A 72,089-nucleotide genomic window follows, 5' to 3' on the forward strand; every position below is an offset into this window, starting at 1 on the left:
GAACTCAAGTTTTCTTACAAATAGGTCCCTAGATTTTGTTTTAGGCCTAGATTTTGCGTTTTAGCTCCGTTTTAGGCGTTCTTTGTGTCCACGCGATCGTTGTAACACGTAGAATAGTTTTTGACTAGTTTAGTGTGCTGTTTTTATGTATTGATGTACTGTATCTTAGCTTTTGTTAGTGATTGCTTGTATGCTTATTGTTGTGCATTGTTTTTGGCCATGTGTTCGTGAGTAGACGTTGAGCTACCGGAGGAGCCCCAGTACCAGTACCCGGAGCAGCCATCTTCCGACCAGTTTGAGCAGCAGCAGGAGCAGTACGAGGAAGGCAAGTATAACATGAACACCACCTATCACTTTAAATACACTTTCATACTGCATTTTAATACTGTATGCCTATAAGGATTTCCTAGCCACATTTATCCTTTATATATATCCTTGGGTTGCATTTTGGTTAGTTGTGCTAGGTGCCGCGCTATAACACACTTGGTCCTTTTTAATTAATTTGATTAATGGTATATGCAACTTAATTCTGAGAGTGGCCCTCTATGTGGCTTGAGTGGCTCACGTCTCGTTAAAATTGGTTTTGTTAGAAACATGGTTTAGGGGGCCGGCACGGTGCTTACTGCCTGGTTGGCCACTCTCCATAAGGACCGGTTCATAGAGCGACAACCTGGGACAACAGCGCTACCACAAGACTAGAATGGGACGGTCTTGGCTTACTAATTAGGTCTTTTTGGTTTGGAGTAACTTACCTGCGGGGCAAGGGTGGTAAGCTTCAATGGTCCCTGCTCCTCCGGCTTGGTCTGTGCTACGTTCTTGTACCCCTGGAGGTGGGCCCCATCGTCGCCGATCTAACTCTTCGCGGTTACGCCTTACCAACGAGATTCTTTGTAACGGCCTCGTAGTGAGTTTGCTAGCCATCTCACCTAAGGAAGTGTGATGAACAACTAGCGTAGCTCACGACTTGTGGGTAAAGATGTGCAACCTCTGCAGAGTGTAAAACTGGTATACTAGCCGTGCTCATGGTCATGAGCGGCCCAGATCCTCCTTTGGATTAGTGGGGTTATCTTCCTTTGACGAGGCAGGTTTCCCCAGGTGGCTTGGTTTGGTTTGGATCTCAGTCGTAACATGATTAATTTTGATTAATTACTATGAAACTAGGTTTATGGTAATTCATCAACTCGTAGTAAATAGCTTTAATAAAATTTTGCCAACACTTAAAAGCTAATGCAGTTGAGTCAGCCAACCTTAGAGCCTCATAGTTTGTGTTATACTTGTTGAGTACAAGTTGTGTACTCACTCTTGCCTCTTCTCTACTTTTTCCTCTTGGATACTCTACTGCTGCTCAGTTCCTGCCGACGCGAGGAAGTTCGCTCAGCGCTACCAGGACTACGAGGACTTCTAGGCATTTTGTCTCCCAGTCGATGTCCCTGTGGCGCTCTGCTCAGCTTCGGAGAGTTTTATCGTATTTGTACTTCGCTTCTGCTGTATCAGACATTTTTGTCATTAATGTAATAAATAACATTCGTATTCGCTTTATTATGTCTTATTCGTGATATGTGCTGTGATATACTGTTCATTCTGTTGTATATACGTGTGACTTGATCCTGGCACGTATATGATTGCTCGGTTTATGTTCTTTTATAAACCGGGTGTTACAACCCCAGAGCCCCATGCCTCCTTTTGCGCTAAGCCAATTAGGCCGTAGGCCACTCTGTTGGCCGGGCACCGCACGCCGGCGCCTCGCCACTGCAACTCCGCCATGGCGGGTGCCTTGCAGTGCCTCCCAACCCCGCGCGACCCTAGTTTTAGGTTGCCCTTGCCCTGCGCTTACTCCACACGCCCTTTGCACCCATTCTCCAGCACCGGCACAGCCCGAACGCAGCACGCCGGCGGTTTCCCGATGACCAGGGCCGCCGCCGCCATTGCCAGCACAGCTCCGCGCACCTCCATGCCCCGCTCTGTACTCAGGTGGTTTATGCGTATCGTGCTGACCATCCCAGGGCCAAAGACCCGCTCGGTTTGACCCTCGGCTTGCTGAATTTGGCCGATTCCGGCGATCCCCCGCCGCGGGAGCCCTGCTCCGGCGAGTCCCGCCGCCGCCCGCGCCCCCAACTGCCTGCGGCCGCTCGATCTCGAATCCACGGCCTAGATTAGATCTAGACCCGAGCCGCCCTGAGCCATCAGATCGAGATCCGACGGTCCCGATCTGAAGATACCGTTTCGGCTTGGATTTTTGTTAAAGAACCCCCCATCTTTCTTGATATCAACCCGTAGTCCATCTCTTTTCAAAAATAATTGCAGTTTGGCCCAGAATTTAGCAAGTAGCCCCCTGAGCTTTTTAAATATAGAACCCGCCATCCTAGCTTGGTAATTTCGTGAGTTAGACCCCAGATCTAATCCTTAATTACATTTAGGCCCTCGGTTTTTGCCCAGAACCCCCCTGGAGCTCAAGTTTTCTTGCAAATAGGTCCCTGGAACTTGTTTTTGGCCTAGATTTTGCGTTTTAGCTCCGTTTTAGGCGTTCTTTATGTCCACGCGATCGTTGTAATGCGTAGAATAGTTTTAGACTAGTTTAGTATGCTGTTTTTATGTATTTATGTACTGTTTCTTAGCTTTTGTTAGTGTTTGCTTGTATGCTTATTGTGTGCCTTGCTTTTGGCCATGTGTTCGTGAGTAGACGGTGATCCATCTGAGGAGCCCCAGTACCAGTACCTGGACCAGCCATCTTCCGACCAGTTTGAGCAGCAGCAGGAGTAGTACGAGGAAGGCAAATATAACATGAACACCACCTATCACTTTAAATACAATTTCATACTGCATTTTAATATTGTATACCTATAAGGACTTTCCTAGCCACTTTATATCCTTTATATATATCCCTTGGGTTGCATTTTGGTTAGTTGTGCTAGGTGCCGCGCTATAACACACTTGGTCCTTTTTAATTAATTTGATTAATGGTATATGCAACTTAATTTTGAGAGTGGCCCGTTTGAGGGGCTCACGTCTCGTTAAAATTGGTTTTGTTAGAAACATGGTTTAGGGGGCCAGGACGGTGCTTACTGCCTGGTTGGCCACTCTCCATAAGGACCGGTTCATAGAGCGACAACCTGGAAAAACAGCGCTACCACAAGACTGGAATGGGACGGTCTTGGCTTACTAATTAGGTCATTTTGGTTCGGGAGTAACTTACCGACGGGGCACAAGGGGGGTTGAGCTTCAATGGTCCCCAGGCTACGAGGCTTGGTCTGTGTACCCCTCGAGGTGGGAATCATCGTTGCATTGTGTAACACCCGGTTTATAAAAGAGCATAAACCGAGCAATCATATACGTGCCAGGATCAAGTCACACGTATATACAACAGAATGAACAGTATATCATAGCACATATCACGTAAAAAGATATAATAAATCGAATTACGAATGTTATTTATTACAATAATGACAAAATGTCTGATACAGCGGAAGCGAAGTACAAAATACGATAAAAGCTCTCCGAAGCTGAAGCAGGGCGCCACAGGGACGTCGACTGGGAGACGAACACCTAGAAGTCCTCGTAGTCCTGGTAGCGCTGGACGAACTCCCTCGTGTCGGCAGGAACTGAGCAGCAGTAGCGTAGCCAAGAGGAAAAAAAAAAATAGAGAAGAGGCAAGAGTGAGTACACAACTTGTACTCAACAAGTATAACACAAACTATGAGGCTCTAGGCTGGCTGACTCAACTGCATTAGCTTTTAAGTGTTGGCAAAATTTTATTAAAGCTATTTACTATGAGTTGATGGATTACCATTAACCCAGTTGCATAGTAATTAATCAGAATTAATTATAAGACTACTGAGAACCAAACCAAGACCAAGCCACCAAGGTAACCCCGAGAAGCACCTCCCTCGTCGGAAGGAGATAACTTCACTAATCAAAAGGAGGATCTGGGCCGCTCATAACCGTGAGCACGGCTAGTATACCAGTTTTACACTCTGCAGAGGTTGCACATCTTTACCCACAAGTCGTGAGCTACGCCAGTTGTTCATCACACTTCCTTAGGTGAGATGACTAGCGACTCACTACGAGGCCTTTAAAAAGAATCTCGTTGGTAAGGCGTAACAGCGAGAGTTAGGTCGGCGACGATGGGGCCCACCTCCGGGGGTACAAGCACAGGAGCGCAATCCAAGCACAGACCAAGCCGGAGGAGCAGGGACCATTGAAGCTTACTACTCTTGCCCCGCAGGTAAGTTACTCCAAACCAAAAAGATCTAATTATTACGCCAAGTCTATCCCATTCTAGCCTTGTGGTAGCGCTGTTGTCCCAGGTTGTCGCTCTATGAACCGGTCCTTATGGAGAGTGGCCAACCAAGCACTAAGCACCGTGCTGGCCCCCTAAACCATGTTTCTAAAAAAAAAACATCTTTTAACGAGAAGTGAGCCACTCAAGCCACACAGAGTGCCACTCTCAGAATTAAATTCAAGTAAACCATTATTCAATTTAATTAAAAAGGACCAGAGTGTGTTATAGCGCAGCAACCTAGCACAACTAACCAAAATGCAACCCAAAGGTATATATAAAGGATATAAACTGGCTAGGAAATCCTTAAAGGCATACAATATTAAAATGCAGTATGAAAGTGTACTTAAAAGTGATGGGTTGTTCATGTTACACTTGCCTTCCTCGTACTGCTCCTGCTGCTGCTCAAACTGATCCGAAGACGGCTGCTCCGGGTACTGGTACTGAGGCTCCTCAGATGGATCAACGTCTACTCACGAACACATGGCCAAAACAATGCACAAAATAAGCATACGGCAAACATTAACAAAAACTAAGAAACAGTACAACAATACATGAAAACAGCGCACAAAACTATTCTAGAACTATTCTACGCGTTACAACGATCGCGTGGATACAAAGAACGCTAAAATCGGAGCTAAAACGCATTTTCTGGGCTAAAAACAAGGTTCAGGGGCTTATTTGTAAGAAAACTGAAATTCCAGGGGGTTTTCTGCTAAAACCGAGGGCCTAGACGTAATTATATTATAGATCCGGGGTCTGACACGCAAAACTGCCAAGGGTGGACGGCGGGTTCAAAATCTATAAAGATCAGGGGCTAAAGTGTTAAAAACCGGACCGAACTGGAAATATTTTTGAACATGGGTGGACTGCGGGTTGAATCTCAGAAAACTAAAGGGCTCTTTAGCAAAAGTACCGGCCGAACCGGTATCTTTGATCCCAGACCGTTGGATCTCGACCCGACGATCCGGATCTAGCGGGGATGCGATCTAATCTGGACCCTAGGTTCCGGATCGGACGGCTCTTAGGCGATTGGGTGTGGGGCGGCGGCGGAACGCGCCGGCGTGCCCTGTTCCGCGGCGGCGCAGCATAGGGCTCGCCGGAGTTGAGAAATCCGCCGCTACAGGGACCTAATTGGGCCGGGGTTTGGCCGTGGAGCACCGCCGTGGCATGAGTAATCCACAGGCGGGCTCGCCCAGGAGGTGCGGGGTTGGGAAAAGGCCCCTCGACGGCGAGGGCGGCTCGGCGGACACGGATCCCGCCGGAGCTCACGTCTACGCGAAACTAGGTCTCGATTTTGAACGAGAAGGGGTAGGGAGGGTGCTACTAGTGCTCACCAAGGGCTCTTGGCGGGCAGGGACGCAGTGCGGTGGCGCCGGCGTCGGAGTTCGGCGGCGTCGCACGGCGGAGCACGATGACGGGGTTGCTGGAGGGGAGCTCTGGTCCTCTTGGTCCTGCGGGTCGACGTGCGATGTCCCTGTGATGAGTCCAAGGGGATCAGGCGGGCCAGAGATGTTTCGGCGGCGAGGAAATGCGGTGGTTCCAGAGTTTACCGGAGTGGGGTCTCAGGCGCAATTCCGGCGGAGTTCGGGTCGATCCTTCGATCAGGTGGCACGGAGATGTACCGGACGTCGAGGCGGAGCGGGTGCGGGGGTCCTGGCGGCCCGGGAGGTAGCGGAAGGGCGAGTTCGGGGTGACGCAGAGCCCTTGCGCCGGTGAGGCAAAGCGGCGGCCGGGGCTAGGGTTTGCGGGGCGGCGCTGCGGTGTGGGGATGGGGTTCCTGGGGGGTGCGGCTGGGTGGTTAAGAGGCAGGGCCAGGCGGGGATTGCGGCGGGGCGCGGCTGGATGAGAATCCCGGCAAACTCGCCGGTGACTTCGGGCATTCGTTGCGCGGCGGGGTGAAAGGGAAGGGAAAGGGGGCTCCTGACGGGTGGGGTCGGCCTGGCAGCGGAGCGGGGAGCGCGGGCGGGCCGGGCGCGAGGCGGAGGCAGGCCGCGGAGCGGGCGTCGCGCGGAGCCGGGCCAAGCGGGAGGCGAGCGGGCTGGGGAGAAAAGGGAGAGCGGGCTGGGCTGCTGCTGGGCCGGAGGGGGCCCGCGGGAAGGGAGAGGGGGACCTGGGCTGAGGTGGGTTTGGGGTTTGCTGGGTTTGGGTTTGGGCTGGGTTCTTTTGGGTTTTGGGCTCCTTTTCTATTTCTACTACAAACAAAGTTTGAATTCAAATCAAAATTTGAATTCAAACCACACTCAAATAAAATTATGCACCAGCATGAATGCAACAAAAATTTAAACCTATGATAAATTTTAATTAATTAAGGAACAAAAATTAGATCAAATGCCAACTAAACACAATAAACCTTAGAAAATTTAACTAAAGCCAATTAAATTTATTGATAAATGCTGAAATTTAAAATTAGGGTGTTACATACCCTACCCCCTTAAAGAAAATCTCGCCCCGAGATTTAGCTGGGCTGGCTAGCAAAAAGATCCGGATATGTCTTCTTCAACTCATCTTCTCGCTCCCAAGTAGCCTCAGCTTCACTGTGGTGACTCCACTGAACTCTGCACATCTTGATGCGCTTGTTCCGAGTAACCCTTTCTGATGTCTCCAGAATCTTCACCGGATGCTCAGTATAAGTCAGATCTTCCTGAACATCGACCCCATCCAGTGGTGCCTGCTCCTCGGGTACTCGCAAACATCTCTTCAGCTGAGATATATGGAAGACATCATGAACTCCCGAGAGACTGAGAGGTAACTCCAGGCGATAAGCAACTTCGCCTTTCCGCTCTAGCACCTTGAATGGCCCCACATAACGAGGTGCTAACTTCCCTTTGACATTAAATCTGCGGATTCCTCTCATCGGAGACACCTTCAGATACACATAATCACCAACACTAAAAGTCAGGTCTCTCCGTTTGCCATCAGCATAGCTCTTCTGTCTGCTCTGTGCAATCCTCAGATTTTCTCGCACAGCCTGAACCATCTGCTCTGCATCATCTATGATCTCAGGGCCAAAGAGCTGCTTCTCACCGATCTGATCCCAATAGAGAGGAGTCCTGCATTTCCTGCCATACAATGCCTCAAATGGGGACTTCTTTAGACTGGCCTGATAGCTGTTGTTATATGAGAACTCAGCAAATGACAGGCACTTATCCCAACTAGTACCATACTGAATAGCACAAGCTCTCAGCATATCCTCCAACACTTGGTTGGTTCTCTCTGTCTGCCCATCTGTCTGAGGGTGATAAGCTGTACTGAAACGCAGCTTCGTATCCAACGAATCATGGAGCTGCTCCCAGAACCGAGAAGTGAACTGAGACCCTCTGTCAGATATGATCTTCTTCGGCACACCATGCAAACAGACAATCCGAGAGATGTACAACTCTGCAAGTCTAGCTCCGGAGTAAGTAGTGTTCACTGGTATGAAGTGAGCAACCTTCGTCAAACGATCCACTACTACCCAAATGGAGTTGTACCCTTTCTGAGTACGAGGCAATCCAACGATGAAGTCCATAGTGATTTCCTCCCATTTCCACTCTGGAATCTTCAAAGGCTGTAATAGACCTGCTGGCCTCTGATGCTCAGCCTTGACACGCTGACAGGTGTCACAAATAGCCACGTACTCTGCCACTGAACGCTTCATCCCATACCACCAGAAACGTTCCTTCAGATCATAATACATCTTCGTGCTGCCCGGATGAATAGAGTACGCTGTATCATGGGCCTCACTCAGAATCAACTTCCGGAGATCATGCACATCTGGCACACAGATCCGGTTCTTGTACCACAAGGTACCCTGATCGTCCTCTCTGAAATGAGGAGCCTTGCCCTTCTTGAGCAACTCACGAATCTCCTGCAGCTTCTCATCATCTTTCTGATGCTGCCTGATCTCTGACTCTAGAGTCGGTACCGCCTCAAATGCTGCACTGGAAGTATGATGCAAGAAGCCCAGACTCAACTGCTCGAACTCCTCGCATAACTCTGGAGGCATCTGGAAAGCCACGGCCATGTTGGCATAACTTCTTCTGCTCAAAGCATCTGCTACAACATTGGCCTTGCCCGGATGATAGTGAATCTCCAGATCATAGTCCTTGACCAACTCTAACCATCTTCTCTGCCGCATGTTCAGCTCATTCTGCGTGAAAATGTACTTGAGGCTCTTGTGATCAGTGTAGATATCACACCGCTGCCCATACAAGTAATGCCTCCAAATCTTCAGAGCATGCACAACTGCGGCTAACTCAAGATCATGAGTAGGATAATTCAGCTCATGCCGACGTAACTGCCGTGAAGCATAAGCAATCACTCTGCCCTCCTGCATCAGAACACACCCAAGACCATCCTTCGAAGCATCACAATATACCGTGAACCTCTTCGTCTGGTCTGGCAGAGTCAGGACTGGCGCCGTAGTCAACCTCTTCTTCAGCTCATCAAAGGCCATCTGACGCTCATCAGTCCATATGAATGCCGCATTCTTCTCTAGCAAAGAAGTCAAAGGCTTCGCGATCTTGGAGAAATTCTCGATGAACCTCCGATAATATCCTGCTAAGCCCAAGAAAGATCTGACTTCCTTCACTGTCTGCGGTGTCTCCCACTCGAGCACATCCTTCACCTTGCTCGGATCAACAGCAATGCCTCCCTGAGAGATAACATGACCGAGGAATGGAACCTCGTCAATCCAGAACTCGCACTTGCTGAACTTGGCATACAGCTGATGCTCTCTCAATCTCTGCAATACGAGTCTCAGATGCTCCTCATGCTCTTCTTCTGTCTTGGAGAAGATCAGAATATCATCAATGAAAATCACCACAAAGACATCCAGATAGTCCATGAAAACCATGTTCATCAGATGCATAAAGTAAGCCGGAGCATTAGTCAAGCCGAAGGACATGACTGTATACTCATATAGCCCGTACTTGCAGGTGAATGCCGTCTTCGGAATATCCCCAGGACGGATCCTCAGCTGAAAATAGCCCGAACGAAGATCAATCTTCGAGAATATACGAGCACCTCGAAGCAAATCGAAGAGATCCTCAATACGGGGCAGTGGATGCTTGTTCTTGATAGTAACTGCATTCAGCTCCCGATAATCCACACACATCCTCTTCGAGCCATCCTTCTTATCTACTAGCAGCAATGGAAAAGCCCAAGGAGAGAAGCTGCGACGGATATAGCCCTTGGCTAGCAACTCATCAATAGTCTTCTTGACCTCTTCATGCTCTATAGGTGCCATACGGTAGGGCCGCTTTGCAATAGGAGCTGTGCCAGGCAAGAGATCAATGCAAAACTCAATGGCGCGTTCAGGCGGCATACCTGGCAGATCATCCGGAAAGACATCCGGGAATTCAGACACCACGCGAATACCGTCCGTGGGTCTAGCCTCCATCTGATGAAGAAATCCAGAGGGCTCTACTGCACTGATAACAACCTCTTGGCCACTGGAAGCTGATAGCAAGACTGTCCTCTGAGCACAATCTATCCGAACTCCCCATTTGGCCAGAGTCTCCATTCCCAGAATGACATCAATGCCCTTGGTGTCTAGCACCATCAGATCAGTACAGAACTCTACTCCCCTCAAAGAAACACTGACTCTCGGGCAGTAAGTGTGAGACCTCAACTGTCCTCCCGGTGAAGATACTAACAGGCACCTCTTTAATGTGCTAGTATGAATACCATGATGCTCGACAAAAGACTGAGTAATGAAGGAATGCGTGGCACCAGTATCAAAAAGCACTGTAGCTGGATATGAATTAACCATGAACGTACCAATAACCACGTTGGGAGCCTCGGCCGCTGACTCGGCCGTCACGTGGTTCACCCTGCCCTGTGCTGGCGCCCTGGGCTGAGCTGGGCGCCCCTGCTGTCCCGCCTGCGCCTTCCGGGGGCAAGCGTTGGCGTAGTGCCCCGGCTGGCCGCAGTGAAAGCAGGTGCGAGGAGGTCCCTGAGCCTGCTGTCCGGTAGGAGCTGCCGGACGTGGAGCCTGCGGTGCTGGTGGAGCTGGTGGAGCACGAGCCGGAGGTGCCGGTAACCTCGGGCCCTGACCTGCCTGCTGCTGTCGAGGCGGGTACTGCTGCGGTGGCCTCTGCTGGTACTGCTGAGGAGGCCGGTACTGAGGCTGGTACTGCTGGGGCTGCTGGAGTCGAGGACGAGTGTTGCTGCCGGAAGCAACGGGGACAACCTTCCTCTTCTTGTCCTCCATCTCCAGGTGCTTGCGCTCAGTGTTGAGCGCGCTGTCAACCAGATGGTTGAAGTCGTCGAAGCGGAGGTTGAGCAGCGCGTACTGGAGGTAGTCCTCAAGACCCTCCATGAAGTGCTCCTGCTTCTTGCGGTCATCCGCAACATCGGCAGGGGCGTAGCGTGCCAGCTGAAGAAAGCGATCACGATACTCCGTGACCGACATAGTCCCCTGATTTCACAAAGACAGATAGATATCGGAAGATTAACTCAAGATTTCATAAGGATGGAACAAGGGGCATTAGCTCAAAAGAAAACGCTGAATGATTATACTTAGGATTACCTGCTTCAGTGCAAGGAACTCCTTCTGCTTCATCTTCATAACGCCCGCGGGGACGTTGTGGCTGCGAAAGCGCTCCCTGAACTGGAGCCAAGTGAGAGACTCGCGGTCATGGACCGGGTGGGATTCCCACCAGTCCAAAGCTGCCCCTCGTAGCTGTCCTGCTGCGTACAAGACGCGCTCACGATCATCGCACTGGGCGATGTCCAGCTGACGCTCCACTGCACGGAGCCAGTCGTCAGCCTGAAGAGGGTCGGACGTGTGAGAGAACGTCGGCGGGTGACCCCTCAGGAACTCAGCACGCCTGTCGCGAGGCTGCGGCGGTGGAGGAGGCGGAGGCTGAGTGTGAGCGTGCTGAAGAGCCTGAACGGTGTTGTTCAGGGTAGCCATCATCTGCATCTGGAGCTGGAAGTACTGCTCCGGAGTCAAGGGCGGAGGCATCGGGATCCCAGTACCCTGGTTGTTCTGACCCTGCTGCTGGCCAGAACCGGAACCGGTGCTCCTGGTGTTCACCATCTGATTTGAACGAAAGATTTCACGAGTAAGGATATTGCAGGAATAAATTCAGATGGATATGATAACTCTTTGCGGAAAAAGACTCAGCCATGATAAAGTAGACAGGATAGAGTTGACTGTTTTACCCCCAACGATCTAACTCATTTTATTAATTAGTTAACTTTAACATCAGAGTGATTTTCTTTAAACAAAAACAAGCTACTAAGCTATGCAATCATTCAAAAATCCAAATCAAGCATGAAGCATAATAACAAGCAGACAATTTCACGATTTAGCCGAGTTTAACATACGACTCGACTAACACAACGCGTCGCAGAACGTGCTATCGTATTATTATAAAAGGGTCACCTAGCTAATACTCATGGTAGTCAGATGACTGATTCAGGCCAAAATCTACGAAAACTATTCTTCAGAGAGAGAAATCAAGGCAGGAAGGGTAAAAGTCATAGAATTCAAGGGGTATAATAGTAAAATAGTTTCAGTAGGCAAGGATTGGAGAGAAGAAGTCCTAAAACTCGACCAGTTCTATCTAGGCTTCGTCCTACAGTCGATATGGCTCTGATACCACTCTGTAACACCCGGTTTATAAAAGAGCATAAACCGAGCAATCATATACGTGCCAGGATCAAGTCACACGTATATACAACAGAATGAACAGTATATCATAGCACATATCACGTAAAAAGATATAATAAATCAAATTACGAATGTTATTTATTACAATAATGACAAAATGTCTGATACAGCGGAAGCGAAGTACAAAATACGATAAAAGCTCTCCGAAGCTGAAGCAGGGCGCCACAGGGACGTCGACTGGGAGACGAACACCTAGAAGTCCTCGTAGTCCTGGTAGCGCTGGACGAACTCCCTCGTGTCGGCAGGAACTGAGCAGCAGTAGCGTAGCCAAGAGGAAAAAAAAAATAGAGAAGAGGCAAGAGTGAGTACACAACTTGTACTCAACAAGTATAACACAAACTATGAGGCTCTAGGCTGGCTGACTCAACTGCATTAGCTTTTAAGTGTTGGCAAAATTTTATTAAAGCTATTTACTATGAGTTGATGGATTACCATTAACCCAGTTGCATAGTAATTAATCAGAATTAATTATAAGACTACTGAGAACCAAACCAAGACCAAGCCACCAAGGTAACCCCGAGAAGCACCTCCCTCGTCGGAAGGAGATAACTTCACTAATCAAAAGGAGGATCTGGGCCGCTCATAACCGTGAGCACGGCTAGTATACCAGTTTTACACTCTGCAGAGGTTGCACATCTTTACCCACAAGTCGTGAGCTACGCCAGTTGTTCATCACACTTCCTTAGGTGAGATGACTAGCGACTCACTACGAGGCCTTTAAAAAGAATCTCGTTGGTAAGGCGTAACAGCGAGAGTTAGGTCGGCGACGATGGGGCCCACCTCCGGGGGTACAAGCACAGGAGCGCAATCCAAGCACAGACCAAGCCGGAGGAGCAGGGACCATTGAAGCTTACTACTCTTGCCCCGCAGGTAAGTTACTCCAAACCAAAAAGATCTAATTATTACGCCAAGTCTATCCCATTCTAGCCTTGTGGTAGCGCTGTTGTCCCAGGTTGTCGCTCTATGAACCGGTCCTTATGGAGAGTGGCCAACCAAGCACTAAGCACCGTGCTGGCCCCCTAAACCATGTTTCTTAAAAAAAAACATCTTTTAACGAGAAGTGAGCCACTCAAGCCACACAGAGTGCCACTCTCAGAATTAAATTCAAGTAAACCATTATTCAATTTAATTAAAAAGGACCAGAGTGTGTTATAGCGCAGCAACCTAGCACAACTAACCAAAATGCAACCCAAAGGTATATATAAAGGATATAAACTGGCTAGGAAATCCTTAAAGGCATACAATATTAAAATGCAGTATGAAAGTGTACTTAAAAGTGATGGGTTGTTCATGTTACACTTGCCTTCCTCGTACTGCTCCTGCTGCTGCTCAAACTGATCCGAAGACGGCTGCTCCGGGTACTGGTACTGAGGCTCCTCAGATGGATCAACGTCTACTCACGAACACATGGCCAAAACAATGCACAAAATAAGCATACGGCAAACATTAACAAAAACTAAGAAACAGTACAACAATACATGAAAACAGCGCACAAAACTATTCTAGAACTATTCTACGCGTTACAACGATCGCGTGGATACAAAGAACGCTAAAATCGGAGCTAAAACGCATTTTCTGGGCTAAAAACAAGGTTCAGGGGCTTATTTGTAAGAAAACTGAAATTCCAGGGGGTTTTCTGCTAAAACCGAGGGCCTAGACGTAATTATATTATAGATCCGGGGTCTGACACGCAAAACTGCCAAGGGTGGACGGCGGGTTCAAAATCTATAAAGATCAGGGGCTAAAGTGTTAAAAACCGGACCGAACTGGAAATATTTTTGAACATGGGTGGACTGCGGGTTGAATCTCAGAAAACTAAAGGGCTCTTTAGCAAAAGTACCGGCCGAACCGGTATCTTTGATCCCAGACCGTTGGATCTCGACCCGACGATCCGGATCTAGCGGGGATGCGATCTAATCTGGGCCCTAGGTTCCGGATCGGACGGCTCTTAGGCGATTGGGTGTGGGGCGGCGGCGGAACGCGCCGGCGTGCCCTGTTCCGCGGCGGCGCAGCATAGGGCTCGCCGGAGTTGAGAAATCCGCCGCTACAGGGACCTAATTGGGCCGGGGTTTGGCCGTGGAGCACCGCCGTGGCATGAGTAATCCACAGGCGGGCTCGCCCAGGAGGTGCGGGGTTGGGAAAAGGCCCCTCGACGGCGAGGGCGGCTCGGCGGACACGGATCCCGCCGGAGCTCACGTCTACGCGAAACTAGGTCTCGATTTTGAACGAGAAGGGGTAGGGAGGGTGCTACTAGTGCTCACCAAGGGCTCTTGGCGGGCAGGGACGCAGTGCGGTGGCGCCGGCGTCGGAGTTCGGCGGCGTCGCACGGCGGAGCACGATGACGGGGTTGCTGGAGGGGAGCTCTGGTCCTCTTGGTCCTGCGGGTCGACGTGCGATGTCCCTGTGATGAGTCCAAGGGGATCAGGCGGGCCAGAGATGTTTCGGCGGCGAGGAAATGCGGTGGTTCCAGAGTTTACCGGAGTGGGGTCTCAGGCGCAATTCCGGCGGAGTTCGGGTCGATCCTTCGATCAGGTGGCACGGAGATGTACCGGACGTCGAGGCGGAGCGGGTGCGGGGGTCCTGGCGGCCCGGGAGGTAGCGGAAGGGCGAGTTCGGGGTGACGCAGAGCCCTTGCGCCGGTGAGGCAAAGCGGCGGCCGGGGCTAGGGTTTGCGGGGCGGCGCTGCGGTGTGGGGATGGGGTTCCTGGGGGGTGCGGCTGGGTGGTTAAGAGGCAGGGCCAGGCGGGGATTGCGGCGGGGCGCGGCTGGATGAGAATCCCGGCAAACTCGCCGGTGACTTCGGGCATTCGTTGCGCGGCGGGGTGAAAGGGAAGGGAAAGGGGGCTCCTGACAGGTGGGGTCGGCCTGGCAGCAGAGCGGGGAGCGCGGGCGGGCCGGGCGCGAGGCGGAGGCAGGCCGCGGAGCGGGCGTCGCGCGGAGCCGGGCCAAGCGGGAGGCGAGCGGGCTGGGGAGAAAAGGGAGAGCGGGCTGGGCTGCTGCTGGGCCGGAGGGGGCCCGCGGGAAGGGAGAGGGGGACCTGGGCTGAGGTGGGTTTGGGGTTTGCTGGGTTTGGGTTTGGGCTGGGTTCTTTTGGGTTTTGGGCTCCTTTTCTATTTCTACTACAAACAAAGTTTGAATTCAAATCAAAATTTGAATTCAAACCACACTCAAATAAAATTATGCACCAGCATGAATGCAACAAAAATTTAAACCTATGATAAATTTTAATTAATTAAGGAACAAAAATTAGATCAAATGCCAACTAAACACAATAAACCTTAGAAAATTTAACTAAAGCCAATTAAATTTATTGATAAATGCTGAAATTTAAAATTAGGGTGTTACACATTGCCTGAATCCTTAGCGGTTACACCTTACCAACGTGTCCTTTGTAACGGCCTCATAGTGAGTTTGCTAGTCATCTCACCTAAGGAAGTGTGATGAACAACTAGCGTAGCTCACGACTTGTGGGTAAAGATGTGCAACCTCTGCAGAGTGTAAAACTGGTATACTAGCCGTGCTCACGGTCATGAGCGGCCCAGATCCTCCTTTTGATTAGTGGGGTTTTCTTCCTTTGACGAGGCAGGTTTCCCCGGGTGGCTTGGTTCGGTTTGGTTCTCAGTAGTAACATGATTAAATTTGATTAATTACTATGTAACTGGGTTTAGGGTAATTCATCAACTTGTAGTAAATAGCTTTAATAAAATTTTGCCAAGACTTAATTGTGCGGGGCTGTGCGAGGCTGCAGGGCGCCCACCTCGGTGGAACCATGGCGCACGCGGCGGCGTGGCATCGACGTGCCGGCATTCTAGGATCTAGGGCGTGCTACAAGGCCTACAAGCTAGCGCAAGCGATAGAGGCGACCGTGCTAGTGCTCACCGGGTTAGGCTTCGAGTAGGAGATGCCGCGCGGCGTGGTCGTCGGCGAGGTCCGTGTAACACCTCTAGTGTTTAGTACTGTATAAAACAAGCAATCAACATGTAATGACACATTAAACCCCCCAAAATTCTGAATTACTTATAAGCCCGAAATTCCGTTTAAACACGCCAAAAAGTCAACTCTCACACTTTTGCTCAAATGAAATTTTGCCCAAAATGAAAATTGTAGAGTTTGACAAAATAAACAACTTTCGTGTTCAAAGTTTTTCAAGTTCTAACATGAAAATTTGAGTTAACCCCGAAAAACAAGCGGAATCATTAAACTCGAATTCAAATTTTAAACTTTCAAACCATCGCTCAAATGAATTTTTGACTGAAAGGAAAGTTGTAGGAAATTTAATTTTGAACAACTTTCGTGTGCAAAATTTTTCGAGTTTCTGTTGAAAATCGTGAGTTTGGGCTAAGTCAAACAATTGACCTTGGTTTTTCTCTCTCCACTCTCTTTCTCTCTCTCCTCTCTCTCTTCCTCGCTGACTCTCCCCTCCCTGCGCGCGCGCGGCAGAGCACGCGCCGCTGCCACCCGCTGCCGCGCTCGCTGCCCTGCTGCCGCTCCGCCCTGCCTCGCCGCGCCGCTGACTGCTGCCGTGCTCGAGAGCGCACGCGCCTGGGCGCCGCTCGCTGCCGCCCGCCCGCACGGCAGCCTCGCCGCCAGAGCCGCCGCGCCATTACTGCCCGTCGCCTGGCCACACCACCCCGCTCCCGTCCCCCGTCGTTGACCCCGCGCCGCGCTTGAGTGCTCGCCTGCACGCTCGCCCGCTGACCCTCCCTCCCATTCCATCACCACTGCAGCACGCCCCCCCCTCGCTGCGCCCCTGCCTGCCACCAATGGCGCTCCGCGACGCCGCCGTTGCGACAAGCAAGCCCGGCCGCGCACCTGCCCGCGCCGCTGCCCACGGCCGGCCTTCAATGCTGCGCGCCACCGACACCCCGCACTCCCTTCCCTCTCCCTGGCCGCCTTAAAGGCCAAGCTGAGCCTCGCACACGCGCGCCCAAAGCCACAGCCGCCCGCCATGGCCGCCGCCTAAGCTCCACCGCCGAACTCCCCTCTACAGCCCCTCTTCTCCCCATTCTGCCTCGCCACCTCGCGTTCCCGCTCCTCCCCTCTCCGCTCCACCCCAAGCCGAGCTCGCCCTCCACTCCCCGCGCCCTGGAACGCCGCCGCCCACGCCATTGCCGCCGCCGAGCACCCCCCCTCACCGCGGAGCCCCCTTCCCCGCCCTTCCTCGCCTCCAATGGACCTCCTAGCTAGCTTCTACTCACCTCCGTGAAGCTCCCAGACCACTCACCTCTGCCCCGGACCGCCGGAGCGGCGCCACCGCCGTCCGCCGCCGGCGGCCGCCGCCACTGCTCCGTGGCCGGCCCTCCACAAGCCACCCCGAGCTCAACCAAGGGCGTCCCAAGGTTGCTCTCGCTCTCCGCATGCTGTTCCCCCAGTTCCCCTCGCCGCCGGCGAGCTCCCTCGCCGGGAACCGGACCGCCCGCCGCCTCCCCTGCTCCAAGTCCGGCCAAGGGCATGTCCGCGAGGAAAACACTTCTTCCAGGGGCCTAGATGCTAGTTTACATTTCCTTTTTCTTTTTGTTTTGAAAAACTGCAAATTAGTAAATTCGTTTAAAAATCATAGAAAAATCAGAAAAATGCAAATTCAATTGTTCTGGAATCTTTGAAAAGAGATCTACAACTTTTTCTACATGCACCTTTTCATTTGCTCAATAGTTTTTACTTCATTTAAAATGCAAAGGAAATGTGCTTTATTTTATATCTCAAGTTACAAGCATGAGTTGTTAGCCATATTTGGTCGGTAGGTTACATGTTAGATGTATAAGCTTGTGTAAAAATTTCGAGGACAGTTTACATGCCTAGCTATCATTTTATTTAACTCTTGTTGTATGCCTAGGAGGGATAGTTTTATTTACCCAGGGTGGTATGTTATGTTTCATGGGTTCAAACTTTTACAGTACTTGTATTTTAGTTCCAAGAACCTACAGAAAAAGTTTGAGAATTTTTAGTTAAGTCAATCTGGACCAAATGATTTTTGGTGAGGATAGCTACACTAAATCATTAAAAATAGTTTCTGTGCATGAAAAATTCTAATAATTTTTCTAGGGGTTAACCTTGAGTAAGTAACCGTTCTAGTAAAATATGAGGCTCTGTAACTTGCTAGAACAGTCTGTAGAAATTAGTTTTGATCCATGCAGCAATACTTTGTACTATTTTTTATACCCTGCACAGTGCTTGTTTAATTGTGAAAAATTTATGGCAGGCTCATCTTTAGGTAGACAACCCTCAGTTAAAATTTCAGTACCAGTACTTGCATAGTTTGACCTGTAAAATTCATTTTTTTGTTTCTAGCAGTAGCTGTTTGATTTATTTTTCATGGTTAATAGGCTGCATGAAATGGGCTGAAAATTTCACAGTAGGCCAGTTATTTAGATATGTATCATAAATAAAAATTCAAACATAGAATCTCTGTGTAACTTTATTTATGATAAGGACATGCTTGACCTAGCAATAAATAAGAAAAATCTTTCTTTTGCTGCATAGGGATAAAAGAGAAAACCCATCCTAGTTACTTTGTGAAGTCAGTATAATGAGTTTTACTCTATAAATGATTGTCCAAAATGATGTAACATAATCTTTTGCAAACCATCTTAAGTTGGTGTTGGGTTACAACTCTTTAATGAAGGTTTGATTAAATCGTATCACTAAAATAACTCACGCTTATGCATTTCATATAAATTCGACTACTCTCCCTGACGGTACGTACGAGTCCCTGACACTAGTATGTATAGGTCGCTAGTTGGCTATGCTAATGGTTCGGTAGAAGTCGAGTGATTTCCTGTCACTCGCGAGCTTATAGGAGTTGAATGATTACTACACACTGCAATATAAGGTTCACGGGCGGGGTTGTGTACTTGTGATACCCCGTCTATTTAGTAAAAAATGGATAAGGCCGCGGTGTGTGGTAGTGGTGGTTAAGCGTTTGAACGTACTAACCACATGCCGAGAATATGGTAATCGGTAAGCTTAAGTACCTGATGGAACCGGCCGTGGAACATACTCCCCACTGTCTGGTCTATGGTCACGCACGGGTGCAGGGCACCCTAGGACGGTGGGCATGTTTCATGCCCGGGGAAAAAGGGGAAAAGTCGCGTGGGTGACTGCATTCCCCATGCGTGTGTTTAGGTCTGCCTGGCCAGGTTAATAAATTCGATTCGAATCGTCCGTCTCTCACGGATATTGAGACTGCTTAACCCTTTTGCCACATAGAGTAAGAAGTGGGACAATGATGATGAGAAATTTGGTTGATTGATGAAAAATAATTGCTTTCCACCATGTATGCTTTAGGATAGATGCTAATGTAGAATGGTTAATCATAATAGAACTTGAAAGCTAAAATCGGAAAATAAGGACTCACTGCTTTTCGGCAAAGACAAACCCCTCAAGCCAAAAGCCTTGCATGTCTAGTTAGAGGGTTAGTTATATCCTAGTCGGGTAAGCCTTGCGGAGTATTAGTATACTCAGCCTTGCTTGTGGCTAAATTTTGTTTCAGGTAATACTTTTGAGGACATGATTGCTAGTTTGACTTGGCCGTGTACCCTGCCTCCTGGTTGGTCGGTGGAGTGGGATACGACGCCGGCCAGCGATGGCAATGCCGAGTGATGTCATGTACGGGCTTCATCATGACATCATGTATCGTCGTTTAGAACTCGTTTTTTTTCCGCTGCAATGAACTCTGAACTACTTGCAATTTGAACTTCAAGTACCTTTCGGAGATTTCGAACTTGGTTTGTAATAATTAAGTTAAGACTCTGTAATGTAATATAACTGTGAAATGTTGTACTCTCTGGGCTCACCTTCGTGTGGGTTTCATGTAAGCTTTGGGTTCGATCGATGCTAAGGTGGATTCTTCGGGACTGTACCCGACAGCGCTGCCGAATTACTCCGGTTGAAGTGCGTGTTAGCCGGGATTATCCTTAAGATGATGGTTAGCGCACTTGAGCCGGGTTAATTAGGGTGGTACTGCCACAGCTGGTATCAGAGCCGAACAAAGCGCACACCCGAGAGTGCGACTAGATTTTAAAAGTTTTACTTAAAACTTAGCCACATAATCGCGTTTGGTAAATACGTTGGTTCGTTAAGAATTGTGTATAGTACGTAAAGCCCTAGGGAAGATTATGGGAGTTACTAGGTGGCTAGCTAACTTATGGTTTATTTATAACTGACTTCCAGCACATTTCTTTCTGTATTTTAAATTCAGTATTTACATTATGTAACGACGCACCTACGCTAAGGTAAGACGGTAAGGATCCTCAGTCAGCTGAGGGAGTCTGACCTTCCCGTCGGTGATGCGAGCCGAACGCTGCCCTCAAGTAGTGGCTTACTTGAGGTGCTGCCAATATACCAACTATAAGTTGACTATATTGGGAGTAAAGTATACTCAGTCAACTGAGGGAGATTGACCTTCCCGTCGGTGATGCGAACCGAACGCTGTGCTCAAGCAGTGGCCTACTTGAGCTGCTGCCAATATACCGACCATCGGTCGATTATATTGGGAGTAAAAGAAAACGTGAATACGTCACCTCAGTAGCGTATGAGCACTGTCCATGCAGTGTTGGACGCATGGATGCCGCTTCTATAGTGAGCGGTAATGTATGGGGACGCTTTCATGTGTGCTGGCATGAAAGGTTCAATGAAATTTATATCTGTCAATTTTCTGCAGGTACACTAACCGCGATTACGTAAGTTAAGCACGGTTAGAACTCGGCTAGAAATATATATAGGGAGAGACGTAAGTTGTGCCATGCCACCGGTGCTAACCCCGTAAGTCCAAAACTATTTGGCAATTGCTTTCCTTGTGAGGACGAATGGGTCGTGCATGCATCATGATCATAAAACTGAAAGCCAATAAAAATAGATGTGGGTTAGTCGGGAATGTTAAGGTTTCACCTGAGCACGGTTCCTCTCCTCTCACTTAAGGTCTATCTAGAAATCTGTCATTTTCTGCTATATCCTGGAAGATGAATTTATTGAACTTGGTAGGTGACTTTATCTGTAGAAGCGCCAGTGGATAATTTTGCTCCAAAACTTGTCTACTAGCTTCTGTTTAAATTTGAGAATTTTTCGACTTCTATACCATAGGGCACACTAGAAACTTTGACACCCTGTTTTTCTGTCAGCTTTGAGCACCTGTGTTGCACGAATTTTTAGGCCATCCTAGAAATGTTTTCTGCAGATGCGTTCAACACAAAACTTGTGCCAAATTTACTCACCAAGCTTCTGTAAAAATTTGGTGATTTTAGGCTGAGTGGTTTGACCTCAGCACTCAGTTTACTAGCTCTCTGGTCACTGAAAATTCTGGGCTGACAGCAAAGCAAACTATAAGGATAAGACCTTCTTAGGCTCTGATCTAGCTCTTGAATTGACTAGCAAAGTTGTTTCTAACAACCTTAGGAATGTTCCTGTAAATTTTGAGAATTTTTAGAGCTCTGTACTTTCAGTTATACTCGTTTTTGTGCACTACCTAAAATCTGTTTTAGCCATCACTCACTTGTGCATATCTAATTGTACAGATGGCTGCCCCTGCTCTCCTGGTGTTTGATGAGGATGGGCGTGCACACTCCGAGTGCACACACTGGCAGGGTTTTCCCTCCATTCTTTGGGAGGTGATGCGCGATGCCGGATATCCCAGTCCCCCACGCTATGTGGGCGAGGAGTTCCTTGAGATGGGAGTCGCGCGCTGTCGCGTGCGCATGACTCATGCTCCCCACCCTTTTCCAGATCACTGGGCTTCCTTGGAGCTGGAGGTAGTTGGACACCGTCTGGTTGACACTTGGGAAGTTGCAGCCATGACAGCACTCAACAAGTTTTGTGAGAAGAATTATGCAGCTGTCACACTAGCTCCTATTGGCCTCTTCCCAGCAGAGCAGCCCAATGACCCTAACTGGCTTAGTCGGGTCGGACACACTGGGTACCTTCAGCAGAACAGAGCTGCAGAGACTATCTCCATGTCAGTGAAGTGCATGAATGCACTGTACCGCTTGCAAACTTTACAGGCCAAGGCCATGACCCAGATCATTGCTTCTGCACGGACTAGCCATGAGATAGTGATTGCTAAGAATGAGCAGATCAGGGATTTGGATGCCCATGTTGGCCAACTGGAGGGTCTAATTGAGGAGCGTGATGTTCTATTGGACAACAGGGATGCTGACTTTGCACTTCTTGAGCAGCAGTTCACCGCCCAGCAAGTTCAGTTGAATGCTGCCTTTGATCACATTGAGATGTTGGAGGCTCAGCAGGCCCAGCCTGAGGCCATGGAGGAGGAGCCCCAGGAGGTTCAGGTATCTCAGGACTTGACACTACGTCTGGAGTGCCCCTGCCACCACTTCCGGGAGCTCACTCTCCAGTTAGGAGCGAGTCTTCCGTCAACAACCTGGACGACTTTTAGATGATGTCTTAAGTAGTCGTTCGCGCATACTCCTCTGTAGGGTAGCCTAACTTTGGATGGTGATGTAATAGGCTAACTAAGAGTTGAGTACCTCGCTTTTGTCAAAGAGTACCACTCCTATGTAAAAGTATCTTAATCGTTTAGGCTTTAGCTAAGAACTTGATGAATGGTTGTAATGGTTTAATTGCAGTGGAGTCTATCGCTGCAGAAACTTGTCTGAATTTTTATCCATGGTCCTTGCATTTCTGGGCTGTGTGTTGAATACCAAAGTGGTTGGGAATTTCATGATCTAAGTGATCACCAAATTTCAGCATTTTTAGACCTGTGTGTCAAAAGTTATGGCCCGAACATTACACCTCAGCCTGCTGAAAAACAGACTGGACAAAGCAGTAGAAATTGAATTTTTTTTTTGCCCACCTTAACTGTCGATTCAGCTTTGGAGTTGAATACCAAAGTTGTCTTATGATAAATTATCTATCTGTTGTAAAAATTTGGGCGCATTTCGATGAACAGAGTGCGAGTTATGAATTTTCTTGTAACAAACAGCATTGCTGTCCCTATTGTTATCGTGCTCCTTTCAGTTTTACTTTTCAGCACTACCCTTCTGTTCTTGGGGAATGTCATATGTCATCCTACTAATGAGTGAATTTGCCATTCCAGATGGTAGGAGCGACACATGGCAACCCTGAGGGTTTTGGGGACGCGAATGGTAGCAGTTCGCAGCGACCGCCACCACCGCCACCCAACTTCGCGGAATATCTGGCCGCCCAAACCGAGTTACTCCGTCAACTCGTCCAGGGACAGCAACAACAGCAACAGCAACGGGGTGGACCCAATGTTCATCAACCTCAAGCTGCTGGTTACCCGGAATTCTTGGCAACTCAGCCCCCTCTGTTCAACAAAACAGAAGAGCCACTGGATGCGGATGCTTGGATTCGCACAATTGAGTCCAATTTTTCCCTACTTCTGGCACCATGCTCAGAGCAAAACAAGGCTCGCTTTGCCGCGCAACAGCTTCGCGGTTCGGCACGTCTTTGGTGGGATAACTACCTTGGCATGCTCCCAGCAGATCACGTTGCCACTTGGGAGGAATTCAAGGCTGCATTCAAGGGTCACCATATTCCAGAAGGACTCATGGATAGGAAGCTGAATGAGTTCCTGGCCCTTACTCAAGGGACACGTACAGTTCTCCAATATGCCCAAGCTTTCAACAATCTTTGTCAGTACGCGGGCTATCATGCTGACACAGATGTTAAGAAGCGTGATCGTTTTCGTAGAGGCTTAAACACCAAGCTCAAGGAACGACTAAACCCCATTAGGGTCGACACATACAATGAGCTGGTAAATCTCGCACTCACTCAAGAAGACTGTATCATGACTCACCGTGCTGAGAAAAAGAGGAAAGTGCCAGCTGGACCCTCTAGTGCGCAACCACAGAGATATCGCATAGTACAGAATGTTGCACCCCAGATTCCTCAGAAAGCCCCTCAGCCAGGGCGTTGGGTTATCAGGCCTCCACTGCAGCAAAGTGTTGCACGTTTCCCTATTCCTCAGTTAACTGGCCCAAGGCCAACTGCTCCACCGCCAGCCCGTCCAAGTGAGGGAAATCGTTGTTTCAATTGTGGGGGCTCAACTCATTTCGCCCGTGAGTGCCCGCAACCCAGGCGACAAAACCAGGGCCAAGGCTTTAATCAAAACAACAAGAACAAGGGCAGAAGGCAAACTGTTCAGGTCAAGCAAGGGCGTATCAATTTTACCACTCTTGCAGAACTTCCTGAGGGCGCACCAGTGATGACGGGTACATTTTCTATCCACAACAAGCCTGCAGTTATATTATTTGATTCTGGTGCATCGCATAGTTTCATTGGTGCAAAATTTGGTGCAAAAATGGGTTTGGATTTTACTCACACAAAAGGGTCGTACATGATATCAACCCCAGGGGGTAAAATCGCTTCGAATCAAATAACACGGCTTGTGCCAATCAAGTTGGGTAGCCTGACCATCAACACCGACCTTATACTCCTACCACTTGAGGGTATAGATATCATCCTGGGGATGAATTGGATGACTCAACATGGGGTTATAATAGATATTCCTGCCAGAGCTGTTGAACTAAATTCCCCAAAATACGGAGCCACTACTCTCTATTTACCCTTCCAAGAGTGTGTCAATTCTTGTGCCTTTGCCATGAGCACATCCAACCCAGAAGAAATTCCGGTGGTATGCGAGTACGCCGATGTATTCCCGGAGGACTTGCCAGGAATGCCACCAGATAGAGAGATTGAGTTTATTATTGAACTACAACCAGGCACTGCCCCTATCTCAAAGAGGCCATATAGAATGCCACCTAAAGAGTTGGCCGAGTTAAAAATCCAACTTCAAGAGCTTCTGGACAAAGGCTTCATTCGCCCCAGTGCATCACCTTGGGGTTGTCCAGCCCTCTTTGTAAAGAAAAAGGATGATAGTTTGAGGTTGTGTGTGGACTACCGACCTCTCAATGCGGTGACAATAAAAAACAAATATCCCCTTCCCCGCATTGATGTTCTTTTTGATCAACTGGCTGGAGCTAGAATTTTCTCAAAGATTGATCTTCGCTCTGGCTATCATCAGATTAAAATTCGTCCATGTGATATTCCTAAAACCGCATTCTCCACACGGTATGGACTCTATGAGTATTTGGTCATGTCTTTTGGTCTCACAAATGCACCTGCCTACTTCATGTATCTCATGAACTCGGTATTCATGCCTAAGCTCGACAAGTTCGTCGTGGTTTTCATTGATGACATCCTTATTTATTCCAAGAATGAGGAAGACCATGCTAAGCACCTGCGCATTGTTCTTCAACGTCTTCGGGACCATCAGCTCTATGCTAAATTCTCCAAATGTGAATTCTGGCTAGATAGTGTGAAATTCTTGGGCCACACTATTTCCAGCGAAGGCATAGCTGTGGATCCTAGCAAAGTGCAAGAAGTGATGGACTGGAAACCTCCTACCTCCGTTCATCAGATTCGCAGTTTTCTTGGTTTAGCCGGATATTATCGCCGATTCATTCCGGATTTCTCCAGAATTGCTAAGCCAATGACTGAACTATTGAAGAAAGGAGTAAGGTTTGTGTGGGATGAAAAATGTGAAAAGGCTTTCCACACCCTAAGGGAGCAGTTGACTACAGCACCTGTCTTAGCTCAACCTGATAACACCAAGTCCTTTGATGTGTATTGTGACGCGTCAGGTACTGGTCTTGGTTGTGTGCTCATGCAAGACAATAGAGTTATTGCTTATGCGTCACGAGCTCTGCGACCCCATGAGCAGAATTATCCTACTCACGACCTCGAATTAGCAGCTGTCATTCATGCTCTAAAGATATGGAGGCATTATCTTATGGGTACGCATTGCAATATCTACACCGATCACAAAAGTCTCAAATATATCTTCACTCAAGCTGACCTAAATATGAGACAAATACGGTGGCTAGAATTAATCAAGGATTATGATCTTGAGGTGCACTATCACCCAGGCAAGGCTAATGTTGTAGCAGATGCATTAAGTCGCAAAGCTCATTGCCATTGCCTATCCATGGAATCCTATTCTGAAACCCTCTGTCATGAGATGAGGAAGCTCCAGTTGGAAATGATTCCCCAAGGCACATTAAATCACCTCGCAATTGAACCAACTCTTCATGATCAAATCATTATGGCCCAGTTACATGATAAAGGTGTGGGGATCATTAAACAGAAACTCTCTCAAGGAGAAAGGAAGTATAAGTGTTTTCGTCAGGACCATAAGGGAGTCCTATGGTTTGAAAGTCGTTTAGTTGTTCCGAAAAATCATGATCTTCGAAAGCAAATTCTCGACGAGGCACATCTTTCCAAATTTTCTATTCACCCGGGCAGTACCAAGATGTATCAAGATCTTAGGCAGAATTTCTGGTGGACTAGGATGAAAAGGGAAATTGCTAAATATGTCTCGGAATGTGACACCTGCCAGAGAGTAAAAGCCAGCCACTTGAGAGTAGCCGGTTTGCTTCAACCTCTACCTATCCCGTCATGGAAATGGGAAGACATAAGTATGGACTTCATTGTTGGATTACCCAACACATCCTAGAGACATGATTCCATTTGGGTTATCGTGGATAGACTCACTAAGACGGCACATTTTATTCCAGTACATACTACTTACACTGCCAAGAAGTATGCCGAGATCTATCTCGATCGTATTGTTTGCTTGCATGGGGTACCCAAGACAATCATTTCTGATCGTGGGACACAGTTCGTTGCACGCTTTTGGGAACAGTTGCAAGCATCTCTTGGGACAAAATTAATTCGAAGCTCAGCTTATCACCCCCAAACTGATGGGCAAACTGAGAGGGTGAACCAAATCCTGGAAGACATGTTGAGAGCTTGCGTCATTCATTATGACAAGAGTTGGGACAAATGTCTAGCTCTAGCGGAGTTCTCATATAACAATAGTTATCAAGAGAGTTTGAAAATGGCACCATTTGAGGCCTTATATGGTCGACGGTGTCGTACCCCTTTGAGTTGGTCGCAAGTCGGAGAACGAGTGGTATTCGGACCCGATCTCGTAACAGAGGCAGAAGAGAAAGTAAGGGTAATACAAGGGAATTTAAAGGCCGCCCAGTCTAGGTAAAAGAGTTATTTTGATAAAAGGAGAGACCCTTTGCAATTCGAAGTGGGTAATCATGTCTATCTTCGAGTCTCGCCAACCAAGGGTGTGCAGAGATTCGGTGTGAAGGGCAAATTAGCTCCCCGATATGTTGGCCCTTATGAAATCACTAAGATTTGTGGACCCGTGGCCTATAGACTACGCCTTCCTCCTCGACTGGCAGCAGTACATGATGTTTTCCATGTTTCTCAACTCAAGAAGTGTGTTCGGGTTCCCACCGAAATCATTGAACAAACAGAAATATTGGTAGAACCAGATCTCTCTTACGTCGAATACCCTATCAAGGTTCTTGATCAAAAGGAAAGGGTCACTCGAAGAAAAGCAGTTAAAATGTACAAGTTTCAATGGAGTCACCATACCGAAGAGGAAGCTACCTGGGAAACTGAAAGCTACCTAAATCAGAATTTCCCCGTCTTTCTGAATACCCCTGGAGGTACACCACTTTCCTGCACTTAGCTTGCTTATCTGAATCTCGGGACGAGATTCTCTTAAGGGGGGTAGGCTGTAACACCTCTAGTGTTTAGTACTGTATAAAACAAGCAATCAACATGTAATGACACGTTAAACCCCCCAAATTCTGAATTACTTATAAGCCTGAAATTCCGTTTAAACACACCAAAAAGTCAACTCTCACACTTTTGCTCAAATGAAATTTTGCCCAAAATGAAAGTTGTAGAGTTTGACAAAATAAACAACTTTTGTGTTCAAAGTTTTTCAAGTTCTAACATGAAAATTTGAGTTAACCCCGAAAAACAAGCGGAATCATTAAACTCGAATTCAAATTTTAAACATTCAAACCATCGCTCAAATGAATTTTTGACTGAAAGGAAAGTTGTAGGAAATTTAATTTTGAACAACTTTCGTGTTCAAAATTTTTCGAGTTTCTGTTGAAAATTGTGAGTTTGGGCTAAGTCAAACAGTTGACCTTGGTTTTTCTCTCTCCACTCTCTTTCTCTCTCCTCTCTCTCTTCCTCGCTGACTCTCCCCTCCCTGCGCGCGCGCGGCAGAGCACGCGCCGCTGCCACCCGCTGCCACGCTCGCTGCCCTGCTGCCGCTCCGCACTGCCTCGCCGCGCCGCTGACTGCCGCCGCGCTCGAGTGCGCACGCGCCTGGGCGCCGCTCGCTGCCGCCCGCCCGCACGGCAGCCTCGCCGCCAGAGCCGCCGCGCCATTACTGCCCGTCGCCCGGCCACACCACCCCGCTCCCGTCCCCCGTCGTTGACCCCGCGCCGTGCTTGAGTGCTCGCCTGCATGCTCGCCCGCTGACCCTCCCTCCCATTCCATCACCGCTGCAGCACGCCCCCCCCCCCTCGCTGCGCCCCTGCCTGCCACCAATGGCGCTCCGCGACGCCGCCGTTGCGACAAGCAAGCCCGGCCGCGCACCTGCCCGCGCCGCTGCCCACGGTCGGCCTTCAATGCTGCGCGCCACCGACACCCCGCACTCCCTTCCCTCTCCCTGGCCGCCTTAAAGGCCAAGCTAAGCCTCGCACACGCGCGCCCAAAGCCACAGCCGCCCGCCATGGCCGCCGCCTAAGCTCCACCGCCGAACTCCCCTCTGCAGCCCCTCTTCTCCCCATTCTGCCTCGCCACCTCGCGTTCCCGCTCCTCCCCTCTCCGCTCCACCCCAAGCCGAGCTCGCCCTCCGCTCCCCGCGCCCTGGAACGCCGCCGCCCACGCCATTGCCGCCGCTGAGCACCCCCCCTCACCGCGGAGCCCCCTTCCCCGCCCTTCCTCGCCTCCAATGGACCTCCTAGCTAGCTTCTACTCACCTCCGTGAAGCTCCCAGACCACTCACCTCCGCCCCGGACCGCCGGAGCGGCGCCACCGCCGTCCGCCGCCGGCCGCCGCCGCCACTGCTCCGTGGCCGGCCCTCCACAAGCCACCCCGAGCTCAACCAAGGGCGTCCCAAGGTTGCTCTCGCTCTCCGCATGCTGTTCCCCCACTTCCCCTCGCCGCCGGCGAGCTCCCTCGCCGGGAACCGGACCGCCCGCCGCCTCCCCTGCTCCAAGTCCGGCCAAGGGCATGTCCGCGAGGAAAACACTTCTTCCAGGGGCCTAGATGCTAGTTTACATTTCCTTTTTCTTTTTGTTTTGAAAAACAGCAAACTAGTAAATTCGTTTAAAAATCGTAGAAAAATCAGAAAAATGCAAACTCAATTGTTCTGGAATCTTTGCAAAGAGATCTACAACTTTTTCTACATGCACTTTTTCATTTGCTCAATAGTTTTTACTTCATTTAAAATGCAAAGGAAATGTGCTTTATTTTAGATCTCAAGTTACAAGCATGAGTTGTTAGCCATATTTGGTCGGTAGGTTACATGTTAGATGTATAAGCTTGTGTAAAAATTTCGTGGACAGTTTACATGCCTAGCTATCATTTTATTTAACTCTTGTTGTATGCCTAGGAGTGATAGTTTTATTTACCCAGGGTGTTATGATATGTTTCATGGGTTCAAACTTTTACAGTACTTGTATTTTAGTTCCAAGAGCCTACAGAAAAAGTTTGAGAATTTTTAGTTAAGTCAATCTGGACCAAATGATTTTTGGTGAGGATAGCTACACTAAATCATTAAAAATAGTTTCTGTGCATGAAAAATTCTAATAATTTTTCTAGGGGTTAACCTTGAGTAAGTAACCGTTCTAGTAAAATATGAGGCTCTGTAACTTGCTAGAACAGTCTGTAGAAATTAGTTTTGATCCATGCAGCAATACTTTGTACTATTTTTCATACCCTGCACAATGCTTGTTTAATTGTGAAAAATTTATGGCAGGCTAATCTTTAGGTAGACAACCCTCAGTTAAAATTTCAGTACCAGTACTTGCATAGTTTGACCTGTAAAATTCCTTTTTTTTGTTTCTAGCAGTAGCTGTTTGATTTATTTTTCATGGTTAATAGGCTGCATGAAATGGGCTCACAGTAGGCCAGTTATTTAGATATGTATCATACATAAAAATTTCAAACCCAGAATCTCTGTGTAACTTTATTTATGATAAGGACATGCTTGACCTAGCAATAAATAAGAAAAATCTTTCTTTTGCTGCATAGGGATAAAAGAGAAAACCCATCCTAGTTACTTTGTGAAGTCAGTATAATGAGTTTTACTCTATAAATGATTGTCCAAAATGATGTAACATAATCTTTTGCAAACCATCTTAAGTTGGTGTTGGGTTACAACTCTTTAATGAAGGTTTGATTAAATCGTATCACTAAAATAACTCACGCTTATGCATTTCATATAGATTCGACTACTCTCCCTGACGGTACGTACGAGTTGGTGCCGGAGTCCGAGAGTGAGCCGCGTGAAGCTCAAGTGAACCTAACTGAAGTCACTGAAGACCCGAACCGAGTTTCGGAAGAGCCCACAGCTAGTTACGCTCAGGAAGGCAAGCCCCGGAGCATGACCTACCTATTTTAAATTATGCAACTATTTGTATTCCTGTTTATTGTGCATTTAAGTTGCAGGAATTGTTTGGAACCTTAGTTGCATGATCCTAGGTACCTATGCTTGAACACTAGTATGTGTAGGTCGCTAGTTGGCTATGCTAATGGTTCGGTAGAAGTCGAGTGATTTCCTGTCACTCGCGAGCTTATAGGAGTTGAATGATTACTACACACTGCAATATAAGGTTCACGGGCGGGGTTGTGTACTTGTGATACCCCGTCTGTTTAGTAAAAATGGATAAGGCCGCGGTGTGTGGTAGTGGTGGTTAAGCGTTTGAACGTACTAACCACATGCCGAGAATATGGTAATCGGTAAGCTTAAGTACCTGATGGAACCGGCCGTGGAACATACTCCCCACTGTCTGGTCTATGGTCACGCACGGGTGCAGGGCACCCTAGGACGGTGGGCCTGTTTCATGCCCGGGGAAAAAGGGGAAAAGTCGTGTGGGTGACTGCATTCCCCATGCGTGTGTTTAGGTCTGCCTGGCCAGGTTAATAAATTCGATCCGAATCGTCCGTCTCTCACGGATATTGAGACTGCTTAACCCTTTTGCCACATAGAGTAAGAAGTGGGACAATGATGATGAGAAATTTGGTTGATTGATGAAAAATAATTGCTTTCCACCATGTATGCTTTAGGATAGATGCTAATGTAGAATGGTTAATCATAATAGAACTTGAAAGCTAAAATCGGAAAATAAGGACTCACTGCTTTTCGGCAAAGACAAACCCCTCAAGCCAAAAGCCTTGCATGTCTAGTTAGAGGGTTAGTTATATCCTAGTCGGGTAAGCCTTGCGGAGTATTAGTATACTCAGCCTTGCTTGTGGCTAAATTTTGTTTCAGGTAATACTTTTGAGGACATGATTGCTAGTTTGACTTGGCCATGTACCCTGCCTCCTGGTTGGTCGGTGGAGTGGGATACGACGCCGGCCAGCGATGGCAATGCCGAGTGATGTCATGTACGGGCTTCATCATGTATCGTCGTTTAGAACTTGTTTTTTTTCCGCTGCAATGAACTCTAAACTACTTGCAATTTGAACTTCAAGTACCTTTCGGAGATTTCGAACTTGGTTTGTAATAATTAAGTTAAGACTCTGTAATGTAATATAACTGTGAAATGTTGTACTCTCTGGGCTCACCTTCGCATGGGTTTCATGTAAGCTTTGGGTTCGATCGATGCTAAGGTGGATTCTTCGGGACTGTACCCGACAGCGCTGCCGAATTACTCCGGTTGAAGTGCGTGTTAGCCGGGATTATCCTTAAGATGATGGTTAGCGCACTTGAGCCGGGTTAATTAGGGTGGTACTGCCACAGTCCGGGCGGCGGCGCTCGGACGGGGTCGGAGACGGGTCGAAGCAGTGGTCCTCCGGGCCTGTTGATTAGCCGATGGGGTCCGTGCGGGTCCTGTGTAGGTGGTCCAGGGGTCAGGGAAGTGTGAACAGCACCGGTGGCGAGGAAATTCAACGGCGGTCCGTCCTCACCGGAGTTGAGGTCAGTTGCGATTCCGGCGCTGTGCAAGTAGAGCTCGGGGATGGTGGGCTCGGGGTTGTTCCAGGGCCCTAGGCAAAGCTTCGGTGGTGGGTTGCAGGGCCTGGGACACAGCGTGGTGGTGTGGCCGCGGCGGCGGGGTGTCCTGCTCTGGGCGGAGGCAAGGTGGGGTGGCGGAGTTAGGTTTAGAGGCGGCTGCGGGATGGGAGGAGGGCACAGGGGGGCTGCGGTCGCCAATTAAAGGGGGAGCCGGGGATCTCGGCATGTAGGCGAGGAAGGGGATCCCTGGCGATCTCGCCGGTGGTTTCGGGCGTGGGCGGAGCGGATCGCGCCAACGCCCGCGTGCGTGATCCTGGGGTCGGCAGGGAATGTTCTGGAAGGGAGGGGCTCCGGGAGGCTGGCCGGTGGGTCTCGCAGGGAAGGGTGGTCCACCGGGCAGGCGTGGGAGCCGGAGTTCACGGCGGAGCGGATGAAGCAGAGCTGCGCGGGGAAGAAGGAGAGGGAGGTGACGGCGCCGATAGGCGGGCCCGGGCTGTAGCGAGGGGAGAGGGGCGATGCGCGGGTGGGTGAGCGGGCCGTGTGCGGAGAGGAGTAATTGGGCCGGGGTTGCTGGAGCGGGCCAAGCGAAGGAGGTGGGCCACTGCGGGGTTAGTTGGGCCGGGGCGCGGGAGGATGACCTGGGCCGAGCTAGGTTGGGCTGTTTCCAGGTTGGGTTGGCCTACTGGCTACTGGGCTGCCTAGGTTGATTTGCTTCTTCTCCTTTTCTTCCTCTTTTCTTTTTCCTCTCAACTCAAAACTATTTGAATTCAAACACAAGTTTGAATTCAAAACCTATGCACTCAACCAAAATAAAACCATGCTCCAGCATGAATGCACAAACATTTTAAACCTAAAATGAATTTTAATTTCTTATGCAACAAAATTAGATTAAATGCAATCTAAGTCCATTAAATCCTTAGAAAATTTAAATAAACAAATTAAATTTATTATTAAAGCTGAAAATTAAATTAGGGTGTTACAGAGAAACAAAATGAAAGAAACAAAACAACACCTACACCTAATATATTTATTCTATCCTCCCTATCTAAATCTAGTCCCTCGGGTCGGGGGCTTGGTAGAGCTCCTCGCTCCCGGTAGCCTTTGCAAGGCGTTTGATCTTCAAACAAATAGCCTTGCGCACCATGTCCACCTTGTCATCTAGCTCCATCCGGTCGATCTCGGACTCCGCCACCCGCTCATCCATATTGTTTAGCCAGAGTTTAAGAGCAGCGAGCTGTTCACGGAGTGTGGCGATGTCACTCTTCTCCTCCTCCTCATTGTCGCTTTTCGTGTAGGTGTAGACCTCCGGAGGACCCCGGATCGGTGGTGGCTATCTGAACCGTCGCACCGATCCTGGGTTGGAGTCAATCGACTCCCTCTCCTCCCAATCCAATGGCTGGCGTAGCTCCTTCCCGCGACTGACCTTCCGTCCAACCACATGAGTGCATGGCGGACTCGGGCTAGCCGGAGAATACTCCAGGGACTTGGGCATCAACGCTTGGAGGGCAGTGACTTGCATCATGTGGCCGCCAGAAGATGACGGCACAAGACGCTTCCCGATGGCCTTTCACGGGGAAAGAACCCCGATGGTTGGCCGTCCAGAAGTGCGCACACCAATCCTCTCATTGCCCCTTGATGCAAGGCTTTTAGAGGGTGACGACGCGTGAACTGGAGATGACCGGCGTGAGGGGGAGGCCGGGCGGCCTCCCCTAGGCCGGCCGGCTTGGGCATTGGCCCGCTGGCCTAGCGGCGACGCGAGGGTGTCGGCCATATGGATTGGCTCGATGATCCGAAGGCTGTAGTCTGAACTTTGGCTCTGGATCGATTTGGATGGAGTAGAAGGGTTGGAGCTGTCCGTGGCTGCGGATTGTGGAGTTTTGGGCAAGGATTGTAATGCCATGGACGTGATCTAGGCTCAAGAATTGGTGGCCGAGGTCTGGGACTACAGGAAAGGAGTGGAATGGCAAGGAGGAAGAAGCCTCCCAGCTTAAATCAACTCGGATCGGTGCAGCTCCTTCAGAAGTGGAATGTTCACTTGATGAGGAGCGTTGCCGTGCAACTGCTCTCCGAAACGAGTCCGGGGGAGGCCGGGCGGCTCAGTTAGGGACGGGCGGCCTGGGCAGGGACGGGCGGCCTGGGCAAGGCTGGGCGGCCCAGGAAGGGCCAGCCGGCCCTACACCCTAAGGTGTGGGCCCCAGTCTTCTGGCAGAGGTTCTCTCATCAAGCGTAGGACTCAATTCTTGTGGTGGTTTTCCCATGGGTAGAATGGGAAGAAAAGGATAGAATAGAGAAGGGTCCTATCCTATGATAAGGCCGATTTCGGGTCTGGCGAGGACCATAGATGAGATTTTTCATATCTCGGAGAGCTCGAAGACGTCTACTTTCTCGAGTTCCGGCATTTCTTGTTCTAGGAACACTTTTAGTCTTTGGCCATTGACCTTGAAGGTGTTCCCGTCATCATCTTGGAGGGTAACCGCGCCGTGATGTGCAGCGTCAAGCATTGAGTAAGGGCCTTCCCACTTACTTCTAAGCTTACCATGACCAAACAATCGAATGCGGGAGTTAAAGAGAAGTACCTTGTCCCCCGCCTTAAACTTCTTGATCTTGATTCGCTTATCGTGCCAACGTTTCATACGCTCCTTGTATAACTTGGAGCTATGGTATGCTTTTTCCCTCCACCCATCCAATTTAGCTAATTGGATCTGTCTCTTAATTCCAGCTGATTGGAGGTCCATATTCCACCTCTTGATTGCCCAATGGGACTTGAATTCTAGCCCAACTGGAAGATGGCAGGTCTTGCCGTAAACCAGTTGGTAGGGGGTCATCCCTATCGGAGTCTTATAAGCTGTCCGATATGCCCAACGTGCCTCGGGTAATTTGCTCTTCCATCCCTTTCCCATGGCATTTACAGTCTTTTGCAGAATGTTCTTGACTTCACAGTCGTTATCAACCGCTCTCCTGTAAGCATTCCTCTCAGCAGCAGGGGCACCTGCAGCAGACTCTTCTGGCAGTGGGTTATCTAGGACATCTTCCTTGTTAGCTGCCCAGAGAACAATTCTCAGGTTGCGGATCCAATCCGCGTAGTTTGTCTCATTCAATTTATTGCTTTCACGTATGGAACGTAAAGCAAATGGTTGGTTTTGAGCCATTGATCTACAACAAAATAAATGCAAAATACTAAGACAAAATTATTCATGATGGAGTAAATGACTTTAAACAATTTAATAGAATTTACTCGCACTAAAATCAATATCCCTCTGTTGATTATTAGTGATTCAAGAACCACAACTAACACATCTACAAGTGAGCTTTTGCATCACTGCTAGAAGGCGAGATAGATCGGTAAGCAACTCTTGCTAATCATATCCCATATGACTCTTGTTGTTGGGTGACATCACCATGTCTCTGGTAGGGATGTGGGTTCCCGATCTTCCATCAGGTTCTGGATAACTCTCGTTGTAGGCGGAGCGAGACACACCGATCCGGCTTCAGATCCTAAGACCCGAATCCAGCAATCTTAGCACCACAACTCCTCTGGTTATCAACCGTGTCACAACCCGGTTGACCTCGCCAAGAAGGCTAATCCCTGCAAGCGCAATGAAGAACACAAGCAAGAACTCGAAAGAACGCAGCTCAATTGAAGTGACTCTGCAGATGAATGATTAATCTCAAAGTTGGGGTCTCACAAACCGATGAACGGTGATAACTGTTCTTGACAGAATGAATCTAAGCAAAACACAAACCCTAATAATGTGGCAGCGGCTGTTAATGAAGACCTTAGGGTCATCGAGGGACCCCTGGATGCGCCCCTATTGGGCTCCAACACGATACACGGACCATCGGCCAAAAAACAGTGACGCAGCACCGGGATAGATTCTGGGCGTCAAAGTTTCTCGGACGATTCCCATTGACTTCCGACGAATTTGGACCTGATACCTGTTCCATTGAAAGCTTCTTGAAATTATCTTTCCAACCATATAAAGTGCGCCCTAATCCGAGCCCGTATGCGACCGTGGCGTCCGTTTTAGTGCGAGCTGTTTCTGGAGTCCGAAACAGACTCGAGCTAGATTTCGATTGGGCCTCCAACTTGGGTTGGACGCCCTTGCTGGCCTCCTAAAGAGGTGGCCAAGGTGGAGGACGTCCAAAGGACTCCTTGGTGTGTCTCCCACCTCCATTGGGGGTGCTCCAACTTGGGTCAGGATTCCAAGGATGAACAATAAGCCCATGACGACGATGTAGCTTCCGGCAGAAACAACGGCAGAATGTCTTGATAATTTGAAGACCTTGCTGATGAGATATTGAGGTGGGACTAGATCTATTTGAAAGCTTATCAAATAATATTTCCATCAAGAGCTCATGGACCTCAATTACACTTCGGATGACCAAGTTATGACCTTCGCAATGATTCACTATCGATCTACCGGCGAACCGAAAGTTCAACTTTACATTTGTGCCTACAATCAAATAGTGACATGTACATGTGAAACTAAGTTAATTATACCATAAATCACAATGCAAAGGTAGGAGTGAGTTCACCTTGTAATCAATGGTCGTATCCGAAGGCGTCATGTCATCATCAGTCTCGCTCCCAACCTTTATGCCCCAAGGTCCTTAACCGTTAAGATGACCTTATCAAGCTCACCAACTCTTTATGCGTGCATGTATCTGATACAGCCTGTCTAGTCAAGGAAAACCAGTGGCGCCCTAATTTCATAGACCCAACACCAATCGTACAAGATATGGGACAGTGCAAGGTTTAGTTGGTAGGGTATGATTGCTCGAAATTAATGAGGGATCGTTCTACTTCTACTATGACGCACAAAGTAGTAAAACGTCTAGAACGGCAAGCACATAATTGTGAATCAGTATGGCCCTTGTTCTCATGGAGATCTCCATCTCCATAGAACTTGTTCTCCATGTAGATCTCCATCTTCATGGAACTTGTTCACCATGTTGATCTCCATCTCCATGTACATGTGCACCATCCTTCATGTGATGAAAACTCCAAGAACTAGAACTTGCTATTACATCTAATAGCTAGTAAATAAAATTACATTCACGACTTGGATCATCACAGATTGGCACGCAGGTCATTACATCAAATGCAACAATTCATATGGCTCCTTCCGAACTGTCATAATCACGGTACATAGGTCATGAAACAATTACACACATGCATCACAAACACATAGGGGTCATACCGATCACAAAACCTGCAAAACAGAGTTATGCGATTCCGACGTTCGAACTTAAAACGCCGAATACTCTATCTTCCAGGCTGAATTTCACAAATCTAAATTTTGCAAAAACAGCGTCCCTGTTTCGAACCAAGTCTAACTTTTTCTATAGATACAAATCGATATAAAATTCGCCTCAATCCGAGTTCGTATGCAAAAGTTATGACTGTTTTACTGTAAAACACGCTTTTGTAACAAAACGAAATTCGTAGTAGATCCAATCTACTTCCCTATGCATCTTATGCATCTGGCTTATGCCCCAAATTTCGATTCGACCAACCACATTGATCTCCAACCATAGCGACCGGGTTTATGTGCATCACTTAACTCCGATGGCGGAAAACCGACCGGTAGGAGTATGTCGTTGCACAACCTTCGTAGCAAGTTTACGAAACTAGGTCATAGATGACGAGGACATTGTGACACCCTAGGTGTCTGCACAATAAAACTACATTTATTTCCTGTGCTTCATGTGTGAAATTGTTTGAGAAATGGCCTATTTTAAAATTTTAAGGACTTTTGTGTAATTATGAATTGTTCCAAGGTCAACTTTATAGTTTTATTTGAATAGGATGTGTGATTATAGATTTTGTGGAGGGTTTATTTGAAAAATGTAGTGTAATCATTACTTGGCAGCAAAATTTACATTTCAGCCTAGATTTGATGTGAAATTGCCTTGGAAAAGACAAAAGTCCTTTGAATTCAAAATTCTTCTTATGTTTTCAAAATAACTCTTCAATCTTTTGTCAAATAAATTTTTGCACAACATCAAAGTTGTAGATCTTGAAAAATTGAACAACTTTCATGTTGGGCACTTTTTCATTTGAGCCCTAGATTAAAAGTTATCTTTGTTTTACAGACTGATCCCTGGAATTTTTTTAAATCACAAATAAGTCCACATTCTTCCACCTCCAGCTTGCCTCCCTGCTTTCTCTCTGACCGCCCGCGAAGCGGCGCTGCCACCGCCGCTCAGGGCCAGCCTGGCCACCTCCAGCTTGACGTGCCCCTCCCATGCGTCGTGCCAGAGCTCCCGCCGCTCTTCTACCCCTCGCGCTGTGCTTCCATCGCTTTGCCACGCAGCCCCAGATCGACACGCCGGCCGCCACCTCGCCGCCATCGTGGCCCGGCCAAGATAGAGCCTCAGCTCTCGATCTTTCGCACGCATGAGCACTACAAAAATCCCTGCGAGCTGATCCCCTCGTTCTTTTGCCGTTTCCCCGTCCCCAAACCCCAGAACGCCGCCGCCATCCACTTGAACGCCGGCAAGCTCAAGCCCGCCGTCGAACCGCGCCTTCACAGCCGCTCCGCCCGCGCCAACCCCACCGCCAGCTCCGCCTCATCCTCGCGCAGCTAGCCGACCACTCCTCGTCGACCAAATCCCACCGGAGTGACCACGCCGTCGAGTTTCCCTCCGCCACCGACCGCCCTCCTCCGCCGATCCGCCTTCTGCGACCGTCTCCCATCGCGCCACGAGCACCAGAGGGTGCGGCTTGGACCTCTTTAGCTCCTCCACCCCAAGCCTCGACGCCGGCGACTCCCTTTTGCCGGGATTCGGCCGGCCACCCCTTCTATGTTTTTCCCCACCGGCCAAGAACCTCGGGTTAAAAGGAGCAAAAACCCGGGGGGTTTATCTGCATAGCCCGAGACTCATGTGAATAGTGTCAGCAGGGACCTCTTTGTTATTTTGGCTGTAAACTTTGAAATTCATAGAAATTCATAGAAAAATCGGAAAAAGGCAAATCCTTGAGAGTAGCTCTATGCAGTAGAATCATAATATGATGGGTGTTAGTTGAAAGTTTTTGCTGTAGAAGTAGATTTATGTTACTAGGGCATGAATGCTAGTTGTTTTTGTCTTTTTCTTAACTGATGATTGAAACCATGTCTTGCTGTAAAATTTTTATGGTGAAATGTTAATGTGACTCTAGTGTTGCTATAAAAATTTCGTGGTCATTCCTTCTGTGTAGCTATAGCTATGATTTAATGCTTAGTAAGTGAACTTTAATTGTGATAAATAGTTCCCCTACTTAGAAAATTCTGATAATTTCTGTAGAACACTCTGTTAGTTGTGTGTTCATGTCTGTAAAATTTAGGATCCAGAATCAGTACATAAATACCTATACTAATTAGTTTTATCATATGTACTTTATTTTTTTGTCTAATTTATTACTTCAGTTTTATGCCTAGATAAATTCTGAAAAATTTATGAGGTGTTCATAAGCATATGAAGTCTGTTCTGAAAACTTTTGAGATTTATAAGTATTGTAGTTTGTTCTGAAGAATTCAAACTTGTTCTAGGAGTTGTCTGAATAAATGAATTGTTCTGAATAAATGGCTATATGATTTGGTATGAAATTTGCAGGATAGATTACTCTGTTTGCCTTCTATTTGATTTAATTTTTTATAAATTTACTACTGAATGTCTGCTTAGTTAGGTATTTATTAGCAAACCATGAATTGCAAGCTATAGGAATCAACTACAACTTGTTCATGAAGTTAGTGAGCTTCTTTTGTCTGTTGATCATGATGCCTTATGTAGTTAGAAATGTTAGTTATCTACTCTATAAACGATTGCCCATATACTAAGTTGTGTTGCTATTTGTAGACTACAACTTTATCGTGAAATGTATGTGGTTGTGGTAATACTGTTCTTCCATCACATATAGATACGACTGTTCTAGCGGACGGGACGTACGAGCTGATCCCAGAGTCCGAAGGAGGTGATCACGAAGTGTAACACCCTATTTTAAATTTCAGCATTTAATAATAAATTTAATTGGCTTTATTTAAATTTCTAAGGATTATTGTGTTAGTCTTGCATTTAATCTAATTTTTGTTCCTCAAGTAATTAAAATTTTATCATAGGTTTAACTTTTGGTGTTGCATTTATGCTGGTGCATAGTTTTAATTATTTGAGTGTGGTTTGAATTCAAAGTTGTATTTGAATTCAAACTATGTTTGTTTGTTTTAGAAATAGAGTAGAAAAGAAAAGGAAAATAGAAACCCAATAGGAAACCCAAAACTCAACCCAGCAGCTCAAGCCCGTCCGGCCCACCCTTTCCCTCACGGCCCAGCCTCCCGCCTCCTCCTCTCCCTGCGCTAGCCCAACAGCCCACGCCGTGGACATCCTCTCCTTCTCTCCAGCGCGAGGCCGCTTTCTCTCTCCCTGGGCCTGCCCCACTCGCGCGGCCCGCTCGCCCGCGTCACCCAGCACGCTCCCGCACGCCGCGTTGACGCCCCTCGCTGACAGGCCGACCCCCACTTGTCACCCCCACCTTCCTTCTTCTCCGCGCCAGCTCCCTCTGCTCCTCTCCCACCGCACCCCCTCGCTGTCCCGTGGCCCTGCTCCGCCCCGCGCGCGCGCCCAAGGTCCATAGGCCAGCCCCTCTGAACGCCCTTCTCTTCTAGAAGCTTCCCCCACACGAGCCGGATCGAGCCAGAACCGTGCCGCGATCCCTGCCCGTAAACCTCGCCGGTTTCCTACCTTGGCGCGCACGCCGAGATCCCGCCCGGCCTTTAATTGGCCCCCCACGGAACCCCTGAGCCCTATCCTACGCTCTAGCGCCCCCCCAATAACCCTAGCCGCCGCCCTCCGTTGCTCCGCCCGGAACAGAGCACCGCGCCACCGGGGGTAAGTCTATCCGCCCACTCATTTACTCGCCACCGGTGGCCCTTGGCCCGCCCTGACCCCCCTTCCAACCTCACAGCACGGCACCACATCGTTTCGCGAAATCCAGGAGCACGGGGACGGCCTGCAACAACTCCCTCCGCAAGCGCCGCCCAATGCCACCGCCCGGATCCCGCCGCCGGCGCTGCCGCACCACGACCCCGCCCAATTCCGAGCCTGGTGAGCACCACCCCGATCCCCTCTTTCCCTTGCGCTAGCTCCCGTAGCCCGTAGGTCACCCCTGCAGCAAGGACACCGACACCGGTGTGCCGCCGTCGAGCAGAGCCGCCGCGCCATGGAGAGCTTCCACTGCACCGCACGACTAGCCCTGCAGAGCGCACCAGAGGGTGTGCTGCGCCTTGCGCGTGCTCCCTGCCCCTTTTGCACCCACAGCACGACACTAGCATGGTCCGAGTGCCCTGCGTTGGCGAGCTTCGCCACGCAGCCCCGCCGCCGCCGTAGCGCGCGCCGCTCCGACCCTCCTCAAGCCCAGACTAGTGTCCAGGTGGATCACGCATAGCATGTTGATCATCTCAGACCTGAGCCCAGGTCGGATTGACCCCCGAAATGCCGGATTGGGCGTCTCCGGCGAGCCCGCCGCCGCAGAATCATGCGTCGGCGACCCGCGCCGCCGCCCCGCACGCCCAAATCGCTAGGTCCGTCCGATCAGGTGTGTGCGGCCCTGATTTGATCCGGATCCCATCAAACCCAAGCCATCCGATCCAGATCCAAGTGCCCAGATTCAAAGATACCGGTTCGGCCTTGGATTTTTTGCTAAAGAGCCCTCGTCCTTTTACTGATTCAATCCGCAGACCAGCTGTATTCAAAAATAATTCCTTTTCAGCCCAGAACTTTACACGAAACCCCCTGAGCTCTCTAGATTTTGAACCCGCTGTCCAGCCCTTGTTCTTTTACGAGTTAGACCCCAGAGTTATAGTTTAATTACGTTTTAGTCCTCGGTTTTGCCCAGAAACCCCCTGGAACTCCAGTTTTCTTACAAATAGGTCCCTGAACCTTGTTTTTAGCCTAGATTTTGCGTTTTAGCTCCGTTTTAGGCATTCTTTATGTCCATGCGATCGTTGTAATGCGTAGAATAGTTTTAGACTAGTTTAGTGTGCTGTTTTTATGTATTGATGTACTGTTTCTTAGCTTTTGTTAGTATTTGCTTGTATGTTTATGTTGTGCATTGTTTTTGGCCATGTGTTCGTGAGTAGACGTTGTGCTACCGGAGGAGCCCCAGTACCAGTACCCGGAGCAGCCGTCTTCTGACCAGTTTGAGCAGCAGCAGGAGCAGTACGTGGAAGGCAAGTATAACATGAACAACCTATCACTTTTAATTACAATTTCATACTGCATTTTAATAATGTATGCCTATAAGGACTTTCCTAGCCACTTTATATCCTTTATATATATCCTTGGTCCTTTTTAATTAATTTGATTAATGGTATATGCAACTTAATTCTGGGATTGGCCCTCTGTGCTCCGTGCTTGGGTGGCTCACGTCCCGTTAAAATATGATTTGTTAGAAACATGGTTTAGGGGGCCAGCACGGTGCTTAGTGCTTGGTTGGCCACTCTCCATAAGGACCAGTTCATAGAGCGACAACCAGGGACAACAGCGCTACCACAAGACTGGAATGGGATGGTCTTGGCGTAATAATTAGGTCTTTTTGGTTTGGAGTAACTTACCTGCGGGGCAGGGGCGGTAAGCTTCTATGGCCCTCGTGCTGAGTGGCCTCGTCTGTGCTTGGTCTGCGTACTTGTGTCTTGACGCCCACTAGACCTGCTCCATAGTCGCCGATCCACCCTCACGGTTACTCCTTACCAACGAGATTCTTTGTAAAGGCCTCGTAGTGAGTTTGCAGGTCATCTCACCTAAGGAAGTGTGATGAACAACTAGCGTAGCTCACGACTTGTGGGTAAAGATGTGCAACCTCTGCAGAGTGTAAAACTGGTATACTAGCCGTGCTCACGGTCATGAGCGGCCCAGATCCTCCTTTTGATTAGTGGGGTTATCTCCTTCCGACGAGGGAGGTGCCTCTCGGGGTTACCTTGGTGGTTTCGGTTTTGGTTCTCAGTAGTAACATGTTTAATTTTGATTAATTACTATGTAACTGGGTTTATGGTAATTCATCAACTCGTAGTAAATAGCTGTAATAAAATTTTGCCAAGACGTAAAAGCTAATGCAGTTGAGTCAGCCAACCTTAGAGCCTCATAGTTTGTGTTATACTTGTTGAGTACAAGTTGTGTACTCACTCTTGCCTCTTCTCTACTTTTTCCTCTTGGGGATACTCTACTGCTGCTCAGTTCCTGCCGACGCGAGGGAGTTCGCTCAGCGCTTTCAGGACTATAAGGACTTCTAGGTGTTCGTCTCCCAGTCGACGTCCCTGTGGCGCCCTGCTTCCGAGAGTTTCTCGTATATGTATTACGCTTCCGCATACTCTGTATCAGACATTTATGTCATTAATGTAATAAATAACATTCGTACTCGCTTTATTATATCTTTTTACATGATATGTGCTATGATATACTGTTCATTCTGTTGTATATACGTGTGACTTGATCCTGGCACGTATATGATTGCTCGGTTTATGTCCTTTTATAAACCGGGTGTTACAGAGTGGTATCATAGCCGTATCGACTGTAGGACGAAAGCCTAGATAGAACTGGTCGAGATTTAGGACTTCTTCTCTCCAATCCTTGTCTGCTGAAACTATTTTACTATTATACCCCTTGAATTCTAAGACTTTTACTCGTCTTGCCTTGATTTCTCTCTCTAAAGAATAGTTTTCGTAGATTTTGGCCTGAATTAGTCATCTGACCACCATGAGTATAAGCTAGGTGACCCTTTTATAATAATACGATAGCACGTTCTGTGACGCATTGTGTTAGTCGAGTCGTGTGTAAAACTCGGCTAAGTTGTGAAACTTGTATGCTTGTTATTATGCTGCATGCTTGATTCGGATTTTTGAATGATTGTATAGCTTAGTAGTTTAAATTTGTTTAGAGAAAATCACTCTTATGTTAAAGTTAACTAATTAACAAAATGAGTTAGATCGTTGGGGGTAAAACAGTCCACTCTATCCTGTCTACTTTATCAGGTCTGAGTCTTTTTCCGCAAAGAGTTATCATATCCATCTGAATTTATTTCTGCAATATCCTTACTCATGAAATCTTTTGTCCAAAATCAGATGGTGAACACCAGGCGTGGTTCTGACCAGCAGGGGCAGAACAACCAGGGTCAGAACACCCAGGGGACCGGAATCCCGATGCCTCCGCCTTTGACTCCGGAGCAGTACTTCCAGCTCCAGATGCAGATGATGGCCACCCTGAACAACACTGTTCAGGCTCTTCAGCAGGCTCACACTCAGCCTCCGCCTCCTCCACCGCCGCAGCCTCGCGACAGGCGTGCCGAGTTCCTGAGGGGTCACCCGCTGACGTTCTCTCACACGTCCGACCCTCTTCAGGCTGACGACTGGCTCCGTGCAGTGGAGCACCAGCTGGACATCGCCCAGTGCGATGATCGGGAGCGAGTTCTATACGCAGCAGGATAGCTGTGAGGGGCAGCTTTGGACTGGTGGGAGTCCCACACAGTTCAGGACCGCGAGTCTCTCACTTGGCTCTAGTTTTCGGAGCGGTTCCGCAGCCACAACGTCCCCGCGGGCGTTATGAAGATGAAGCAGAAGGAGTTCCTTGCACTGAAGCAGGTAATCTCAGATATAATCATTCAGCGTTTCCGTTTGAGCTAATACCCCCTTGAGCAATCTTTCTGAGTCATGAATTAATCTTTTGATATCTATCTGTCTTTTTCACTTCAGGGGACTATGACGGTCACGGAGTATCGTGATCGTTTTCTGCAGCTTGCTCGCTACGCCCCTGCCGATGTTGCGGATGACCGCAAGAAGCAGGAGCACTTCATGGAGGGTCTTGAGGACTACCTCCAGTACGCGCTGCTCAACCTCCGTACGACTTTAACCATCTGGTTGACAGCGCGCTCAACACTGAGCACAAGCACATGGAGATGGAGGACAAGAAGAGGAAGATTGTCCCCGTTGCTTCCGGCAGCAACACCCGTCCTCGCCTCCAGCCGCCTCAGCAGTACCAGCAGCAGTAGTACCGGCCGCCCCAGCAGTACCAGCAGAGGCCGCAGCAGTACCCGCCTCGACAGCAGCAGCAGGCAGGTCAGGGCCCGAGGTTACCGGCACCTCCGGCTCGTGCTGCTCCACCAGCTCCGCCAGCACCTCAGGCTCCACGGCAGGCAGCTCCCCCTGCCGGACAGCAGGCTCAGAGACCCCCTCGCACCTGCTATCACTGCGGCCAGCCGGGGCACTACGCCAACTCTTGCCCCCGGAAGGCGCAGGCGGGACAGCAGGGGCGCCCAGCTCAGCCCAGGGCACCAGCACAGGGTCGGGTGACCCACGTGACGGCCGAGTCAGTGGCCGAGGCTCCTAATGTGGTTATTGGTACGTTCATGGTCAACTCTCACCCCGCTACAGTGCTTTTCGATACCGGTGCTACTCATTCTTTCATTTCCAAGTCATTTGCCGAGAAGCATGGTATACCAGTTTCTTGTATGAGGACAGCTATGGTAGTTACCTCACCTGGGGGCCAGATACATACATGTTCTATATGCTCCAGAGTTAGTATGGTCATAAAGGGGGTAGAATTCCGCACTGGTTTGATCGTCATTGATTCCTCGGGGATAGATGTGATTTTGGGCATGGAGACCCTTACCAGATGGGGAGTCCGTATTGATTGTGCTCAGCGGACAGTTCACTTGTCAGCATCTGATGGCCAAGAGGTGACAGTCAGTGCTTCAGAACCTTCTGGATTTCTTCATCAGATGGAGGCTAGACCCACAGATGGTATTCGCGTGGTGTCTGAATTCCCGGATGTCATTCCGGATGATTTGCCAGGTATGCCGCCTGAACGCGACATCGAGTTTTCTATTGATCTCTTGCCTGGCACAGCTCCTATTGCAAAGCGGCCCTACGACATGGCACCTATAGAGCATGAAGAAGTTAAGAAGACTATTGATGAGTTGCTAGCCAAGGGCTATATCCGTCGCAGCTTCTCTCCTTGGGCTTTTCCATTGTTGCTGGTAGATAAGAAGGATGGGTCGAAGAGAATGTGTGTCGATTATTGGGAGCTGAATGCAGTTACTATCAAGAACTAGCATCCACTGCCCCGTATTGAGGATCTCTTCGATCTGCTTCGAGGTGCTCGTATATTCTCGAAGATTGATCTGCGTTCGGGTTATTTCCATCTGAGGATTCATCCTGGGGATATTCCGAAGACGGCATTCACCTGCAAGTACGGGCTATATGAGTACACGGTCATGTCCTTCGGCTTGACTAATGCCCCGGCTTTCTTCATGCATCTGATGAACATGGTTTTCATGGACTATCTAGATGTCTTCGTGGTGATCTTCATTGATGATATTCTGATCTTCTCCAAGACAGAAGAAGAGCATGAGGAGCATCTGAGACTCATATTGCAGAGACTGAGGGAGCATCAGTTGTATGCCAAGTTCAGCAAGTGTGAGTTCTGGATTGACGAGGTTTCATTCCTCGGTCATGTCATCTCCAAGGGAGGTATTGCAGTTGATCTGAGCAAGGTGAAGGATGTGCTCGAGTGGGAGACACCGCAGACGGTGAAGGAAGTCTGGTCATTCTTGGGCTTAGCTGGATATTATCGGAGGTTCATTGAGAATTTCTCCAAGATCGCGAAGCCTTTGACTTCTTTGCTGGAGAAAAATGTGGCTTTCATTTGGACTGATGAGCATCAGAGGGCCTTTGATGAGCTGAAGAAAAGGTTGACTAAGGCGCCAGTCCTAACTTTGCCAGACCAGACGAAGAGGTTCACGGTATATTGTGATGCTTCGAAGGATGGTCTAGGGTGTGTTCTGATGCAGGAAGGCAGAGTGATTGCTTATGCTTCACGGCAGCTACGCCGGCATGAGCTGAATTATCCCACTCATGATCTTGAGTTACCCGCAGTCGTGCATGCTCTGAAGATTTGGAGGCATTACTTGTATGGGCAGCAGTGTGATATCTACACTGATCACAAGAGCCTCAAGTACATTTTCACGCAGAATGAGCTGAACATGCGGCAGAGAAGATGGTTAGAGTTGGTCAAGGACTATGACCTGGAGATTCACTATCATCCGGGTAAGGCCAATGTTGTAGCAGATGCTTTGAGCAGGAGAAGCTATGTCAACATGGCCGTGGCTTTCCAGATGCCTCCAGAGTTATGCGAGGAGTTCGAGCAGTTGAGTCTGGGCTTCTTGCATCATACCTCCAGTGCAGCGTTTGAGGCAGTACCGACTCTAGAGTCAGAGATCAGGCAGCATCAGAAGGAAGATGAGAAGCTGCAGGAGATCCGTGAGTTGCTCAAGAAGGGCAAGGCTCCCCATTTCAGAGAGGATGATCAGGGTACCTTGTGGTACAAGAACCGGATCTGTGTGCCAGATGTGAATGATCTCCGGAAGTTGATTCTGAGTGAGGCCCATGATACAGCTTACTCTATTCATCCGGGCAGCACGAAGATGTACTATGATCTGAAGGAACGTTTCTGGTGGTATGGTATGAAGCATTCAGTGGCAGAGTACGTGGCTATTTGTGACACCTGTCAGCGTGTCAAGGCTGAGCATCAGAGGCCAGCAGGTCTGTTACAGCCTTTGAAGATTCCAGAGTGGAAATGGGAGGAAATCACCATGGACTTCATTGTTGGATTGCCTCGTACTTAGAAAGGGTACAACTCCATATGGGTAGTAGTGGATCGTCTGACGAAAGTTGCTCACTTCATTCCAGTGAACACTACTTACTCTGGTGCTAGACTTGCAGAGTTGTACATCTCTCGGATTGTCTGCTTGCATGGTGTGCCCAAGAAAATTATATCTGACAGAGGATCTCAGTTCACTTCACGGTTCTGGGAGCAGCTTCATGATTCTTTGGATACGAAGCTATGATTCAGCACCGCCTATCATCCTCAGACAGATGGGCAGACAGAGAGAACCAACCAAGTGTTGGAGGATATGCTGAGAGCTTGTGCTATTCAGTATGGTACTAGTTGGGATAAGTGCCTATCGTATGCTGAGTTCTCATATAACAACAGCTATCAGGCCAGTCTGAAGAAGTCCCCCTTCGAGGCATTGTATGGCAGAAAGTGCAGACCTCCTCTCTATTGGGATCAGATTGGTGAGAAGCAGCTCTTTGGCCCTGAGATCATAGATGATGCAGAGCAGATGGTTCAGGCTGTGCGAGAAAATCTGAGGATTGCACAGAGCAGGCAAAAGAGCTATGCAGATGGCAAACAGAGATACCTGACTTTCAGTGTTGGTGATCATGTATACCTAAAGGTGTCCCCGATGAGAGGAATCCGCAGGTTTAATGTCAAGGGAAGTTAGCACCTTGGTATGTTGGTCCATTCAAGGTGCTAGAGAGGAAAGGCAAAGTTGCTTATCGCCTGGAGTTGCCCACCAGCCTCTCAGGAGTTCACGATGTCTTCCATATATCTCAGCTGAAGAGGTGTCTGCGAGTACCCGAAGAGCAAGCACCACTGGATGGAGTAGATGTGCAGGAAGATCTGACTTATACCGAGCATCCGGTGAAGATTCTGGAGACATCAGAAAGGGTTACTCGGAACAAGCGCATCAAGATGTGCAGAGTTCAGTGGAGTCACCACAGTGAAGCTGAGGCTACATGGGAGCGAGAAGATGAGCTGAGGAAGACATATCCAGATCTCTTTGCTAGCTAGCCCAGCTAAATCTCGAGGACGAGATTTCTTTAAGGGGGTAGGGTCTGTAACACTCTAGTTTAAATTTCAGCATTTAATAATAAATTTAATTGGCTTTATTTAAATTTCTAAGGATTATTGTGTTAGTCTTGCATTTAATCTAATTTTTGTTCCTCAAGTAATTAAAATTTTATTATAGGTTTAACTTTTGGTGTTGCATTCATGCTAGTGCATAGTTTTAATTATTTGAGTGTGGTTTGAATTCAAAGTTGTATTTGAATTCAAACTATGTTTGTTTGTTTTAGAAATAGAGTAGAAAAGAAAAGGAAAATAGAAACCCAATAGGAAACCCAAAACTCAACCCAGCAGCTCAAGCCCGTCCGGCCCACCCTTTCCCTCACGGCCCAGCCTCCCGCCTCCTCCTCTCCCTGCGCTAGCCCAACAGCCCATGCCGCGGACATCCTCTCCTTCTCTCCAGCGCGAGGCCGCTTTCTCTCTCCCTGGGCCTGCCCCACTCGCGCGGCCCGCTCGCCCGCGTCACCCAGCACGCTCCCGCACGCCGCATTGACGCCCCTTGCTGACAGGCCGACCCCACCTGTCATCCCCCACCTTCCTTCTTCCTCACGCCGGCTCCCTCTGCTCCTCTCCCGCCGCACCCCCTCGATGTCTCGTGGCCCTGCTCCGCCCTGCGCGCGCGCCCGAGGTCCACCGGCCAGCCTCTCCGAACGCCCTTCTCTTCTAGAAGCTTCCCCCACACGAGCCGGATCGAGCCAGAACCGTGCCGCGATCCCCGCCCGTAAACCTCGCCGGTTTCCTACCTTGGCGCGCACGCCGAGATCCCACCCGGCCTTTAATTGGCCCCCCACGGAACCCCTGATCCCTATCCTACGCTCTAGCGCCCCCCTAACCCTAGCCGCCGCCCTCCGTTACTCCGCCCGGAACAGAGCACCGCGCCACCGGGGGTAAGTCTATCCGCCCACTCATTTACTCGCCGCCGGTGGCCCTTGGCCCGCCCTGACCCGCCTTCCAACCTCGCAGCACGGCACCGCATTGTTTCGCGAAATCTAGGAGCACGGGGACGGCCTGCAACAACTCCCTCCGCAAGCGCCGCCCAACTCCGCTGCCCGGATCCCGCCGCCGGCGCTGCCGCACCACGACCCCGCTCAATTCCGAGCCTGGTGAGCACCACCCCGATCCCCTCTTTCCCTTGCGCTAGCTCCCGTAGCCCGTAGGTCACCCCTGCAGCAAGGACACCAACACCGGTGTGCCGCCGTCGAGCAGAGCCGCCGCGCCATGGAGAGCTTCCACTGCACCGCACGACTAGCCCTGCAGAGCGCACCAGAGGGTGTGCTGCGCCTTGCGCGTGCTCCCTGCCCCTTTTGCACCCACAGCACAACACTAGCACGGCCCGAGTGTCCTGCGTTGGCGAGCTTCGCCACGCAGCCCCGCCGCGCCGTAGCGCGCGCCGCTCCGACCCTCCTCAAGCCCAGACTAGTGTCCAGGTGGATCACGCATAGTGTGTTGATCATCTCAGACCTGAGCCCAGGTCGGATTGACCCCCGAAATGCCGGATTGGGCGTCTTCGGCGAGCCCGCCGCCGCAGAATCATGCGTCGGCGACCCGTGCCGCCGCCCCGCGCGCCCAAATCGCTAGGTCCGTCCGATCAGGTGTGTGCGGCCCTGATTAGATCCGGATCCCATCAAACCCAAGCCATCCGATCCAGATCCAAGTGCCCAGATTCAAAGATACCGGTTCGGCCTTGGATTTTTTGCTAAAGAGCCCTCGTCCTTTTACTGATTCAATCCACAGACCAGCTGTATTCAAAAATAATTCCTTTTCAGCCCAGAACTTTACACGAAACCCCCTGAGCTCTCTAGATTTTGAACCCGTTGTCCAGCCCTTGTTCTTTTACGAGTTAGACCCCAGAGTTATAGTTTAATTACGTTTTAGTCCTCGGTTTTGCCCAGAAACCCCCTGGAACTCCAGTTTTCTTACAAATAGGTCCCTGAACCTTGTTTTTAGCCTAGATTTTGCGTTTTAGCTCCGTTTTAGGCGTTCTTTATGTCCATGCGATCGTTGTAATGCGTAGAATAGTTTTAGACTAGTTTAGTGTGCTGTTTTTATGTATTGATGTACTGTTTCTTAGCTTTTGTTAGTGTTTGCTTGTATGTTTATGTTGTGCATTGTTTTTGGCCATGTGTTCGTGAGTAAACGTTGAGCTACCGGAGGAGCCCCAGTACCAGTACCCGGAGCAGCCGTCTTCTGACCAGTTTGAGCAGCAGCAGGAGCAGTACGTGGAAGGCAAGTATAACATGAACAACCTATCACTTTTAATTACAATTTCATACTGCATTTTAATACTGTATGCCTATAAGGACTTTCCTAGCCACTTTATATCCTTTATATATATCCTTGGGTTGCATGTTGGTTAGTTGTGCTAGGTGCCGCGCTATAACACATAATGGTCCTTTTTAATTAATTTGATTAATGGTATATGCAACTTAATTCTGGGATTGGCCCTCTGTGCTCCGTGCTTGGGTGGCTCACGTCCCGTTAAAATATGATTTGTTAGAAACATGGTTTAGGGGGATAGCACGGTGCTTAGTGCTTGGTTGGCCACTCTCCTTAAGGACCAGTTCATAGAGCGACAACCAGGGACAACAGCGCTACCACAAGACTGGAATGGGACGGTCTTGGCGTAATAATTAGGTCTTTTTGGTTTGGAGTAACTTACCAGCGGGGCAGGGGCGGTAAGCTTCTATGGCCCTCGTGCTGAGTGGCCTCGTCTGTGCTTGGTCTGCGCACTTGTGTCTTGACGCCCACTAGACCTGCTCCATAGTCGCCGATCCACCCTCGCGGTTACTCCTTACCAACGAGATTCTTTGTAAAGGCCTCGTAGTGAGTTTGCTAGTCATCTCACCTAAGGAAGTGTGATGAACAACTAGCGTAGCTCACGACTTGTGGGTAAGGATGTGCAACCTCTGCAGAGTGTAAAACTGGTATACTAGCCGTGCTCATGGTCATGAGCGGCCCAGATCCTCCTTTTGATTAGTGGGGTTATCTCATTCCGATGAGGGAGGTGCCTCTCGGGGTTACCTTGGTGGTTTCGGTTTTGGTTCTCAGTAGTAACATGTTTAATTTTGATTAATTACTATGTAACTGGGTTTATGGTAATTCATCAACTCGTAGTAAATAGCTGTAATAAAATTTTGCCAAGACTTAAAAGCTAATGCAGTTGAGTCAGCCAACCTTAGAGCCTCATAGTTTGTGTTATACTTGTTGAGTACAAGTTGTGTACTCACTCTTGCGTCTTCTCTACTTTTTCCTCTTGGGGGTACTCTACTGCTGCTCAGTTCTTGCCGACGCGAGGGAGTTCGCTCAGCGCTTCCAGGACTACGAGGACTTCTAGGCGTTCGTCTCCCAGTCGACGTCCTTGTGGCGCCCTGCTTCCGAGAGTTTCTCGTATATGTATTACGCTTCTGCATACTCTGTATCAGACATTTATGTCATTAATGTAATAAATAACATTCGTACTCGCTTTATTATATCTTTTTACGTGATATGTGCTATGATATACTGTTCATTCTGTTGTATATACGTGTGACTTGATCCTGGCACGTATATGATTGCTCGGTTTATGTCCTTTTATAAACCGGGTGTTACACGAAGCCCAAGTGCACGCCGCTGTACTGACTGAAGACCCGGACCAAAGTCCGGAAGACCCCAAGGCTATCTTAGCTAGCGACTACCGAGAAGGCAAGCCCCGGACATAACCTATATTTCAAATTATTACAATTTATCATTGTTACTTACTAGTGCATTTACAGTTCTTAGGATTTGAATTGAAACCCTAGATGCATGATCCTAGGAACCTTTGTACTGAAAACTAGAACTGAGTTCGAATAATTGCTAAGCTTATAGGACCAGTAAAAGTCGAGTGATTGCCTGTCACTCGCGATCTCTATAGGAATTGCTTGTTTACTTTTTGCTATCAATATAAGGACGACGGACGGGGTTGTGTTCGATATCATGACCTTGTGTGAGACCCCGTCTGTGTTGATGAACTTGCTAAGGTCACAGTGTGTGGTAGTGTTGGTTAAGTTTTTGAACGTACTAGCCACATGCCGTAAATAAGGTACGCGGTAAGCCTAGTAACCGATTGGACCGGGGAGTGGATATACCTTTCACTCTCTCTTAGGGATAGGTTTTATTTTTGTGTATGTTGCGCAACACCGCGACTTCAGGGAAGAGGTTGGTGCCCTATAGTCGGGGAGGGTGACCCTATCCACAAGCCGGAAAGAAAGGTAAACGGTTGTTTGGGAACGACCCGACGGTGTTCCAAACATGTGTGTTAGGTCTGCCTGGACAGGTTAACAAATTCGATTCGAATCATCCGCTTCTCACGGTTTGGGACTGCTTGATCTCTTTGCCACATAGAGTAATAAGAGCAACATTATTATGATCAATTTTGATGTTTGCTTAAAGTTCTACCATGGTTGAATAGTAGTTGCTTACATAGAATGGTTAATCAACTAGAATCTTGGAAGCTAAAATTTGAAAGTAAGGACCTACTCTTTATTGCTTTTCAGCAAAAGGAAAACCAGAGCCTCATAGAACCCTGCATAGTCTAGTTAGGTGGGCTACGTATACCCGTTGACGGTTAAGTCTTGCTGAGTATTAGAATACTTAGCCTTGCTGTTGAAACCATTTTCAGGTATGAGTTTTGAGGACCAGATCGCTAGTCTATCTTGGCCCTGCTCTTTGCCTCCTAGCTGGTCCGTAGAATGGGATCCGTCTTCGGCCGGCAATGACCCTGACGAGTGATACCTTGCTTGGGCTAGCTTGGTATGCTTTTGCGACGTGTTGTAGCCGTCGTGTTCTCTTTCCGCTGCTTTTCAAACTCTGAACTTAAAGTTATGGTTTGTATAACTGTTTTACTAAGTTTGGACCTGTAATATTACTTTGAACTTGTGTAATAACTACTATGGCTGTGTTGTAAAATATGTATGGTTGTAATATCTCTGGACTCGCCTTCGTGCGGGGTATGCTTGTTCGATCCGAGAATCGGTGGTTGTATTGGGACGTTACCCGACAGACCAAGAATTGTTCCGTTTGAAGTGCATTTGTGTCGGTGTTGCCTTTATGGTGATGGCCAGCGCACGTGAGCCGGGATAATTCAGGTGGTTCTGCCACAGCTGGTATCAGAGCTGCAAGCATACACCAGAGGTGTTGGAACCTTAAAAATCCATTTCCGTATAAAATTGACCAACAAGGTATTTCTAAAAACTATGTTGGTTTCATTAGGGGTTATGCATAGAACGTAAAGTCCTAGGAAATTTACGGGAGTTACTAGGTGGCTATCTATGTATGGTTTATTTTAGCTAACTTCCAGCACTTTACATTTTTATCAAACCATACTCACAAGCAACCCTTAATTTCTGTAACGACGCATCTACGTTAAGGTAAGAAGGTAAGGATCCTTAGTCAGCTGAGGGAGTCTGACCTTCCCGTCGGTGATGCGAGCCGAACGATGCCCTCAAGCAGTGGCTTACTTGAGGTACTCCCAATATACCAACTATTAGTTGACTATATTGGAAGTAAAGTGTACTTAGTCAGCTGAGGGAGTCTGACCTTCCCGTCGGCGATGCGAACCGAATGCTGCGCTCAAGTAGTGGCCTACTTGAGCTGCTGCCAATATACTGACCTTGGTCGATTATAATGGGAGTAAAAGGGACTCGTGAATACGCTATCTCAGTGGCGTATGTTAACGTTAGCCATACGGCGGAAATTGTATGGCTGCCGCTTCTATAGTGAGCGGTAATGTATGGGAAAACTTTCATGAGTGCTGGCATGAAAGGTTCAATGGATATATATATATATATATATGTATATATATATATGTATATATATATATGTATATATATATGTATATGTTCTGTCAATCTTCTGCAGGTACACTAACCGCGATTCGACAAGTTAAGAACGGTTAGAATTTATCGACTAGCTATATAGGGAGAGCCGTATCTATGTTATGCCACCGTGCTAACCACGTAAGCCCAACAATAGTTGGCAATTATTTATCTTGAGAAGAACGAACAGGACGTGCATGCATATTTGGTTGATGTTTGCTTTGATTCCTAGAATTGGAAAATGTTCATGAGTCTTCTTAAGGAATCTCTAGAGTTTGTTTTCATGAATATGTTTTAGTATGGTTAAACAATGAGTTGAATGAAAAATTGGTTTGGGGAGCATGATATTAGAGAACTTAGATTAAACCCAAGAAAGTCTATGGTTTGAGAGAGGGAGATTGAGTTATGTCTTTATCCTTAGTTCCATCTTAATGTCTTGATGATCTTTTCGTTCCATAGAATCTCAAATGATGAACCAGTACCAATTGTGGTTTGTTTACTTCTTAAGCCTTGTAAACTTTTGAATTAGAATCACATTTTTTCCGCAGTCTTCTTAAAGTTATATTTGAGAAGTCTTGAGATAATCATATTACTCACATTTGAATCTTTTTGATTCAGATGGCGGACTGTCACAATGTCTTTTGGGATGTGGAGGGATGTGCTCATACTGATTGCCTATCCAAGGATTTTGTGGGATACACACTGTATTTTCCACTACCCAGACCCACCCCGGTACAAGGGACGATAGTTTTCTGAGGATGGAATTTAGAAGAGCAGAGTTACCATGACCATTCCTCAGCACCCCACCTTGGAGTGGCCGCCTATTGAGATTGAGGTGGTTGGATATCGTCTTGTGGACGCTTTTGAGACAGCAGCTCTCAAAGCTTTCACTACTTTCTGTGAGCATCATCCCGATGAAGTAGCTACTTATCCTATTGGTTTGTTTCTAGCAGCCAATGCTGGCAACACAGAGTGGCTCTTCAGGACCACCCACTTTGGACACTTAGTTGGAGATGTAGTTGAGGAGACTATTCAGGTAGTGACTAGGTATATGAATGCTCAGTCCCACTATTAGATTTTTCAGCAGAGGCACATGGATCAGGTGATAGACTTGGCCCAGACTTTCCAGCAACGTCTTCGTTTGAGAGACACTCAGATTCAGGGGCTTAATGAGGCTGTTGCTGGGAGAGATCACGCCATTGCACAGTTTGACCTTCAGGTTCTGGAGCATGGTGCTGAGATAGTGCAGCGCAACACGGTGATTGGTTTTCTTCAGGGGCAGGTTCATGAGCTCCAAGCAGATTTGGATGATGCTATGGCCCATATTGGTATGCTCCATGAGCAGCCAATACCCCCAGTTGTTCAAGCCAAGCCTAAGCAGCAGAAGACCCAGAGGTGATTGAGGGAGTTTCTGACATAGATTCAGAGCACACGCCTGCCGAGCCTAACCCTCAGCCGGACGACTCTTCCTCCGGCAGTGCTTCCTCTGTGGGCAACCTCGATGACTTCTAGGCTCCTTAGGCTTGTCCTAGATAGCATGTGTTTTTCCTATTGTAGTATATGTACATAGGGAAGAAGATGTTGTAAAATAGCCCTAGGGAGGAGTACCACTTGTTGTAGTATATGTGGTAAGGAAGCTTGATGCTAGGTGTGTACTATAAAGACTACATTGGTTGTAATATAAATAATGGCTATCAGTTTGGAAATCTTGATCTGTCTACTTGCCAAATTCTTATTTCTTCATCGGTGCATTTCTATGCTGTTTGATGCATATCGAAATGAAAGAGTATGAAGTCATCTAACAACTGATCAATTCTGAGTTATGTTGGTTGAACAAATATGTGTTATGCATATTGTGTTACACTGCATTTAGTTAAATTCTGCTGATTTTGTTTTGATATCCAATGTATGATCATGGAACGTACAATTGATTTTGGGAGCAAGAAAAATGTATCTAATGGATGTCTTTCATAATTACAGATGGTTGGTCATACTCGTGGATCGCCTGAAGGCTTCGGCTGTGAGACTGGCAGTGGATCTCAGCAGCCACCGCCACGACCGCCGAATCTGGCCGAGCTAATGGCCATGCAAACCGAATTGCTTCGTCAGCTGGTCCAAGGGCAGCAGAATCAGCCACGCCAGCAGCATGGAGGACGTGATGCACAACCAGCGGGTTACAAGGAATTCTTTGGTACCCAACCTCCACTGTTTAGCCGAACGTATGAACCTTTGGATGCTGATGCTTGGCTCCGTACTATTGAGTCCAAGTTTTCCTTGCTAGCAGTACCTTGTGCTGATGCGAACAAGGCACAGTTTGCCGCCCAACAGCTTCGTGGCACCGCTCGTATTTGGTGGGATCACTATTGTGCTATCCTGCCTGTTGGACATGTTATCTCTTGGGAGGAATTCCGGAATGCTTTTCAGACATATCATATTCCTGAGGGATTAATTGAAAAAAAGTTGAATGAGTTCTTGGCTTTGAATCAAGGAACCCGCACTATTCTGCAGTATGCACAGGCCTTCAATCATCTGTGCCAGTACGCGGACCATCATGCAGATACTGACGCCAAGAAGCGCGATCATTTTCGTCGTGGCCTTAATACCAAGCTCAAGGAAGGCCTGAACCTAGTTCAGCCAAATACTTATAATGAGCTGGTCAATATGGCCATTACTCAAGAAGACTGTATCACAGCACATCGTGCCGAGAAGAAGCGAAAGGCACCAACAGGACCCTCGAGTGCTCAGTCACTGAGGTATTGTCTGGTGCAGAACACTCCACCTAGACCTCCACAGAGAAATGCCCCAACGGGCAGATTTGTTTTCAGGCCGCCTCAGCAACAGGGAGGATTCAGACCTCTAGTCATTCAGCAGCCGCAGCAGTTTGGCCCAAGGCCAAATACCCGACAATTCAATCGTGGGAATGGCAACAATCAATGCTTTAATTGCGGCAGTACTAACCATTTTGCCAGAAATTGCCCACAACCCAAGAGGTCTGATCCAGGGCAGAACTCCAATCAGAACAATAAGGCAAGGGCAAGAAGCAAATGGTGCAAGTCCGGTAGGGGCGAGTTAATTTCACTACTCTTGCAGAGCTTCCCGAAGGAGCACCAGTCATGTCGGGTACTTTCTCTATCCATAATAAACCCACAGTCATATTATTTGATTCTGGTGCAACTCATAGTTTTATAAGTGCCAAATTTGGAGCAAGAATAGGATTGGATTTTTGTCATACTAAGGGATCTTTCATGATAGCAATCCCTGGTGGGAAGATAGCTTCCAATCAAATCATTAGACATGTGCCAATTAAGCTGGGTAGCAATTTGATAAAGACAGATTTGATCTTGTTGAATTTAGAAGGCATGGATGTTATTTTGGGCATGGATTGGATGACTAAACATAAAGTATTGCTAGATATCTCTTCCCGAGCTATCGAGATAGATTCACCGTATCAAGGAGCCACCATACTCCATCTACCACAACGAGAGTGCTTCAACTCTTGTGCCTATGCTATAAAAGAAGTTAAGATTGAAGATATTCCTGTTGTGTGTGAGTATGTGGACGTATTTCCAGATGATTTACCTGGAATGCCCCCGGATAGAGATATTGAGTTCGTTATTGAGCTTCAACCCGGTACCGCCCCTATTTCTAAGAGGCCGTACCGAATGCCTCCAAATGAGTTGGCAGAATTGAAAATCCAACTTCAAGACCTTCTTGACAAAGGTTTTATTCGTCCAAGTGTTTCACCATGGGGATGTCCAGCCCTGTTTGTGAAGAAGAAGGACAACAGTTTGAGGCTATGTGTTGACTATCGACCACTCAATGTGGTCACTATTAAAAACAAGTATCCTCTTCCCTGCATTGATATCCTGTTTGATCAGTTAGCTGGAGCCAAGATTTTCTCTAAGATTGATCTTCGTTCTGGCTACCATCAAATAAAAATCAAGCCATGTGATATTCCAAAAACAGCTTTCTCGACCAGATATGGACTCTATGAGTACCTGGTTATGTCTTTTGGTCTTACCAATGCCCCGACATATTTTATGTACCTGATGAATTCAGTCTTCATGCCAGAGCTGGATAAATTTGTTGTGGTATTCATCGATGACATTTTGATCTACTCCAAGAATGAAGAAGATCATGCTCAGCATTTACATATCGTTCTTCAGCGATTACGAGATCATCATCTTTATGCCAAATTCTCCATGTGTGAATTTTGGCTGGATAGTGTGAAATTTTTAGGCCATACTATCTCCAGTGATGGTATATCAGTTGATCCAACTAAAGTGCAAGAAATGATGGATTGGGAATCTCCTACTTCAGTTCATCAAATTCGCAGTTTTCTTGGTTTAGCTGGATACTATCGTCGATTCATTCCTGATTTCTCCAGAATAGCCAAACCTATGATAGAGTTATTAAAGAAAGGAGTGAAATTTGTTTGGGATGATAAATGTGAAGAAGCCTTTCAAACTCTCAAAGCACGATTGACTACTGCTCCAGTATTGGCTACACCGGACAGTACCAAACCTTTTGATGTCTATTGTGATGCTTTTGGTACGGGACTTGGTTATGTACTTATGCAAGACAACCGGGTGATCACGTATGCATCAAGAGCTCTCTGGAATCATGAGAAGAACTATCCAACACATGATCTGGAGTTAGCAGCTGTCATTCATGCTCTTAAGCTCTGGAGACATCATCTTATGGGAACTCACTGTAACATTTACATTGACCATAAGAGCCTCAAATATATCTTCACCCAAGCTGATCTCAACATGAGGCAGATACGCTGGCTAGAGTTAATAAAGGATTATGATCTAGAAGTGCATTATCATCCAGGAAAGGCTAATGTGGTTGCGGATGCACTCAGCCGCAAGTCACAATGTCATTGTCTATTTGTAGAGCCATTCAATGAAACTCTATGCCAGGAAATGATGAAACTAAATCTAGAAATGGTACCTCAAGGAAGTCTGAACCATATAGCTGTCGAGCCTACACTTCATGATAGCATCATCATGGCACAGTTACATGATGAAGGTATCAAAATCATCAAGGAAAAATTATCCCAAGGAGAAGCAAAATACAAGTGTTTCCGTGTGGATCATAGAGGAGTTCTATGGTTTGAATCTCGACTTGTTGTACCCAAGAATCATCAGCTTAGAAAACAAATCCTTGATGAAGCACATCTATCAAAGTTTTCTATTCATCCAGGTAGTACAAAGATGTACCAAGATCTTAAACAAAATTTCTGGTGGACTCGAATGAAAAGAGAGATCGCCAGATATGTTTCTGAGTGTGATGTCTGTCAAAGAGTTAAAGCTAGTCACTTGAAAGTAGCTGGTACTCTTCAACCTTTACCCATTCCATCCTGGAAATGGGAGGACATCAGTATGGATTTTATTGTCGGTTTACCGAACACTTCGCAAAAGCATGATTCTATTTGGGTAATCATTGATAGACTCACCAAAACCACTCATTTTATTCCAGTAAATACAACTTATTCTGCCAAGAAGTATGCCGAGATATATCTCGACCAGATTGTCCATTTGCATGGAGTTCCAAAGATGATCATTTCTGATCTTGGGGCTCAGTTTATTGCACGTTTCTGGGAGCAATTGCAAGAATCCCTTGGAACTAAATTGATTTGTAGTTCAGCTTATCATCCACAAACAGATGGGCAAACTGAACGAATCAATCAAATCCTTGAAGACATGTTGAGGGCATGTGCTATTCAATATGGCAAGAACTGGGATAAATGCCTAGCACTGGCAGAGTTCTCATATAATAACAGTTATCAATCCAGCTTGCAAATGGCACTATTTGAAGCATTATACGGTCGAAGGTGTCGAACTCCTTTGAGTTGGTCACAAGCTGGAGAACGCAAAGTATTTGGGCCAGATCTAGTTACTGAAGCAGAAGTCAAAGTCAAAGTTATCCAGGCTAATCTTAAAGTAGCCCAATCAAGACAGAAATGTTATGCAGACAAAATAAGAGATCCTTTACAGTTCAAGGTAGGGGATTTCGTATATTTGCGAATATCTCCTACTAGAGGTGTTCAACGCTTTGGCATAAAAGGGAAATTGGCACCCCGATACATCGGACCATTTGAAATCATCGAAACTTGTGGACCAGTTGCTTACCGGATTCGTCTTCCTTCTCAGTTGGCCGCTATTCGTGATGTTTTTCATATATCTCAACTTAAGAAGTGCATCAAAGTGCCCACTGAGATTCTTGAACCACAAGATATCGAGATTGAACCCGATTTATCCTATGTTGAGTACCCAATCAAAATTCTTGACACCAAAGAAAGAAGTACTAGAAGGGAGAAAGTTAAAATGTACAAAATCCAGTGGAATCATCATACTCAGGAAGAAGCCACTTGGGAGACTGAAACTTTTCTCCAAAGAAACTTTCCCGACTTTCTTGGAACAAATTCAGGTATCAAACCTTTCCATTCCTTTTCTTCCTGTAATCTCGGGGTGAGATTCCTTTTAGGGGGGAAGGCTGTGACACCCAAGGTATCTGCACAATAAAACTACATTTATTTCCTGTGCTTCATGTGTGAAATTGGTTGAGCAAGGGCCTATTTTAAAATTTTAAGGACCTTTGTGTAATTATGAATTGTTCCAAGGTCAACTTTATAGTTTTATTTGAATAGGATGTGTGATTATAGCTTTTGTGGAGGGTTTATTTGAAAAATGTAGTGTAATCATTAGTTGGCAGCAAAATTTACATTTCAGCCTAGATTTGATGTGAAATTGTCTTGGAAAAGACAAAAGTCCTTTGAATTCAAAATTCTTCTTATGTTTTCAAAATAACTCTTCAATCTTTTATCAAATCAATTTTTGCACAACATCAAAGTTGTAGATCTTGAAAAATTGAACAACTTTCATGTAGGGCACTTTTTCATTTGAGCCCTAGATTAAAAGTCATCTTTGTTTTACTGACTGATCCCTAGAATTTTCTGAAATGACAAATAAGTCCATTTTCTTCCACCTCCAGCTTGCCTCCCTGCTTTCTCTCTGACCGCCCGTGAAGCGGCGCTGCCACCGCCGCTCAGGGCCAGCCCGGCCACCTCCAGCTTGACGTGCCCCTCCCACGCGTCGCGCCAGAGCTCCCGCCGCTCTTCTACCCCTCGTGCTGTTCTTCCATCGCTCTGCCACGCAGCCCCAGATCGACCCGCCGGCTGCCACCTCGCCGCCACTGTGGCCCGGCCAAGATAGAGTCTCAGCTCTCGATCTTTCGCGCGTATGAGCACTACAAAAACTCCTGTGAGCTGATCCCCTCGTTCTTTTGCCGTTTCCCCGTCCCCAGACCCCAGAACGCCGCTGCCATCCACTTGAATGCTGGCGAGCTCAAGCCCGCCGTCGAACCGTGCCTCCACAGCCGCTCCGCCCTCGCCAACCCCACCGCCAGCTCTGCCTCATCCTCGCACAGCTAGCCGACCACTCCTTGTCGACCAAATCCCACCGGAGTGACCTCGCCATCGAGTTTGCCTCCACCACCGACCGCCCTCCTTCGCCGATCCGCATTCTCCGACCGTCTCCCATCACGCCACGAGCACCAGAGGGTGCGGCTTGGACCCCTTTAGCTCCTCCACCCCTAGTCTCGCTGCCGGCGACCCCCTTTCGCCAGGATTCGGCCGGCCACCCCTTCTCTGTTTTTCCCCACCGGACAGGGACCTCGGGTTAAAAGGAGCAAAAACCCGGGGGGTTATCTGCATAGCCCGAGACTCATGTGAATAGTGTCAGCAGGGACCTCTTTGTTATTTTGGCTGTAAACTTTGAAATTCCATAGAAATTCATAGAAAAATAAAAAAAAGGCAAATCTAGATGTTTTCGATTCCTTAAGAGTAGCTCTATGCAGTAGAATCATAATATGATGGGTGTTAGTTGAAAGTTTTTGCTGTAGAAGTAGATTTATGTTACTAGGGCATGAATGCTAGTTGTTTTTATCTTTTTCTTAACAGATGATTGAAACCATGTCTTGCTGTAAAAATTTTATGGTCAAATGTTCATTTGACTCTAGTGTTTCTATAAAAATTTTGTGGTCATTCCTTCTGTGTAGCTATAGCTATGATTTAATTCTTAGTAAGTGAACTTTAATTGTGATAAATAGTTCCCCTGCTTATAAAATTCTGATAATTGCAGTAGAACACTCTTTTAGTGGTGTGTTCATGTCTGTAAAATTTAGGATCCAGAATCAGTATAGAACTACCTGTACTAATTAGTTTTATCATATGTAGTTTATTTTTTTGTCTAATTTATTACTTCAGTTTTATGCCTAGATAAATTCTGACAAAATTACGTGGTGTTCATAGACATACGATGTCTGTTCTGAAAAATTTTGAGCTTCATAAGTGTTGTAGTTTGTTCTAAAGAATTAAAACTTGTTCTAGGAGTTGTCTGAATTAATGAATTGTTCTGAATAAATGGTTTTATGATTGGGTATGAAATTTGCAGGATAGATTACTATGTTTACCTTCTGTTTGATGTAATTTTTTATAAATTTACTACTGAATGTGTGCTGAGTTAGGTATTTATTAGCAAACCATGAATTGCAAGCTATAGGAATCAACTACAACTTGTTCATGAAGTTAGTGAGCTTCTTTTGTGCTGTTGATCATGATGCCTTGTGTAGTTAGAAATGTTAGTTATCTACTCTATAAACGATTGCCCATATACTAGGTTGTGTTGCTATTTGTAGACTACAACTTTATCGTGAAATGTATGTGGTTGTGGTAATACTGTTCTTGCATCACATATAGATATGACTGTTCTAGCGGACGGGACGTATGAGCTGATCCCGGAGTCCAAAGGAGGTGATCACGAAGCCCAAGTGCATGCCGCTGTACTGACTGAAGACCCGGACCAAAGTCCGGAAGAGCCCAAGGCTATCTTAGCAAGCGACTACTGAGAAGGCAAGCCCCAGACATAACCTATATTTCAAATTATTACAATTTATCGTTGTTACTTACTGGTGCATTTACAGTTCTTAGGATTTGAATTGAAACCCTAGATGCATGATCCTAGGAACCTTTGTACTAAAAACTAGACCTGAGTTCGAATAATTGCTAAGCTTATAGGACCGGTAAAAGTCGAGTGATTGCCTGTCACTCGCGAGCTCTATAGGAATTGCTTGTTTATTTTCTGCTATCAATATAAGGACGACAGACGGGGTTGTGTTCGATATCATGACCTTGTGTGAGACCCCGTCTATGTTGATGAACTTGCTAAGGTCGCAGTGTGTGGTAGTGTTGGTTAAGTTTTTGAACGTACTAACCACATGCCGTAAATATGGTACGCAGTAAGCCTAGTAGCCAATTGGACCGGGGAGTGGATATACCTTTCACTCTCTCTTAGGGATAGGTTTTATTTTTGTTTATGTTGCGCAACACCGCGGCTTCAGGGACGAGGTTGGTGCCCTGTAGTCGAGAAGAGTGACCCTATCCACAAGCCGGAAAGAAAGGTAAACGGTTGTTTGGGAACGACCCGACGGTGTTCCAAACGTGTGTGTTTGGTCTGCCTGGCCAGGTTAACAAATTTGATTCGAATCGTCGGCTTCTCACAGTTTGGGACTGCTTGATCTCTTTACCACAAAGAGTAATAAGAGCAACATATTATGATCAATTTTGATGTTTGCTTAAAGTTCTACCATGGTTGAATAGTAGTTGCTTACATAGAATGGTTAATTAACTAGAATCTTGGAAGCTAAAATTTGAAAGTAAGGACCTACTCTTTATTGTTTTTCAGTAAAAGGAAAACCAGAGCCTCACAGAACCCTGCATAGTCCAGTTAGGTGGGCTACGTATACCCATTGACGGTTAAGTCTTGCTGAGTATTAGAATACTCAGCCTTCCTGTTGAAACATTTTTCAGGTATGAGTTTTGAGGAACAGATCGCTAGTCTGTCTTGGCCCTGCTCTTTGCTTCCTGGCTGGTCCATAGAATGGGATCCGTATTCGGCCGGCAATGACCCCGATGAGTGATACCTTGCTTTTGCAATATGTTGTAGCTGTCGTGTTCTCTTTCCGTTGCTTTTCAAACTCTGAACTTAAAGTTATGGTTTGTATAACTGTTTTATTAAGTTTGGACCTGTAATATTACTTTGAACTTGTGTAATAACTACTATGCCTATGTTGTAAAATATGTATGGTTGTAATATTTCTGGACTCGCCTTCGTGCGGGGTATGCTTGTTCGATCCGAGAACTGGTGGTTGTATCGGGACGTTACCCGACAGACCAAGAATTGTTCCGTTTGAAGTGCGTTTGTGTCGGTGTTGCCTTTATGGTGATGGCCAGCGCACTTGAGTCGGGATAATTCAGGTGGTTCTGCTACAGACATCCTCCACTATTACCTGCTGGCAAGACGCAACAAAAATGGGCCAAAAGTGGCCCAGTTGTAGTCGGGCGGCGACCGTGTGAGCCTCTGAATAATCCCACCTTGCTTAGCTTGGAAGGAGGAAGCCACCTTAAACGGGAGAGCCACCCTTCCCCTATCGGACTAGTCTTTTGGAGTGATTGGGCCTTTCCCCGAGGGGTGTGCCGGAGTACGGTGCTAAGATTGCCGAGGTTCAGGTCGTTGGGCCCTAGTGGACTCCTGAGGCCGGATCGGTTTCGACTGTCGGTGCTAAGATTGCGGGATTCAGGGAATCCGGATCGGTGTGTCAGGCTTTTCATCCAATCCCACCTAGGCCGGACTTATCATTTGGTATCAGAGCTGGGCCCTTATTAAGGGGGTGGGAATGATGAGGACATCCTCCATTATTACCCGCTGGCAAAGACGCAACAAAAATGGGCCAAAAGTGGCCCAGTTGTAGTCGGGCGGCGACCGTGTGAGCCTCTGAATAATCCCATCTTGCTTAGCTTGGGAGAAGGAAGCCACCTTAAAACGGAGAGCCACCCTTCCCCTATCGGACTAGTGTTTTGGGGTGATTGGGCCTTTCCCCGAGGGTGATTGGGCCAAAAGAGGGAGAAATAAAGCCATTCCAATGGGTGGTTTCCAGAATGCACGAGTTGGAATCGGAAGGCTTGAACCCTTAGGCACAATGGATGAATTCTATGCCATGATTAGAGAACAAGATAACCACCCATCCAGGAGTGATCTCCAGCTGTTCAGGAGTGTGTTGGTGCAACGGAGGGCCGAAATCCCTCCAGAGCTAGGCCGCCCGGCCCAAGGAACGTCGGTTTGACGAAAGATCTTTTGCACTGACCTCCAGGGAGCATCAAGAGCATCGAATCAAAGGCGGTGGACAGATGGCGTGACTCCTAGGCCGGCCGGCCTAGGGGAGGATGGCCGGCCTGACTTTGTCACGCCACGTGTCCAGCCTTTGTGTGGAAGTTACGACGCCGACCTCCTTGTGTAAAGTGCAGGTGACCTCATAATAACCGCCTTGGAAGCACTATAAAAGGAAGCCTTCACCCCTCATTTTACACACACCACTTTGGAGAAGAGAAGAGCTCAAGCAAGATGTAGTCCATCTTAGTAGAATAGGGAGAGTGTGTGGTGAGAGTCTTGGCAAAAGCCAAAGTAAAGGAGGGTGACCAGTTCCCTCGGCCTTACTCCACTTTTTTAAGCCACCTCAGAGGAATGAAGCATCTTCGGAGTGAAGTTCCTCATCTCTCGTCAGTATCTCACTAGTCTTTCTCTTTACTTCAGTTACTTGTTTACTTTCTATCTTTGATCTGCGGGATCCCTAGTCTGCTTAAGTAGCAAGTTCTACTTATTTGAGAGGGCTTTCTGTCTTGCCGGTAGGTAGGAGTACGTAACTCGATAGTGTTAGGCGTGGTGCCTAGACTTGGTTAGTTACATAGGGTTGTGTTCCACCCCACGGTACCGTAGTGGTAGGCGGCAGGTGGTGACAGCCCTGTCCGACCTTTGTAGTCCACCACATTCGGGTGTTTTCATAGCTGTAGGATTGCCAAAAGTATGTTGGGCCCCTTCTCAGCCCTGTCTGAGCCCTTCGCTTAGGCCGCTGAAGCAGATCAAGATAGTTTACTTGCAAGTCTTCTGGGTAATGAGTTGGCTAACCGATGTTAGACCCTCTGCCCACTTACCTCTCTTCGCCTGGTGGGTCTGGTTGAACTAGTTCTGGGTCTGATCGCACTTTACCATTCCTCGTGGATTCGATACCCTGGAATACTCCAAGGTGAAAGCTACATCGGTCTCTGTGCGCTTGCAGAGTAATTTGTTTAGGATAAGGAGTGCCAACAAGCTTTCTGGCACAGTTGCCGGGGAAAGGTATCAACACTAGTCTAGAATTCGTTTAGCTGTACACCTTTCCGCTCATCCACATGGAGTTCTACTCCTAGTTATCCGGCAGTTCCATCCCATGAGTTTTTGGAATGGCCACCACCCTACCACCCCCTTTTATCTGATGGTTATGAGACCAGTCCCAGTCTCGCAGCCATGGTTCGCGCATTGTCCTTCTCTATGAGAAAGGACTAGTATCCCTATCCTCACCTGCTAGAATTCATCCATACCCGGTTCGAACATAAACACCTTACGGTGAAGCTCTCCCCGTTCTCTCTAACGGGCGAAGCGAAAGTTTGGTACGACCAGACGGCTGGGAGAACCGGAGGAGATTGGATTAAGTTGATGGATGAAATTTTGCTTCCCTGCTACCAAAGTGTTCGCACTTGGAATAGCGTGGGAAAGATCTTTGCTAATGGCAAAATCCGGGACACCTCATCGTATTTCGAAAGATGCTGAAGCAACATTTCGTTGGTTTTTTTAGCCCCTTTTTCCACCCAAACCAACTGACCACTCTATCAGCTGCATCCTCTCACCTCCACCACACATAGTGGAAAATTACCGAACCAATCAAGTCCACAGATCATGAGCCACTCATTGATGATATGGCAATGCTCATCTTTACCTCAGTCATGTTTCGAAAATGCCGAAGGAGCATAAGTGCATTACCTCAAGATCTGAGGCATTCATTCCAGATGCTACATCATAGATTGAGGGCCTTACTGTGATCACTAGCAAGGAATGGATAGAGGGAGCAGGAATTTAATTCCTGAAAACTCCTCTGCACTATTGGGGACGCTGCACCATAAGAGAACTTCTACAATTTGAAGGAATTCATGTCCTCCTGTAAGCACCCAAAGTGGATCGACGGCCAGATGATGGAGAGTAAGAAGATTTTCCCTGTTATGTCCCTGAAGATTGGGCATAATAAGATCTTTCTGGATTTCCACATCTTCGATATCCCTGAAGGTGATAAGTTCTCTTGATCGGTCAGCCAATAGGGCCACTTGTCAACTCCAATGGATTTCGAGCTACTTTCATAGCTCGAGGTTGACAAAGAGAATATCCCGGTCAGGCTAGTCCATTCAGGCAATACAATTGCAAAAGGATAGACCGGAGAAAGACCCAATGGAGAAGGCAATGAGCATCTCTAAAGAAGGTGCCTTCAATTCACCTAGGAAATAGATCCGAGCAGCCACCTCAAGCTCAATGAAGAAGAAAAACCGCAATATCTTCTTCTTGAGCTGAAACCGCTGCCTCCTAGGATGAAGAACGCCTTCCTCCAACAACAACAATAGCATGCCAGTCTTCATCAGTGACAAGCTGACAGAGAGTGAGACTCGGCGGCTCATTGTAGTCCTAGAGAAAGTACCGGTCTGTCATCGGATATTCTCTCCAGGACTAGAAAGGGGATCAGCCCCGACTTGTGCACCCATCGCATTTTTATGGAACCGGACCATAAGTCATCCTGACAGCACCAGTGATGGCTGAACAATGCGATGAGGAAGGTAGTGAATCAAGAGGTATTGAGACTACTGCACGCAGGCGTCATCAACCCGGTGTAAGACGGTGTTTTGGTTAGCCTAGTTCAAGTGGTCCAAAAGAAGAGAGCACTCACCTTTGAGAGTAGAGATATCACATTGTTGGCAGTCGATATGAATGATTTTCGCCGCCAACGCTCCACCAGATTTCATGAAATATAGGCCATAACCATTATTACTAATGAGTTCTACAAGTTTTGGTGCATATTTGATCTCCGAAACAACATATCCAAAATTGACCCAAAATGGACACTGTTTGGACCGGAAGGCCCGAATACGGCCGACCGGCATACTTTCGGTGGAATCTTGGCATGAGATTTTACAGTATCATCCAGAGGGAGAAATCAAGCCATTCCAATGGGTGGTTTCCCAGAATGGATGAGTTGGAATCAGAAGGCTTGAACCCTTAGGCAAAACGGAGGAATTCTATGCCATGATCAGAGCACAAGATAACTACCCATCCAGGAGTGATCTCCAGCCACTCAGGATCGTGTCGGTGCAACGGAGAGCCGAAATCCTTCCAGAGCCAGGCCGCCCGACCCAAACTACGCTGGTTGAGGAAACCGCCATTTGCACCGACCCCTAGAGAGCATCTGGAGCATCCACGAGAAGGCGGTGGCCGAACGGCTGAAATCCCAGGCAGGCCAGCCTAGGTGAGGCCGGCCGGCCTCACTTTTTCACCGTTTGGACCAAATCCAATTGGAGGTTGCTTCAACCGACATTGCAAGAAGGAATCTTGGGGGCATATTTGAATATTAGAGGATCCTAGGCCGGCCGGCCTAGGGGAGGCCGGCCGGCCCCACTTTGCAGCCCCTCAAGTTGCCCTTTCACGTGCAGTTTAAGCCAAGAAAGTGGTTGCGTACCTTTATAGCTACTTGAAGAACCGACCTCCGCAGCACTATAAAACGGACCCCTCACACCTCACTTCAAACCACAGTGAATTGGAGCAAGTCCAAGGTGAAGCGTAGCGCTCCACATATCTTAGAAAATAGGGAGAGAGGCGAGGTGAGAGTTCGGAGAGGAGACAAAGTGTCGGCCCCTCTCCAACTTTGTGCCTCCGAGGAATGAAGCTTCGATTCGAGTAATTTCCTCTTCTTTCGTCAGTATTACTTTCTCTCCTTTACTTTATTAGTACTTGAATACTTGATCTCTCTAGTTGTGGGATCCCTTATCCGCGTGGATAGCAAGTTCTACCCATTTGGGGTTTCTTCTTGCCTTAATGTGAGGCGGAAGTCAGTGACTCTATAGTGTAGGTGTGGTACCTAGACCGGGTTAGTTACCTTGGGTTGTGTTCCACCCCACGAAACTGCAGTGATAGGCGGCAGGTGGTGACAGCCCTGTATGTCCTTTGTAGTCCACCACATTCGGGTGTTTTCATAGCAGTAGGATTGCCAAAAGTATGTTGGGCCTTCTTCCTACTCCTGTGTGAGCCCTTTGCTTAGGCTGCCGAAGTAACTAGAGTACAAGTCAAGTATTCTTGACAGGAGTAATTAGTAGTAGGACGTTAGACTACCTCTGCCTATCTTACCTGGACCTCTTCACTCCCATCATACCCCCAAGATAAAAAAGAATCACTACTCAGTACACTTCTCGTTCCTCGTGGATTCGATACCCTGGAATACTCCCGGGTGAAAGCTACATCGGTATCCATATGCTTGCGGATTTATTTTGTTAGGCTAAGGACTGCCAACAAGCTTTCTGGCACCGTCGCTGGGGAACAGTAGCTGTACTAGTATTGATTCAAGTTTATCCTTGTATCATCCACCTTTCTTATGGACTCCATGACCCTTCATGACTTCTCGGCTCCAAGCCGTGGTAGTCATCATGGTGAGCATCCACCTTCATGTCATTCCATCCTTACACCAGGCTATGAGATCTGCCCTTGCATTGTAGCTATGGTTCGATCACAATCTTTTTTTGGGCACAAGGATGAAAATCCTTACACTCACCTACATGAATTCGAGCAGAACTGCTCTATCATTTCAATACTAGGCATGCACCATGAAACCGTGAAATGGAAGCTTTTCCCATTCTCGTTGACTGGTCGTGCCAAAGAATGGTATTACGTGACCGTAGGAAGTGTAGAGGGTGATTGGAATATTCTGAAAGACAAGTTTTGTCTTCGCTACTTCCACAAAAAGAAGATTGTTGCCCTTCGTGAAGAAGTTCTAACCTTCAAGCAACGGGAGGAAGAATCGGTAGGAGCAGCATGGGCTCGTTATACCGAGCTGATCTTTTTAGGACCAGACTTGCGTATACCCGAGGCTATGCAATTACAGCACTTTTCCTATGGCCTTAGAACAAATAGCGCGATCTATTTAGACTAGGCCTCCGGAGGGTCCTTCTTATACAAAACCATAAGCGAAGCCAAAGCCATCCTTAATAGGATCCTTCAAAATACCGAGTATACCGGAGTATATGAAGACCCACCTGAAGAATCTCGAGAGTCTACTCAAAGAGCGGAACCTTCCACCCAATCTCCAACACCTTGCCCACAAAGGATTTCCGAACCAAACTTTTCCCCCTCATATCCTGAGCCCTCCAGCTAAAATCATCGACTTTTCTTCTTATCCATTTTTGACAATGATGAATCAACAATGTACGGTGATGTCTCATCATTACCAAAGGAAGAAAGTGATGCTGATGGAGAATCTAAGGTAGTAACTCCCGATCCTGAGGGAGAATCCTTGACCAAAACTGACCAAGTAAAGGAGGATTCATCATTCCTTATCATGGAGTTCCAATTCTCAGAGGACGAATTTGGATTTTCTGATGAGGAGTTTAAAGCTTCTATCTCATCAAGTTCCTCCAATCCCCAAGAATCATATCAATGCCATGATCCATTTTGTGACTCCGAGGAAAAACCTTTTCTTCTTGACCCAGAGCAATCCAAGGATTTCCATATTGAAGGCATTGGTTTTGATATGCCTTATGAGTGTTATAAGCTAGAGCATGATGTCAAAAATATCTGCTCTATGGATACTCTTGAGGTAGTGGACTCCATATTGGATCTGGAAGCCAATGATGAGGATGGAAGTTTCATCTTTGAAAGACCACAAGATACATACTCTTTCAATGAGACTCCATCTCCTCTCGCTATTAGCACACACACCGAGTCCAACCATCCCATGCCCCTGCATCAGAAAATTTTTGAAAGTGTGGTTGTGGATGAATTTGTCTATAATAAATATTGCAAATCTCGTTGTGGTTTGTTGTGCACATCTTGCAGCTAGATATCATGAATTCAATCTAGAGATTGGTGATGGAGGGAGCCACAACACCAAGCTAGCTGCAACATCAAGAAGAGGCTCCCAAGGTCGAGCTTTTGATCATAAACAAGCACTGCCGGGAGGTAACCCGTATTTTTTTCAGTCTTCTATTTCTTTTTCTTTCTTTGTCAAAAACAAAAATAAATAAATAAACAAATCTTTACTTTCCAATAAAATAAACTTGAAAAGAGCTTCAAGACTTAATTCTAGGACACCCTCCCTTCGGGTATTCTTTTCATATATGTGGTTGGTGCACACTTGTGTGCCAACCACACCCCTATTCTCACATTCTGCGAAGTACCCAGGTAATTACAGCACACATGACGAATGGAGAGCACCAGAAAAAGTTGAGAGCAATTTGCCGCAGGAAAAGCCGGGAGGCCAAATCTAGGCCAACCGGCATACCAATTCTGTAGTCTCTAGCAACGCCCAATGGACTTGTGACACGCGCAGCACAACGGACACAACGCAATAGGCCGTTTGCAAAATGGTGGAGGATCAGGCCGCCCGGCC

This window comes from Panicum virgatum, chromosome 2N (genome assembly GCF_016808335.1).
Source record: "Panicum virgatum strain AP13 chromosome 2N, P.virgatum_v5, whole genome shotgun sequence".
NCBI classification, from domain to species: domain Eukaryota; kingdom Viridiplantae; phylum Streptophyta; class Magnoliopsida; order Poales; family Poaceae; genus Panicum; species Panicum virgatum.